The following is a 72,089-nucleotide window of genomic DNA, read 5'->3' as shown; positions in this document are numbered from 1 at the left end:
GTTTAACGCCCTTAGCTAGGCATAAAAGCGATAGAATCACGTATCGTCGTCTTTGGTGTTCAAACCATAAGTGGCCCTCATCATGGATTCATAAGGCAATCTTATTTTATTTCTAGGAAAGTGTTCCATGCCCTTAATTAAAGGAAATTTAAGTCTAATATTCCCTTCCTTCATATCGATGATAGCACTGATAGTCCTTAGGAAAGGTCTACCAAGAATAATAGGGCATGTAGGACTGCAATCAATGTCAAGCACAATGAAATCCACGGGTACATAGTTCCTATTTGCAATAATAAGAACATCATTGATCCTTCCCATGGGTTTCTTGACAGTAGAATCAGCAAGATGCAAATTAAGAGAACACTCTTCTATCTCATTAAAACCGAGAACATCACATAAAGACTTTGGAATCGCAGAAACACTAGCACCCAAATCACACAAAGCATTGCACTCATAGTTTTTGATTTTTATTTTGATGGTAGGTTCCCACTCATCATGAAGCTTTCTAGGGATATAGACTTCCAATTCAAGTTTCTCTTCAAGAGATTTTATCATAGCTTCGACGATATGATCGGTAAAGGCCTTGTTTTGGCTATAAGCGTGTGGAGAGTTCAACATGAAATGCATAGAAGAAATGCATTCAATCAAGGAGAAACTATCATAATTGAATTCCTTGAAATCCACGGTAGTAATTTCATTACTACTCAAAGTTTTAACATCTTCTACTCCACTTTTAATGCTTTTAGCTCAAGATAGATGGACTCCGAATCATTGGGGCACTTTTCAACCAAAGTGGATCCATATCCAGCCCCATAACCATTAGGTTTGACACAAGAAAACAAAGATTCAATGGGAGTCACACCAAGCACTTTAAGATCTTCGTGATTCTCATCACGAGAACACGCCTTTTTAAGCCATTCATGTCTAGCACGAATTTGGGCGGTTCTTTCTTGGCTCTCAACTATGGAAACACGCATAGCTTTCAAAGTTTCATCCATGTTGATTTTGGGAGGAGCACATATAACTTTCAAAGCATCAACATCACTAGAAATTATATCAACGCTCTTAGCCAAATCGTCAATTTTGAGTAGTTTTTCCTATATGGACGCATTGAAAATATTTTGAGAGTTGATGAACTCTTTGATATTACTCTCTAGATCAGAGGGTAATCTATTGTAATTTCCATGAGTATTGTCGTAGGAGTTGCCAAAGTTATTAGAGGAGTTACTAGGAAAAGGCCTAGGAACATAGTTTCCTCTAAAAGCATTGTTATTGCCAAAGTTATTCCTACCAAAAAAATTAACGTCCAAGCTAGCGTTGCTACTCTCAGTCAAAGAAGACAAGGGCATATCATTAGGATCCAAAGGAGCACCTCTACTAGCAACCAAATTCATTAACTCGTCCATCTTAGCACTTAACGAGTTAATTTCTTCTATAGCGTGTACCTTCTTACTAGTAGGTGACCTTTCAGTGTGCCACTGAGAGTAGTTCGTCATGATGTTGTCTAAGATCTTTGTGGCTTCCCCTAACGTGATTTCCATGAATGTTCCACCTCAGGCGGAGTCAAGATATTTCTAGAAGCGAAATTCAAGCCAGCGTAAAATATTTGAATAATCATCCAAAGACTCAAGCCATGAGCGGGACAATTTCTAATCATTAATTTCATTCTCTCCCAAGATTGTGCAACATGTTCATGATCAAGTTGCTTCAAATTCATGATATCATTACGGACAGAGATGATCTTAGCCGAAGGAAAATACTTGGATATATAAGCATCTTTGCACTTATCCCAAGAATCTATACTATTTTTGGGCAAAGAAGAAAACCAAGTTTTTGCGCGATCTCGCAACGAGAAAGGAAAAAAGCTTCAACTTAATCACGTCATTATCCACACCTTTTTTCTTTTGCATATCGCAAAGCTCAATGAAGGTATTGAGATGGGATGCGGCATGTTCACTAGGAAGGCTAGAGAATTGCTCTTTCATAACAAGATTCAGCAAAGCGGCATTGATTTCGTATGACTCCGCACTAGTGGCGGAAGCAATCGGAGTAATAATAAAATCATTATTATTAGTATTCGAGAAGTCACAAAGTTTGGTGTTTTCGTTCATGGTGACTTCAGCAAGAAAGCAAGCACACAAGCAAACAAAGAGCACGCGAGAAAAAGGCGAACAAAAAGGCAAACGAAAAAGGCAAATTAGTGAAGTGGGGGAGAGGAAAACGAGAGGCAATTGGCAAACAAAGTAAATGCAAGAGATGAGTTTGCGACACCTACTTAGATGAGTTCTTGACTTGATCTTCCTCCCCAGCAACGGCGCCAGAAATTCTTCTGCTGCGGCAACAAAAGTCCTTCATTGGCGCTAGGAATTCTTCTTGTTACTTCTCTGGTTTGCGTCGGTTTTTCCCTTGAGGAGGAAAGGGTGATGCAGAACAGGAGCAGTAAGTATTTATCTCAGTTTGAGAACCAAGGTATCGATCCAGAAGGAGAGCCTCGTCAAGTCCAGAGTACGTGCACAAACACAAACAAGCTTGCACCCAACGCTTCAAAGGGGTTGTCAATCCCTTCAAGATTGTTTGCAAAGTGAGATCTGAAGGCGGAAAGTGCAACGAAGTATAAAGTGTAAGGCTGAAAATATGGTGTGGAGTCGACCCTGGGGGCCATAGTGTTCACTAGAGGCGTCTCTCATAATAGCAAATATCACGGTGGGTGAACAAATTACTGTCGAGCAATCACGGTGGGCGCCAACTGTCGTGGTTTTGTCACGGAAGATGTTCTCGTGAGAGAACTTAGGTGTGAGGCCATCGCAACCATGTGGCGGCTTGAAGGGGTTGGTCGGAATCGAGAGACGCGAGTTTACCCAGGTTCGACCCCTCCGATGGAGGTAAAAGTTTGCGTCCTGCTTGTGTTGCATTGATGAAGATGATGATCTCGATTACAAGGGTGTAGACTCGCCACCTCTAATCTCGTGGGTGTATAATATGTCTATCTCATGATTTGTCTTGTCTAGACCTAAGTTGTGTCTTGTCCCTCTTGGGGCGCCTTACCCCTCCTTATATCGGTGGAAGGGGTAGGTTTACATGTAGAGTCCTACTAGGAGTAGGAATAGGACTAGTCTCTCTTGAATCCTAATCCGGGTCTTGTTTCCTTCTTGTGGGAGTCTTTCCTCTTCTTGGGCCTTCTATTGTGAGTCGGCCCTCCTAGCCTCTCTATGAGTCGCCTTACGCCAGGGTGCACGCTGGGCCTTGGGCCTTCGTCATTTATCTAAGTCGCGTGTGGGGACAAGTATAAGTCGCCCGCCAGGTCACTGCTGAGTCGCCGGTGAGTCGCCATGTCCTTTGGCGGGTCATACTCCAAGCCGGGTTACACTGCGGGGTATATCCCCGACATTAGCCTCCAAGGTTAGCTTGAATTTATTCATGGTAAGCTCCTGAAATAAGAATAATAAATAAGTTTAAGGGACCGGCTTGCTCCTCTGGCCGGCTTGATTTACTGAAGTGGCTCCTTGAAAAATCTGGGTTTCTTCTTCATAATAGCGAGCCGTCTTCACAAGCATCTTGTTGGTACATGTTCTTTGCAATAAAATACATATGCCATTGAGTCGGCCTCCAATGCTTTGGCTTGATGAAAAATTGGGGAATAAGAAATCCACACAATGTTGAACCAACTTCTCCTGCTTCGGCGGGTAATGATTGACAATGGCGGGTCATGGTTGCTAATGGCGGGTCATGATTATTAGTAGTGCCCCGTCAAACAACTGAACTCCAATTGACAAGTCCGTGTGATGTTGAGCCGGTCTTTCAATGCTTCAACTAGATAAAAATATGTTGAACCGGTCTCCCAATACTTCACCTCCATGACAAAATGAAATGTGCTCTTCAATTTTTTGATATATCCATATTACCTGTAGCCCCCAAGGGCCGGGTCATCAGTGTGTGATGGGCCAGGTCTCCAATTTAAACCTCATGATCTATGAAACAACTTAGTGATCTAGCCCCCAAGGGCCGGGTTGTCTTCCCTCCAGCAACCTGGGACTTTAGAAATTATGATCTGAATAGTGTAGCCCCCAAGTAACGGGTCGATTGCTTGCGGCGACTCGGGACTTCCACGTTCTTCTCCTTGAGCAGCAATGTGTAGCCCCCAAGGGTCGGGTCATTATAAAAATGATGAGTCGGTTCTTCCTTGAATCCATACTTGAATAAAGAGCGGTATGTAGCCCTCCAAGGCCGGCTTATCTCTTTGAGGTAGCCGGGTCTGTTGATGATGCGATGATTTGAAAAGCGGATTGCATTAGCCCCCAAGTGTCATGGTGTATGCTTGCAGCGACATGGGACTTTCATACTTTGATGTAATTTTGATTTGAATAATGTAGCCCCCAAGTGTCGGGTTGTGTGCCTCCAACGACTCGGGGCTATTCCTTCCATTGTAGAATAAAATCATATCCACTCTGTGAACTGATGATGCCTTTGTGATAAAAGAAATCCTTGACCGTGGTTGCAATGTAACCCGGCAAATATATCCTTGAGAAATCCATATGTCGGAGAAATCCATAAGTGTTGTAGTTTACTACAGAACACAAGTTGAAGAAATCCAAGGGCCGGTCAATTAGATGACTCGGCATTATATGTCATAGGGTGGCTCTTTGACAATAGTCAATTCTTCCGAGCTGGCTTAAAAACCCCAAACATTTAATACTGGTTATGATAAACCATGACGAAAATCCGGCCGAATTGGCTATTTCAAAGATTTATTTGTACCTGCAATAATTTATGCTTTGACCCGGTTTGAAGACCGGCATGATATGTATGTATGATGTATGATGTAATGCAATATGATGCATGTATATGATATGATAAGTATGGCATCAAGCTATTTTAAATAAGCCGGCTCAGTGAGTCACGGTGGCTAGCACCTGAGTGAGTAATGGGTGATAATAAATAGCTATCGGCCCAAGATATTTTGAGGCGAGTCAGAAAAAAGCCTGAAAAACCTTGTGGCGGTGCGAGGAAGGTAAAAAACGAGAGGATAGGGCGAGTTAAACAAACTCAAGCGCCACCCAAGGGAGACTTTTGTATCAAAAGCTCAAGTATTTAGACCGGCTGATCAGGCACGAGTCAAGCTTCAGTGAAGCGGGTTCAATGAACCAATGGTTTCTCTATTTTCCATGTGAGGTGCTTGCTGGTACCAAACATGTTTTAACCAAGGCGAGTTCAGGGTCCATAGAGCGGAGTAACTCGCCAAGATTTCATGGGTCCATATGGCGATTCGGCCAACACACAGTCTAGTATAACCATTTGTAATGCGGTAATTTTTCGCAGGCCAAATGGGTAGTAAGGCTGATCTCAGTGAGAGGAAGCCCCCAAGTGACCTATGATTAGGGGAAAGACCAGTCATAGGATTGTAGAAGCGTATACGCTATTACCACAAAATGACTTGGGAACAAATTGCCCCCAAGTAAGCCGGCCTAATCCACAGAATCATATAAGGCACCCATGTTTGAACCGTGCAACGTGGCAACTTTGGTCCTCTTTGGCTTACCAGTATCCAGTTTGAAATAAGTGCAGCATGGCGACTTATTCTCTTTGATACTGATAGCGTCCATGCTTGGACGACTTTATGAATCATCCGCCAATAAGGCTGGGCACCCATGTTTGGGTGGTCGCATCATGGTGACTTGTCTTCTTGGCGATTCTTAAATCTTCTCGTCAATGAGGCATCAGCCCCCAAGACCGGCTTAATTTTTCTGTACTGACCCGGGGTTCTTGATTTATTCATCCCAGTTGAGCCTGCCGAGCCATGTCCATGTAGCCCCCGAGTCTTAAGTGGACTCAAGGAGGCGGCTTGAGAGTCTCCATACTTGATTGTGACATAAACCGGCAGAGAAAAGATACTGGTATTCGCTCCATCTCCGAGATATAAAGCCACTGCACCGGCAAGTTGATGTCGTCCGGACCGTGAGGGTGGCGACTTGCGTCCTTCTGTTAGGCGGCTCGTACATGCGAGCATTGCACTGACAGTTTGATGTAATCCGGTCCGTGAGGGCAGCGACTTGCGTCCATCTGTTGAGCGACTCGTACAGGCGAGCATTGCACCTACGGGTTGAGTTGAACACGAGAATTGTCTGGCAATTGGGTATAGACACGAAAATCGGCCGTGGTGTTGTAAGCCGTCTTGGTTGCGCGGGCATGAAAGTTGGCCGCGTCATTTGTGACCCGTCTTGGTCGCGCAAACGTGAGAGTTAGTCGTGTCGTTGTAAGCAGGCGTAGGCGGTGAGTCGCCCATGTCGTTGATTGACACGAACTTAGTACTCGTAATATAACGCCACTTTGTAACGAATAATTGTCATGCATAAAAAATTACATGCCAAAGTAATTGTTCACAAAGAAATTAATATGTGGTAATAAAAATAAATTAGATAGATAGCACCTGATCTTTTTCGGACGTAGTTATCCGCAATATGGACATGCTGGTCCGACATCCGTCATTGATGATGTAGATGTTGGAAATATGCCCTAGAGGCAATAATAAATTAGTTATTATTATATTTCTTAGTTCATGATAATCGTTTATTATCCATGCTATAATTGTATTGATTGGAAACACAATACTTGTGTGGATACATAGACAAAACACTGTCCCTAGTAAGCCTCTAGTCGACTAGCTCGTTGATCAAAGATGGTCAAGGTTTCCTGGCCATAGGCAAGTGTTGTCACTTGATAACGGGATCACATCATTAGGAGAATCATGTGATGGACTAGACCCAAACTAATAGACGTAGCATGTTGATCGTGTCATTTTGTTGCTACTGTTTTCTGCGTGTCAAGTATTTATTCCTATGACCATGAGATCATATAACTCACTGACACCGGAGGAATGCTTTGTGTGTATCAAACGTCACAACGTAACTAGGTGACTATAAAGATGCTCTACAGGTATCTCCGAAGGTGTTAGTTGAGTTAGTATGGATCAAGACTGGGATTTGTCACTCCGTGTGAACGGAGAGGTATCTCGGGGCCCACTCGGTAATACAACATCACACACAAGCCTTGCAAGCAATGTAACTTAGTGTAAGTTGCGGGATCTTGTATTACGGAACGAGTAAAGAGACTTGCCGGTAAACGAGATTGAAATAGGTATACGGATACTGACGATCGAATCTCGGGCAAGTAACATACCGAAGGACAAAGGGAATGACATACGGGATTATATGAATCCTTGGCACTAAGGTTCAAACGATAAGATCTTCGTAGAATATGTAGGATCCAATATGGGCATCCAGGTCCCGCTATTGGATATTGACCGAGAAGTCTCTCGGGTCATGTCTACATAGTTCTCGAACCCGCAGGGTCTGCACACTTAAGGTTCGACGTTGTTGTATGCGTATTTGAGTTATATGGTTGGTTACCGAATGTTGTTCGGAGTCCCGGATGAGATCATGGATGTCACGAGGGTTTCCGGAATGGTCCAGAAACGAAGATTGATATATAGGATGACCTTATTTGATTACCGGAAGGTTTTCGGAGTTACCGGGAATGTACCGGGAATGACGAATGGGTTCCGGGAGTTCACCGGGGGGGCAACCCACCCCGGGGAAGCCCATAGGCCTTGAGGGTGGCACACCAGCCCTTAGTGGGCTGGTGGGACAGCCCAAAAGGGCTCTATGCGCCAAGAAGAGAAAATCAAGAGAAAAGAAAAAAAAGGAGGAGGTGGGAAGGAAGGGGGACTCCCTCCCACCAAACCAAGTCCAACTCGGTTTGGGGGGGGAGTCCTCCCCCCTTGGACTCGGCCGACCCCCTTGGGGCTCCTTGAGACCCAAGGCAAGGTCCCCTCCCTCCCACCTATATATACGGAGGTTTTAGGGCTGATTTGAGACGATTTTCCCACGGCAGCCCGACCACATACCTCCACGGTTTTTCCTCTAGATCGCGTTTCTGCGGAGCTCGGGCGGAGCCCTGCTGAGACAAGGTCATCACCAACCTCCGGAGCGCCGTCACGCTGCCGGAGAACTCTTCTACCTCTCCGTCTCTCTTGCTGGATCAAGAAGGCCGAGATCATCGTCGAGCTGTACGTGTGCTGAACGCGGAGGTGCCATCCGTTCGGTACTAGATCGTGCGACTGATCGCAGGATTGTTTGCGGGGCGGATCGAGGGACGTGAGGACGTTCCACTACATCAACCGCGTTCACTAACGCTTCTGCTGTATGGTCTACAAGGGTATGTAGATCACTCATCCCCTCTCGTAGATGGACATCACCATGATAGGTCTTCGTGCGCGTAGGAAAATTTTTGTTTCCCATGCGACGTTCCCCATCAGAGTGGCATCATGAGCTAGGTTCATGCGTAGATGTCTTCTCGAGTAGAACACAAAAGTTTTTGTGGGCGGTGATGTGAGTTTTGCTGTCCTTCTTAGTCTTTTCTTGATTCTGGGGCATTGTTGGATTGAAGCAGCTTGGACCGACATTACTCGTACGCTTACGAGAGACTGGTTTCATCGCTACGAGTAACCCCGTTGCTCAAAGATGACTGGCAACTGTCGGTTTCTCCAACTTTAGTTGAATCGGATTTGACCGAGGAGGTCCTTGGATGAGGTTAAATAGCAACTCATATATCTCCGTTGTGGTGTTTGCGTAAGTAAGATGCGATCCTACTAGATACCCATGGTCACCACGTAAAACATGCAACCACAAAATTAGAGGACGTCTAACTTGTTTTTGCAGGGTATGCTTGTGATGTGATATGGCCAACGATGTGATGTGATATATTGGATGTATGAGATGATCATGTTGTAATAGTTAATATTGACTTGCACGTCGATGGTACGGCAACCGGCAGGAGCCATAGGGTTGTCTTTATAACTAACGTTTGTGCTTGCAGATGCATTTACTATTTTGCTAGGACGTAGCTTTAGTAGTAATAGCATGAGTAGCACGACAACCCCGATGGCGATACGTTGATGGAGATCATGATGATGGAGATCATGGTGTGACGCCGGTGACAAGAAGATCGTGTCGGTGCTTTGGTGATGGAGATCAAGAAGCACGTGATGATGGCCATATCATGTCACTTATGAATTGCATGTGATGTTAATCCTTTTTGCACCTTATCTTGCTTAGAACGACGGTAGCATTATGAGGTGATTTCTCACTAAAATTTCAAGACGAAATTGTGTTCTCCCCGAGTGTGCACCATTGCTACAGTTCGTCGTTTCGAGACACCACGTGATGATCGGGTGTGATAGACTCAACGTTCACATACAACGGGTGCAAAACAGTTGCGCACGCGGAACACTCGGGTTAAGCTTGACGAGCCTAGCATGTGCAGACATGGCCTCGGAACACATGAGACCGAAAGGTCGAGCATGAATCGTATAGTTGATATGATTAGCATAGATATGCTTACCACTGAAACTATTCTTGACTCACGTGATGATCGGACTTGAGATAGTGGATTTGGATCATGTACCACTCAAATGACTAGAGAGATGTACTTTTTGAGTGGGAGTTCTTAAGTAATATGATTAATTGAACTAATTGTCATGAACATAGTCTAATGGTCTTTGTGAATTACGATGTAGCTTGCGCTATAGCTCTACTGTTTTTGTATGTTCCTAGAGAAAATTTAGTTGAAAATTGATAGTAGCAAACTTTGCAGACTAAGTATGTAAAACCGAGGATTGTCCTCGTTGCTACGCAAAAGGCTTATGTCCTTAATGCACCACTCGGTGTGCTGCACCTCGAGCGTTGTCTGTGGATGCTATGAACATCCGACATACATGTTTCTGATGACTACACGATAGTTCAGTGCAAAATACTTAATGGCTTAGAAGCAAGGCGCCGAAAACGTTGTAAAACGTCACGGAACATAAGTGATGTTCTAAAGAGATGAAATTGTGATTTCATGCTTGTGCCCTTGTTAAGAGGTACGAGACCTCCAACAAGATTCTTTGTCCACAAAGTAAAGGAGAAAAGCTCAATCGTTGAGCGTGTGCTCAGATTGTCTGAGTACGACAATCACTTGAATCAAGTGGGAGTTAATCTTCCAGATGAGATAGTGATGGTTCTCCAAAAGTCACTGCCACCAAGCTTTGAGAGCTTCGTGATGAACTATAACATATCAAGGATAGATACAATGATCCTTGAGCGATTCGCGATGTTTGACACTGCGAAAGTAGAAATCAAGAAGGAGCATCAATAGTTGATGGTTTGTAAAACCACTAAGTTTCAAGAAAGGCAAGGGCTAGAAGGGATACTTCGTGAAACGGCAAAACAGTTGCTGCACTAATGAAGAGACCCAAGATTAAACCCAAACCCGAGACTAAGTGCTTCTGTAATGAGGGGAACAGTCACTGAGGCGGAGCAACTCTAGATACTTGGTAAATAAGAAGGCTGGCAAAAGTCGAAAGAAGTGTATTTGATATACATGATGTTGATGTGTACTTTACTAGTACTCCTAGTAGCATGAGGGTATTGGATACCGGTTCGGTTGCTAAGTGATTAGTAACACGAAATAAAAGCTACGGCATAAATGGAGACTAGCTAAAGGCGAGGTGACGATACGTGTTGGAAGTGTTTCCAAGGTTGATATGATCAAACGTCGCACGCTCCCTCTACCATCGGGATTGGTGTTAAACCTAAATAATTGTTATTTGGTGCTTACGTTAAGCATGAACATGATTGCATCGTGTTTATTCCAATACGATTATTCATTTAAAGAGAATAACGGTTACTCTATTTTCTTGAATAATCACCTTCAATGGTTTATTGAATCTCGATCGTAGTGTTACACATGTTCATGATATTGGTGCCAAAAGATACGAGTTGATGATGATAGTACCACTTACTTGTGGCACTGCCGCTTGAGTCATGTTAGTATAAATTGCATGAAGAGGCTCCATGCTGATGGATCTTTGTACTCACCTGATTTCGAATCACTAGTGACATGCAAATCATACCACATGAGCAAGGCCTTGTTTTCATTGAGATGAAATAAGATAGTAACTTGTTGGAAGTGATAAGTTTTGATGTATGCAGTCCGATGGGTGCTGAGGCACGCAGTGGATATCATTATGTTCTTACTTCACTGACGATTTGAGTAGATACGGGAGTATTTACTTAATGAATCACAAGTCTGAAATGTTGAAAAGTTCAATTCCGTTTCAGAGTGAAGTTCGTCGTAACAAGAGGATAAACTGTCTACGATATGATCATGGAAATGAATATCTGAGTTACGAGTTTTGGTACACAGTTAAGACAATGTGGAAATTGTTTCGCAGTTCATGCCACCTGGAACATCATAGTGTGATGATGTGTCTGAACGTCATAGCCACGCACTATTTGGTATGGTGCATACTATGATGTCTCTTATCGAATTACCACTATCGTTTATGGGTTATGCATTAGAGACAACCGCACTCACTTTAAATAGGGCACCGCGTATTTCCGTTGAGATGACACAGTATAGACTGAGGTTTAGAGAAATCTAAACTGTCGTTTCTTGAAAGTTTGGGGCTTCGACACTTATGTGAAAAAGTTTCAGTCTGATAAGCTCGAACCCAAAGCGGATAAATGCATCTTCATAGGATATCCAAAACAGTTGGGTACATCTCCTATCTCAGATCCGAAAGCAAAGTGTTTGTTTCTAGAAACGGATCCTTTCTCGAGGAAAGGTTTCTCTGGAAAGAATTGAGTGGGAGAGTGGTAGAACTTGATGAGGTTGTTGAACCATCACTTCAACCAGTGTGTAGCAGGGCGCAGGAAGTTGTTCCTGTGGCGCCTACACCAATTGAAGTGGAAGCTGATGATGGTGATCATCGAGCATCAGATCAAGTTACTACAAGCCTCGTAGGTTGACAAGGTCGCGTACTACTACAGAGTGGTACGGTAACCATGTCTTGGAGGTCATGTTGTTGAGCAACAGTGAACCTACGAGTTATGGAGAAAGCGATGGTGGGCCCAGATTCCGACAAATGGCTGGAAGCCATGAAATCCGAGAGAGGATCCATGTATGAAAACAAAGTGTAGACTTTGGAAGAACTACTTGATGGTCAGAGGACTATTGAGTTAAGATGGGTCTTTAAAAGAAAGACAAACGATGATGGTGATAAGTCACTATTAAGAAAAGCTCGACTTGTCGCAAAGATGTTTCCAACAAGATCAAACTGTTGACTATGATGAGTCTTTCTCACTCGTAGCGATGCTAAAGGTCTGTTAGAATTATGTTAGTTGTTGATGCATTATTTATGAAATATTGCACGTAGGATGTCAAAACATTGTTTTCTCGACGGTTTCCTTGAGCAAACATTGTATGTGATACAACCAGAAGGTTTTGTCGATCCTAAAGATACTAGCAAGTATGCAAGCTCCAGTGATCCTTCAATGAACTGGTGCAAGCATCTCGGAGTTGGAATGTACACATTGATGAGATGATCAAAGATTTTGGGTTTGTACAAGGTTTATGAGAAACTTGTATTTCCAAAGAAGTGAGTGGGAGCACTATAGAATTTCTGATAGGTATATGTGGTTGACATGTTGTGGATCAGAAGTAATGTAGAATTTCTGTAAAGCATACAAGGTTGTTTGAAAGAAGTTTTCAAAGGAGTACCTGGATTACGCTACTTGAACGTTGAGCATCAAAGATCTATGGAGATAGATCGAAAGCGCTTAATAGAAGTTTCAACAAGATACATGCCTTGACAAGTTTTTGAAAGAGTTCGAAATAGATCAGCGAAGAAAGAGTTCTTGGTTGCGTTGTAAGGTGTGAATTTGAGTAAAGACTCAAAACCCGACCACGGCAGAATAAAGAGAATAGACGAAAGTCGTCTTCTATGCCTTAGCCATAGACTCTAAAGTATGCTATGCTGAGTACCGCACCTGATGTGTGCCTTGACTCAAAGTCTGTTGAGAGGTACAGAAAGTGATTCATGATTGAATCACTGATCAGCGGTCAAAGTTATCCTTAGTAATTAAATAGACTAAGGAATTTTTCTCGATTATGGAGGTGGTTAAAGAGTTCGTCGTAAAGGGTTACGTCGATGCAAGCTTTGACACTAATCCGAATAACTATGAGTAGTGAAACGGATTCGTATAGTAGAGTAGATATTTGGAGCATTTCCGAATAGCACGTAGTAGCAGCATCTATAAGATGACATAAAGATTTGTAAAGAACGCACGGATCTGAAAGTTTCAGAACCGTTGACTAAAACCTCTCTCACGAGCAAGACGTGATCAGACCCCATAACTATATGGGTGTTGGATTCGTTGGAATCACATGGTGATGTGAACTAGATTATTGACTCTAGTGCAAGTGGGAGACTGTTGGAAATATGCCCTAGAGGCAATAATAAATTAGTTATTATTATATTTCTTAGTTCATGACAATCGTTTATTATCCATGCTATAATTGTATTGATTGGAAACACAATACTTGTGTGGATACATAGACAAAACACTGTCCCTAGTAAGCCTCTAGTCGACTAGCTCGTCGATCAAAGATGGTCAAGGTTTCCTGGCCATAGGCAAGTGTTGTCACTTGATAACGGGATCACATCATTAGGAGAATCATGTGATGGACTAGACCCAAACTAATAGACATAGCATGTTGATCGTGTCATTTTGTTGCTACTGTTTTCTGCGTGTCAAGTATTTATTCCTATGACCATGAGATCATATAACTCACTGACACCGGAGGAATGCTTTGTGTGTATCAAACGTCGCAACGTAACTGGGTGACTATAAAGATGCTCTACAGGTATCTCCGAAGGTGTTAGTTGAGTTAGTATGGATCAAGACTGGGATTTGTCACTCCGTGTGAACGGAGAGGTATCTCGGGGCCCACTCGGTAATACAACATCACACACAAGCCTTGCAAGCAATGTAACTTAGTGTAAGTTGCGGGATCTTGTATTACGGAACGAGTAAAGAGACTTGCCGGTAAACGAGATTGAAATAGGTATACGGATACTGACGATCGAATCTCGGGCAAGTAACATACCGAAGGACAAAGGGAATGACATACGGGATTATATGAATTCTTGGCACTGAGGTTCAAACGATAAGATCTTCGTAGAATATGTAGGATCCAATATGGGCATCCAGGTCCCGCTATTGGATATTGACCGAGAAGTCTCTCGGGTCATGTCTACATAGTTCTCGAACCCGCAGGGTCTGCACACTTAAGGTTCGACGTTGTTGTATGCGTATTTGAGTTATATGGTTGGTTACGAATGTTGTTCGGAGTCCCGGATGAGATCACGGACGTCACGAGGGTTTTTGGAATGGTCCGGAAACAAAGATTGATATATAGGATGACCTCATTTGATTACCGGAAGGTTTTCGGAGTTACCGGGAATGTACCGGGAATGACGAATGGGTTCCGGGAGTTCACCGGGGGGGGCAACCCACCCCGGGGAAGCCCATATGCCTTGAGGGTGGCACACCAGCCCTTAGTGGGCTGGTGGGACAGCCCAAAAGGGCTCTATGCGCCAAGAAGAGAAAATCAAGAGAAAAGAAAAAAAAAGGAGAAGGTGGGAAGGAAGGGGGACTCCCTCCCACCAAACCAAGTCCAACTCGGTTTGGGGGGGGAGTCCTCCCCCCTTGGACTCGGCCGACCCCCTTGGGGATCCTTGAGCCCCAAGGCAAGGTCCCCTCCCTCCCACCTATATATACGGAGGTTTTAGGGCTGATTTGAGACGATTTTCCCACGGCAGCCCGACCACATACCTCCACGGTTTTTCCTCTAGATCGCGTTTCTGCGGAGCTCGGGCGGAGCCCTGCTGAGACAAGGTCATCACCAACCTCCGGAGCGCCGTCACGCTGCCGGAGAACTCTTCTACCTCTCCGTCTCTCTTGCTGGATCAAGAAGGCCGAGATCATCGTCGAGTTGTACGTGTGCTGAACGCGGAGGTGCCGTCCGTTCGGTACTAGATCGTGGGACTGATCGCGGGATTGTTCGCGGGGCGGATCGAGGGACGTGAGGACGTTCCACTACATCAACCGCGTTCACTAACGCTTCTGCTGTACGGTCTACAAGGGTACGTAGATCACTCATCCCCTCTCGTAGATGGACATCACCATGATAGGTCTTCGTGCGCGTAGGAAAATTTTTGTTTCCCATGCGACGTTCCCCAACAGTAGAATGTCAGCGACCAGTCAAATCGCCTCTTTTTTGTCACGAACGATTGCCTAAAAACCTTTTGTGGTCTGCCAAGTCAACCTCCTTTTTATTGGGTGTTTCTCTTCTTGTAGAGCACGTTGCCTCCTAGGTTGAGCTCATCCACATGTGTTGACAACCCCTTTTTTTTACTCCTCGTAAGATAACGAAACCTTGTGCTAATTCATTGGATAAAACACCACTAGTGCTGAGCCTCCCGTGAAATCTACGACTAGTAGTACAACCACCTTCCTCTCATGGGGTTGACTTGGCGTGGCTGGCTGCTGAGATGTTTGCCAACGGTGTGCGGACGCGGGAATACAAGCAGCCTATGCAACGATGCTAGAGGCTCGCTACGAACATCAAGATGCCAGCGGTCGAGCCGGAGATGTACCAGATGCGGATGTGGCGATGACGGGGATGCCAGAAACAGTGACATCGGACACGGAGACACACGAGGCCGGCCCAGGGGTGTCCGAGCAGGAATGCAAAACATGCAGGGCCGGCGCAGGCGCGAGCGAGCGAAGCGGGAGCACGGGGTGGCAGCAGTTGGTGTGGCGTGCATGGCGGGTTGAGGCCGAGCCTTCCAGGGTACGGCTTAGCGAGGCAAGGTGTCGAGTTGGTGGCATCCAAAGCAAGGTGGAGGCAGGGTGGACTGGTGTAGCTAGCCAGTGCATGCGCGCGCGATCGGGCTTGGAGCAGTTAAGGCGCGGATGGCGAGAGCCGGCTCGTGGTAAGCCTGGCCCGAGGCGAGTTGGAGGATGGTGGAAGCCGGTGCGGCGGCTCAGGCTGTGGGTAGCCATGGCGGAGGAGGCGACTTAGAGGCGGCTTGGGAGGGGCGAGGTGAGCCTCGACCAAGGGGCGGCTCACGCGGTGGATGCGAGCAAGCGCGGGAGGGAGCGAGGCGCGGTGAAAAAGGAGTGGGCGGCTGGCGTGACTTTGGCAGCGACTTGGCCTGCTCGAGGTGAGGCGACGACGACTCGGACGATGTCTGAAAACGGTTCGGACAGTCCTCGAAACCGGGGCGAAGCGATGTGACTTCAGACGTGCGGGGCCAACACGACGAGGCGACTCGAGGCGAGCACGGCGGGGGCCGCGACTGCAGAGGCAATCCGGCTCGAACGGTGCACAGAAGCGGGAGATGAGCTCGAGACGAGGCCAGCAGATGCGGCGGCGTGACAGTGCACACGCATGATGGTGACCCGGCTCGTGGCCAACACGAGCATGGCGTGGCGGTGACCCGATTCGTGGCAAGGCCAGCAGGAGCGGCGGCATGAACTGGGCGGCCGTCAGGAGCAGCGACAAGGTGAAGCCACGGCGGCGACGCCAGCGCAGAGAGGCATGGGCGACTCAAGGCATAGCTGCCAAGGGAAGGCTAGCTCGGAGACGGACCCTGGTAGCCGCAGCTACATGGGAGCCTGCCCGATCGATCTTGCAGCAAGATTTTCTTCGTCTGTGTTGGATTTGGCTTCGACTTTTGATGTAACAAACCAGAACTGTATCCCGATCTCACGTGGACTAAGTAGTAGTAGCTATGGCTGATTTCACTTCTCATCTTGCTGGACCGACGTGGCAGTAATCAGAAAACACAGGAACCGGTGCCCAAATCTGATTTTCTCCACGCGTGTGGGATGTTTTCGATTTCGGCTACGCGCGGCACCAACGGCAAAAACGATCTTGTGCTGGATTCGACGGGTCGCTTCGCGTAGGTAGCACATTGACGCAGCCCTAATTTTCTCGTCTTCATCGGACAAATCCCGAACATCTCGATCCTTAAAGATATCCCTCCAAGAACACAATTCCACCGTACAATCAGCCCCACGGTAGGCGCCAACTGTCGTGGTTTTGTCACGGCAGATGTTCTCGTGAGAGAACTTAGGTGTGAGGCCATCGCAACCATGTGGCGGCTTGAAGGGGTTGGTCGGAATCGAGAGACGCGAGTTTACCCAGGTTCGGCCCCTCCGATGGAGGTAAAGGCCTACGTCCTATTTGTGTTGCAATGATGAAGATGATGATCTCGATTACAAGGGTGTAGACTCGCCACCTCTAATCTCGTGGGTGTCTAATATGTCTATCTCATGATTTGTCTTGTCTAGACCTAAGTTGTGTCTTGTCCCTCTTGGGGCGCCCTACCCCTCCTTATATAGGTGGAAGGGGTAGGTTTACATGTAGAGTCCTACTAGGAGTAGGAATAGGACTAGTCTCTCTTGAATCCTAATCCGGGTCTTGTTTCCTTCTTGTGGGAGTCTTTCCTCTTCTTGGGCCTTCTCTTGTGAGTCGGCCCTCCTGGCCTCTCTATGAGTCGCCTTATGCCAGGGTGCACGCTGGGCCTTGGGCCTTCGTCATTTATCCAAGTCGCCTGTGAGGACAAGTATAAGTCGCCCGCCAGGTCACTGCTGAGTCGCCTGTGAGTCGCCAAGTCCTTTGGCGGGTCATACTCCAAGCCGGGTTACACTACGGGGTATATCCCCGACATACGTGCTTAGGGAAAAGAACTTGCATGACATCTATTGTCCATCCCTCCCGTGGCAGCGGGGTCCTAATGGAAACTACAGGATATTAAGGTTCTCCTTTTAATAAAGAATCGGACCAACGCATTAACACTTGGTGAATACATGAACTCCTCATACTATGGTCATCTCCGGGAGTGGTTCCGGCTATTGTCACTCTGGGGTTGCCGGGTCATAACACATAGTAGGTGACTACAACTTGCAAGATAGGACCAAGAACACACATATATTGGCGACAACATAATAGGTTCAGAACTGAAATCATGGCACTCGGGCCCTAGTGACAAGCATTAAGCATGGCAAAGTAGTAGCAACATCAATCTCAAAACATAGTGGATACTAGGGATCAATCCCCGTCAAAACTAACTCGATTACATGATAGATCTCATCCAACCCATCACCGTCCAGCAAGCCTACGATGAGATTACGCACGAACGGTGAAGAGCATCATGGAATTGGCGATGAAGGAAGGTTGATGATGACGATGAGGATGATTTCCCCTCTCCGGAGCCCAGAACAGACTCCAGATATGCCCTCCAGAGGAAGAACGGGAGGTGGCGGCGTCTCCGTATCGTAAAACGCGATGAACTCTTCTCCTTGATTTTTTTTTCTTGACGAAAGAGGCTAAATAGACCTGAGATTGGAGGCGGTGGAGCCACGTGGGCCCCACAAGCCTGCCAGGCGCGGCTAGGGGGCGCGCGCCGTGGCAATTCTGCTGAAAACAGCATTAGTCCGGGTTAGTTCCATTCAAATCATGCAAATTAGAGTCCAAAACAAGGGCAAAAGAGTTTGGAAAAATAGATACGGTGGAGACGTATCACCTATACGCATGAGAACCTCTGGTTTATATAGAAACGAGGGTTCCTAGGGTTACATATTACCGTCCTCGACCGAGGACAGATGGGCCGACCTAGTCTACCTTACTTGGACGTCACGCAAGTATTCAGTGCTTTCCTCCTTGAATACGAGATGACCACATAGTCCGGCCTCCAATTAACACGGCCCATTAGGTCGGCCTCTTATGAAGCGAGCGGACTACCTGAGGACCCCTTAATCCTGGACTCCCTCACATGGCAATGATCATGTATATAGGCATCATGTCCATAAACAAGTAGACCGACTACTGCCTGCATCTACTACTAGTACTCAACTCATCGATCGCCATCCAGCATGCATCTAGAGTATTAAGTATAAAACGGAGTAATGCTTGGAGCAAGGTGACATGATGTAGACAAAGTAAGACAAGCAATATGTTCACACGTCGTCGTTTTCTCCTTAATGGCAACAATAGAAATATGTGTCATGTCCCTTTCTGTCACTCGGATTGAGCACCGCAAGATTGAACCCATTACGACGCACCTCTCCCACTGAAGATAAATCAATCTAGTTGGCCAAGCCGAACCGATAGATCAGAGAGAACTACAAAGCTATGACAATCATTCATAAAGGAATCTAGAGGAAACTCGGTTAACATTCATGAATAATCTGATCAAAAACCCACAATTCATCGGATCCCAACAAACACACCGCAAAAGAGGGTTACATTGGATAGATCATCATAGGAATCGCGGTCAACTTTTTACTGAATATCAAAGAGAGAGAAGAAGCCATCTAGGTATGTGGTGGACTACTTACACATCATCATGGAGGCAGCAAGGTTGATGTAGACGGCCTCCCTGATCAGTTCCCCTCTCGTAGGGCACCAGAAAAGGTCTCTAGATGGGACCATGTAGAACAGAGACTTGCGGCGATGGAAAAGTGTTTCTGGTGGCTCTCTATTGGTTACCCAATTTTAGAGAATTTATGGAGGTGGAATTAGGTCAGATAGAGCCACAAGGGACCCACAAGGCATCAGGGAACGCTTACCCCCAGGGTGCGCCCTGTTGCCTTGTCGTCTCCTCGTGTGTCTTCTGGTATCATTCCAAAGCTTTCAACGTCTCTTTTGTCTAAAAAATCGTCCAAAAATTTCGTAGCATTTGGACTTCGTTTGGTACTGATTCCATCGAAAACCAAAAACAAGCAAAAAACAGCAGCTGGCACTAGGCACTGGGTTAATATATTACTTCCCAAAAATGATATAAAATAGCATATTATTGCATATAAAGTATCCAAGATAGATAATATAATAGCATGGAACAATGAAATAATATTTATACGTTGTAGACGTATCAACCTCTAGTAGTGGATACCTCATGGATATCATCTTGATAAAATCTACAACGGTATAATTGTACTCTCGCACATGGCTTGTGTCAAGTACCTCACCTTTCTCTTTGTTGCTTCTTACCATTTTAACTTCTTCAACCGGGTTAGGCTCCGGTTTACCTGCAAACTTGGCCAAAATCAAGGTTTGGCTCTGTGCTATCTTTGCCACTTGAGCCACCATATTATTGGACCTCGCTTCCAGTATCTTTATATCATTTGTTAGTCCAACAAGCTTAATGGTCAATTGACCAAGTAAGTTATCATTATTCTTCAATATATTCTTGAAGTTTTCATTTTGCTCAGTCTGGCTAGCAATAAAAAAATTAAGAGTTTCTTGTAGGGTGTTTCTATTACTACCATTAGCTCCATTAAATTTATTGGATGCTTCTCCAATATTATGATAAGGAAGTTTAGGAGCATAACCATTATTTTTTCAATTAGTATTATAGCTATTATGAGCAATAAAATTCACATCACTCGTATCTTCATTAGTGATGGTGTTAACATTTACCTCTTATTTACCTTTCATCAAAGAGATAAGTTCTTCTAGATTTTTTGTCAACTCTGAGCTATTTTCTTCTATGACATTCACCTTCTTGGTGGTTATTCTCTCAACATGCCATTGGGCACGGTTCTCTTGCATATCATCTAGTATCTTCTTGACATCTTCTAGGAGCTTTCCCATGATTGTTCCTCCTACGGTTGTATGAAGTATAGTTTTTTTACATGTGATTCAAGCCATTATAAAACATATCAAGGATTAGCCACTCCTCCATTCCATGATTGAGGCAGTTTCTTATAGCTACTTTCATTCTATCCCATGCAAAGCTCTAGTGGCTCACATTCCACTTGCTTGAATTCTATAATCTGAGAACGTAATTGCATAATTTTTGCAGGTGGACAAAACTTCAATAAAAATTTACTGCAACAAGCAGCCCAAGGAGTAATACTGCCTTTAGGCAAGGCTACAAGCCATTCCTTAGCTTTTCCTCTCAAAGAGAGAGGGAATAAGCAAAGTTTCAAAGCATTTGGGTCATAATCCTTTATGTGTGTCATGTTGCGCAATTCAGCAAATTATGTAAATGCATACCTGCATCTTGAGAAGTAGAGCCTCCAAATTGGTCATGTGGAACCATGGAAACTAGGTTCGGTTTGACCTCATATTATGCAGCTGCAACATCAGGTTGTGCTATTGGTTCACACATGAAATTGTTGCTAGGAGTAGCAAAACTTCCAAGATTGTGAGCCATAATAACTTTTTGGTTTTTAAACTGAAAAGACTTGCAACAAAATAAGACTTAAACTAAAAACTAAAAACTAAACTGAAAATAACTTTAGCAAAAAAACTCTAAAAGAGACTAGGAACTTAAACTCCTCGGTAACGGCGCCAGACAAAAGGCTTGATATCTCATTTTATTGATCCGGTATTGGAACAAGAAAGGGTATCCCGCGCCTACTTTCCGAGAGGTAGGCTCGCTCCATCCTTCCGCCCGGCTGTGCTTTTACCTTTTTTTGTAGTGGTCTCCTGGTGTTTTTTTGAAACGCCTGCCTTTTCCAATGATGGTGGAACCAGATCCAACACTTTTGGGATATCAGATCCATTCAGTGATAGGCCACTCTACTAAGCATTGACTCAAGTATTTAGTGTGATCGATGCGGATACTCCTCCTCCAATTAATGAGAACGATTCCTGAATAGCTATTATTTATTATTATACTTTGTTTTACTAAATAGCCACAACGTGAGTGTTAAGAAAGATGAGGCGCAAGAAGTTTCCCCTTACTTTTGCGATACCACGAATACCCTGGGTATTGAACCCATGAGAGGAAAACTCCCTTGAAGCAACGGTCTCTAGCAAGCTTTTTACCAAAGTCTCAATCCATCTTTTGACTGGATCAACAAGCAAATTCTGATTTAAAACTTATAGAAAAAAGAAGGTACATTGATGATATCTCAATAATTACAAGAACATATTGGTGTTGAGATAAAAAATGATAGCAGTTTGTGCTCGGGAAGTCACCCATCAAGAGATGCTTGCTTCATATCAGAGTGGGGGATGTGTCCAAATTACATGTTGACCGGCACGAGTCCTGCATGAAGAATCAGTTGTCCTACCGAAGTCCCTATCCGTCTCGCGGGGTTGCCCTAATAATTAAGATAATAATATCATACAAAAGATTGAGTGTTTAATGACTACGCCTCATGAATCCTCAAGGTTATGATCCATGTTACCGTACTAAACCTTACTGTCATCGGTGTTCCGTATAACACTTCATGGTCCCCGGTGCTTGATGTCCATGATCCTGGGTACCTGTAGGGATGAAGATCGCGGACAAGACAAGAGACACTTCCTGAAACAATTTTATTTCACACGTAAGAGACGTTATGTCAAAGAATTCCGTTGATCCCTTTCCCAAATACCCGGGGTTGCCAGGCTCATGCCTCACCCCATACCTTACGGGACTACACACACGTGGATATCATATCGCGATAAGAAATCTTTGAAGAACACATCTTGAGATTGATTGATTGCAGTATGTCTTACAATCGATGCCTTGTGCGATGCATGCTTACAAGTACGAATTAGATGAGAGAGCACTATGGTGGTGGAGATGGTTGTGGAAATGAAAGTGGTGGCGGGTAGGGTTTGTGGATGGAGATGATGATGAAGAGGTTCTAGTTGTTGTCGGCGCGCTCCTACTCCTCGTTCTGTTGACATTTCGGTAGGGTCCCCTTTATAAAAGTTGTTTCGATGGACGACCTACCTCGGTTTCCATGCCAAACGACCTCATGTGAGCGTGTGCGCTCGCATGGAACACCGTCTTTCACTTTGGTGGCCTTTTGGCGCCTCCTGGTGACTTATTTCTACCCACTTTCCTTACTTTCCTTTCTCCCACATGGTTTCTTCCCTTTCTAGCCCATTACCTGTGAAAAAATATTAAAGAGAGGGTTTTGTGGAATCATTTGCATTCATTAGTCATTAGTGGTCATATCGGAGCGAATATCTCTCTTTTGATGAAATGTCGCAGTTTAAACATGGTTGAAATGAGTGTAAAAATATCACTCATCAGTGGTGGGGCACGTGTGGCGACGATGACAAGCAGCATGTGGCTTATTTGGTGGTCTTTTGCGGCGCCAACCTTGCACTACTCTAATTCAAAGCTCTTCATCACAGTCGGAGTTGTGCCGCACTCGCTGATGGTGACTTAGTCTGACAAGGGTCTTCTTGTGTTCTGGCACGACCTTTAGAGTGAGAGTTGGGTCAACGCTTGTCTTCCGCGAAGTCAGAGTTGCTTTTTCGGACATTAGGAAGGGTGATAATGCTCGTTGAGGAGAAATAATGATGATGGCATCGAAACGTATCTTGACGAGGCTCTTGTTTTTTTTTATCGAAACGTGACAAATGATTGTCATTTCATTAATTAAGATGAGGGGGATTCATAAGTTTCAGGCAGCAATTACATGGTGACAAGAAGCAATTACTCGCGAGGTAAAATTACAGTTAATCCCTTGGCATCCGTCGTTACCCACAATCTAGCCTTTTCGAGGGTCATATTCACCCGTCAAGGCCCTCGTTGTTGAGACTATGTGAAGTATCACCAGGGCCGGTCCTGAAATTTTGGGGGCCCGGGGCGAGACTAGATTCTGAGGCCTCTTAGTATAATCATCAAAATAACAATTTGTGTATAGAGAATGTTACTCGTATATTTCTTCTGGCATTATTTGAAAATGTTCTTCTGACATTCATATATGCAAAGTCATTGTTGGTGATATCAATATTAATCCCATCTAACAATTTCATATGAAACATGAACTTTTGTGAGAGGCATCTTTAAATTAAATCTCGCAATTCTTGCAGATGATAATATTGTGTAGCACAATCTTATATAGTATTAGACATACATTTGCTAGATGTGGTACATATCCATTCATGGATTGAAAAACACACCTTGATGGATTGCTTGTATGAACGCCTGAACCGGTATGTAGCAAACCGGTAGCAGCAGGAAAAGATTTGATTGAATAAAGAACATTTGATAGAAGCAAAACCTGAAACGTATGAGCGGCAGATTGCATGCCGACGTCCAACAGGAAATTGTTGAACATATGCACCTGCAGCATTCTGTCTGTGGCCTTTGATTAGGTTTTTGATAACTGAATTTGGGAGATTGGAAGACAGAGCTCATCGGTGTACTTCTGTTGTTTGTCCAGCATCAACAAATCGCGATCGAGGGCGAGGGGAATAGTATATGGATTGTCGCCATCTATAGAAAACTTACTATCCTAGCGATCAGACGTCGTGCACTCATCGTGGGCTATGTGTGCTTTCTGCCTAATCCCTGGGCCATTCCATGCGCCACCTGCTGGGGCCCCTTAGACTTTGGGGGCCCACGGCGGCTGCCCCTCCCACCCCCCTCGGGGTCGGGCCTGAGTATCACGCGTGGATAGCTGGGTGGTTTACCATAATTTTAGTTTGATTTTTCGTTGATTAATTGAACAAGTCGTTTCTACTTAATTAATGGACGAGGCAAACAAAATCGGGATGCCTTTGTTAATCGAAAAAAAAACATTGCCAAGACTTTGGTCGGACTGGTTGGGGGCACAAACCAAATGTACCCATAGTCCGGTCCTCGCGTGCCTTCCTTCCCCGTCGTTGCCGTGCGGTGCTTCCATGGCGTCCCTTCTCCGGCCCGCCTCGTCGTGCCCCTCCTTTCGCCTCCCCTCCTCCGCAGCCCCTGCACCTCCGCCGAGCCTCCTTTCCAGGCGGCACAAGGCACCTCCCGCCCCACCCACGCCCCGCGCCCCCCCTTCCCGGCCCCGCGTCGCCGCCGCCGCGGCCTACGGAGGCGCCCAGCTGCTGGGCCCCGTCGACACGCAGACATTCATCATCGCCGCCTCCGTCGTCGCCGCGGTCTCCCTGTCCCTCGTCCTCGGCCTCAAGGTCTCCTCCTCCTCCTCTCCTTGTTTCTTAGCGATAAGCGACGAGTGGCTGTTGCGAAGTGTTGATTTCGTTTCTTTCTCGCTCGCAGGGTGACCCTGTTCCGTGCGACAGGTGTGCTGGAAACGGTACTTCCCCTTGCTCTCGTCTCCTCTCTTGGGCATTGCTTCGCGATTGTGCCGGAGCTGAACGCTAAAAACATTCCAACCTGCAGACTGCTAAGCATTGTTTTCCGTTGTGCCTAGAGCAGGAGGCACAAAGTGCGTCTTCTGCAATGACGGCAAGATGAAGGCGGATAACGGGGTGGTCGAATGCCGGGTATGCAGGGGAGCAGGTTGCCTTCTTCCCTTGTTTCATTTCCTGCCTCCCTTTCCTTCCTTCACATTGCGCATTGTAGACAGTGCAAAAGCTGTTAATAGATCACCAAACACCGATTCATTCTGAACTGGACAAAATGCTCATTATCTTCATCTTGTCTTTCCGGCTACCTCTTCTGAAAATCCGCTATATGTTTGTCTGTCACGCAGGGCTGATACTCTGCAAGAAGTGCTCAGGTTCTGGTTACTCTAAGCGCTTGTAGACCCAGCTGCCTAACATTATGTGCATTTGTCAAGCAGACAAGCTGCGAGTTTACACGTCTGGGCGCTGTACAGACAAATGGAGGGCTCTTCTCCATTGCCGAACCGTTTAGATAGATATGAGTATACGATGGCGATCATGCGTTAGAATATGCAGAATTGTATGTTTCATCCTGTCCATGTAAGTATACCCGTCCTTATTCATCTGATAAGATCCACTACGTGCAACGGCTCCACGTCCCCTGATTAGTCCATGTTTTTATAAACCAAAACTGATTCTACCAGTCAGATTTATCAATGTTGCAACTTTTCCAGCCCTAAGATCTTCATGTCGCGCTGCAATATCAGGTTATACATATGATTGGCAACAGAGAATATAGATACACAGCACAATTCCATGCCAAACTAAAATGTAAGCTGAAGCGTCTGAAAAAAGAACAATAGAGGATGCCCCTACAACCAAAAGTTGTACACTTATGATAGTTGTGCAGATAAAATCAGTAAATTTTGATTCTGCATCATCCTGTTATAACCATTATAAAGTGTTCAAAAGAGAAACCACTTCACTACCCTAGATACCCAGCGAACGACAGTAGATTGCTACACATCTGTTATCTGGCTACCGAATTCGGAATACTCATTCTCATTGGGCTTCTTCGCAGTACCTTCTCCAATATGCCTCTCTGCAGGTTGCCTAGGAAATGGTCTCGAGTCCCCGTCATGAGGGGGTGGAAATCCAAAAGATTTGAAGAATTCATTGGTCATCCGCTCAGCTTCATCCAGAAAGCTGCCGAAGCCTTTCTCAATAGCTTCTATGTCACTGCGAAGTCCTGGAAATGCAAAGGGCTCTTGTGTTGGGAAGCCAAGAGAACGCGAGGCACCACCGGTCATTTCATCTGTGACATCTTCTTCGGTGTTCTCAGTTTTTGATTCCACCAGCTCAGAGGGCCTAACAGGGCAACGTTGTTAATTAGTTTAGATAAGCCAAGTTGGAATAAAGCACAAGAGTAATATGCCCATATAACATCAAAAGGAGAAAATACCAAAGTATAAACCAATCCAGCCTATTTGGACATGATGTTCAGAACGAGCAGGTACCAAGCAACTCACTCTGAGGAAGGGGAATGTATGAAATTGTGATTCAATCACCAATCAATGTGATAGCCATGTGCAAGGAAGTTGACAAAATATGCTAAGCTGATAGGAATTTCCGATGCTTTTAACATTTGTATTTCCAATGATAGGATGTTGTATCTTCTATGGGTACATAGAAACCGCTTATTTCATCTTGAAGTTCCCACCTCACAACACTGTGCAGAACAGAAAAGATTGTCTTTGTTTCGATGTTTCTCAACTGACAAGCGACAAGAACTCTGGGAGACAAGTGTATCAACTATACATAGTTATCACACGATTAAACAATTAAGCCATCAGAGCTGCCAATTCACAGGTACAACACAAGATGGTAACAGCAGGAATGACTGAAGCCATATGCGTCCATACCTACATCTAAACCTAAAATTGGATGGCAATTCCATAGCCAATTAGTAGCCAACTGTGAACACGGCAGAAATTTTCGTTCTACAATAGATTGCTGGGCATTTTCACTGATCCACTGCCACATGACCAAAACAAGCGGTATATCAAGCCATCAAATCAACTACACCTGCCTCACACAAATCCATCCCAAGATGAGCGCCGGTACCTCAAACCGGGAGCCTCAATCAGCAGGAAATCGACTCCATGCATTCCAGGAAAGCACTACTCCAGTTACTACCAGATAATAACATGCAAATATGCGGTCCTTGCAGGAGAATTCATAACGGACCGTGGGGGCGGGGGGTGGGAGGGAGCCGGGACTTTTACCTGCCGACGCAGTCGCGGAGGAGCTGCTCGGTCTTCTCGCACTTGCGGACGAAGCGGCCGGGCTCCACCTCCTCCGTGTGGCAGCGGGACTGCACCACCCGGCGCGTGCCGAGGTGCTTCCCCTCGCTGCCGCCTCGGCCGGCCAGGTCGGGGGCGTCGCCGAGCCCGCCGCGGCCACCGTCGCCCTCGCCGTCGTCGTGCCAACGCCAACCCATGGATGCGATGCGAGACGGTCTTGGGGAATCTGAATCGGGGGAAGGGATTTGGCCGCTCCTTATTTTTCGGTGGCGTGTTTGGGCTTTGCCTTGGAGAGCAATCCCGTTGTGGGCTGGCCGCTTCCAGAAGCATGTGGAAAGGGCGCGAGCAACCATGACACGGAAGCCTACGTGTCAACCCTTGGGGAAATTTTGTCATGATTGAAACAAATCAAAGTGATTGATCTCTCATTGTCGATGGTTACATAACTCCTGGAGAGACGCGACGACAGAGAGGAGATGTGTCGGTTTCAGGGAGTCGGGGAGAGACGCCCGTGCGGGAGGAAACCGCTCGAACGGTTACATCAAGATGATGCGTCGGTTCCATGGAGTCGGGAGAGAGACGCCCGTGCGGGAGGAAACCGCTCGAACGGTTACATCAAGAGGAGATTTTCCCCTAATTTATGTAATTAATTTTAACACTCCCCCTAACCTACGCTTGACCATGTGGAGTCGTCTTCATGATTGTCCGGAAAGCTTTATCATCAAAAACTCTTCTTCAAAAGTTCTTTATAAAGACTTTGATGAAAACCTGAAATGTAAACTCACAAAGAGATAGCATAATGTGATGTTATTGAACAAGGATATCTCAAGAAGAGACTCCCCCTGTTGCCTGCAAGTCTCTAAGTCGTCGCATACCAATTCCGTGAACATATTTATGGAATGTTGAGTTTGGTAAAGACTTAGTAAACAAGTCAGCAAGGTTGTCACATGATTTGACTTGCAGAATGCTTATTTCCCCGCTTTTCTGAAGATTGTGGGGGAAAAACCATTTAGAAGAAATATGCTTAGTGATATTGCTCTTGATATATCATGTCGGCATATGTGCAACACATGCCGCATTATCCTCATAGATAATGGTGGGTGATTCAATAGAACCAATTCCACATGACTGTTGTATGTGGTTTATCATTCTGTGAAGCCATACACATTCACATGACGCTTCAAATAATGAAATTATTTCAGAATGATTGGTAGATGTAGCCACTAGAGTCTGTTTGGAAGACTTCCATGATATAGCTGTACCACCATGTAGGAACACAAAACCGGTATGAGATCTGGCATTATGGGATCAGACAAATAACCGGCATCTGCATACCCAATCATATCAGAGTCCAGATTTTGCTGGAACTGAAAAAATAGGCCAAGATCCTTTGTGCCTTGGAGATATCGAAAGATATTCTTTACTCCAGACCAATGTCGTTTGGTGGGAGCTGCGCTGTGTCTAGCAAGTAGATTCACTGCAAATGCAATATCAGGTCTTGTGCAATTTGCAAGATACATAAGCGCTCCAACTACACTGAGATATGGAACTTCAGGTCCCAACACCTCTTCTCCATAATCCCTCGGTCTGAACGGGTCTTTCTCTACGTCTAGAGATCGAACCACCATAGGAGTTTTAGATGGATAGGATTTGTCCATATTGAATTTCTCCAATATTTTCTGGATATAGGCAGCTTGGTGTACCATGATTCCTGAGGGAAGGTGCTCAAGTTGAATACCTAAGAAAAATTTGGTTTTACCCAAATCCTTCATCTCAAATTCCATCTTTAGGTGATTGCGTGCTTCATCAATGTCTGGTGCACTGCCAATGATGTTGAGATCATCAACATACACAGAAATGATGCAAAATCCTGTAGAGGACTTCTTGATGAAGACACATGGGCAATCATCACTATTGGTGTAACCTTTTTGAAGAAGGAACTCACTTAGTCGGTTGTACCATATCCGCCCCGACTGTTCTAAGCCATACAATGACTTATTCAGCTTTACACAATACATGGTGCGTTTTGCACTGTTATTCGGGACGGAGATTTCGTCAGGAACCTTCATATATATGTCCGAATCTAGTGACCCGTAAAGATATGCGGTCACGACGTCCATCAACTGCATGGATAGACGATTTTGTACTGCCATAGATATAAGATATCGGAAAGTTGTTCCACTCATTACTGGAGAGTATGTCTCATTGAAATCAATGTCGGGTTTCTGCGTAAAACCTTGTGCTACGAGCCTTGCTTTATATCTCACCACCTCATTGTTCTCATTCCGTTTCCGGAGGAAAACCCATTTGAATCCCACAGGGAAAACATTGGGAGGTGTAGGTATTGCTTCAGTGAATACCTTCCTTTTGTTAAGCGAGGCAATTTCTGCTTGGATTGCATCCTTCCATTTAGGCCAGTCGGAGCGCCTTTGGCACTCGACGATAGACCTTGGATCATGATCAGTGATAAGGGTTTATGCAATCTTTTCAGCAAAATATATGTCGACAGTCGTAGTTTTGCGGTCAAATGATTCTCCAGAATCAACATAGTTGATAGAAATTTCCTGCACCCCTAGAGACTCTTCGTGATTTCCCAATACGGTTGAGTCTGGGTGTTCCGATGTTCCAGCCAGTTTGTGCACACTGGAGCTGGGTTGTGGAGGTTGCCCTTCCACTGGGTGTGAACTACCCATCAGGTGTTTGTCAATGTTGAGTTGACTTGCATTTACTGACTCCGAGGATTTTCTCCTCGATTTCCTTTGCTGCTTACTAAAAGCTAGCTCCAGGTCAGATGCCATACTACTCCCCCTCTTTTTAGGAACAGGGAGTTGAGTGGTTTTTATTGGTACCTCCACTCTTTCTGGCGCGTTTCTGGCCGGATTTAAGGATTTTGTAACACCTTTTAGATCAGTAAATGAATCTGGCAGATTATTTGCAAGATGTTGCAAATTAATGATCTTCCGAACTTGAAGTTCGGTCTCATGGGTACGTGGATCAGATGATGAAATGGTATGAGCATTCCAATCAATTTTCGGGCATTCTTTCTGGTACTTGAAATCTCCCCCTAATGCCGGAAAATGTTCCTCATTAAATATGCAATCAGCGTGACGGGCTGTGAACAGATCCCCAGTTAGGGGTTCCAGGTACTTGATAATCGACGGTGATTTGTACCCCACATAGATCCCCAACTTTCTGTGTGGGCCCATAGATGTCCGTTGTGGTGGTGAGATCGGGATGTATGCAGCACATCCGAACTTACGCAGATGGGAAATGCTAGGAGGATTTTCATGTACCAATTCCAAAGGGGAAGAACTGTGATATGCAGTTGGCCTCAATTGTATCAAGTCAGCAGCGTGTAAAACTGCATGACCCCAACAAGAGGTTGGCAAGTTGCCATTCATCAACAAAGGTCTTGCAATGAGTTTAATCCTCTTAATCAATGCTTCAGGCAAACCATTTTGTGTATGGACATATGGAACAGAGTGTTGAACTTCAATCCCCAAAGCCATGCAATAATCATTGAAGGCACGTGAGGAGAATTCTGCAGCGTTGTCCATTCGAATTGTCTTAATTCGACTTTCAGGATAATGAGCTTGCAACTTAATGACTTGCCTCATTATCTTGGCAAATGCATGGTTTCGTGTGGATAGAAGGCACACATGTGACCATCGTGTAGATGCGTCAATCAGAACCATGAAATACCGAAAAGGTCGAGATAATGGCTGAATGGGACCACAAATGTCTCCTTGAATACGTTCAAGGAATTGAAGTGGTTCAGCTTGTATTTTGAGGTGCGAGGGCCTCAAAATTAGCTTTCCCGTGGCACAAGATGTGCACACAAAATCAGAAGATTGAGGAAATTTTGACTCAAGCAAATTATGACCAATGGAATTGCTAGTAATTTTTCTCATCATCCCGATTCCGGGATGGCCCAGGCGATCATGCCAGGTTTGGAATGCGTCAACATTCTGAAAAATTACTTTGTATGCAACATGTTCCACGGGTTTGATGTACGTATAGTACAAACCAGACGATAGAGAAGGAATTTTCTCATGTACCTTTTTGCCATATCCGTGATCTTTAGTAAAGAGTAAATACTCCTCTTTGTTGTCTTCATGGGTTTCAATATGAAAACCATTCTTACGGATATCTCGATAACTGATCAGGGTACGTGATGAGTCAGGATACAATAAAGCATCCTCTATCGTCACTTGTGTACCACTTGGGAGTGTGAATATGGCACGTCCATTACCAACAATCACTGTATCGCGTCCAGCGATAGTTAGAATATCTCCATTCATCTTTTTCAGAGTTTGGAAATATTTTATCTCCCTCAGTATGGAGTTTGTGGTACCACTGTCCACAAGGCATAATTCCTCTTCCATCGGATTGTCCCCGTAGAAAAACTATATAAAAACGAAAGAATTTTCAATAAGAAAACCTTATGTTAATACATAGAATACAATCTTTATTATATCAAATGTGCTGATACAATACAATATAAAGACAACAACAAACTTATGTTCTTATTACAATCATCACAAATGGACATAGTTAAATAGATCACTAAGGAGGTCGAGGGACTGGTCAAAGTCACCAAACACATCGTTTGAGGTGTACTCAAGTAACATGGCCTCCGTTTCAGCAGGGTCCTCAAGTGGATAAGGAATCTTGGCGTTGCTTGGTCCAGGAGGAATATCATGTGAATCGCCAGCTCCATTTGCGCTATGCGGATGTAGGTTGAAGTTAGCTTCAAGCCTTTTCCCTTGAGGTGCTTTGCGTCCGTGAGATTGCTGGTACAACATGACCAGATGCTTGGGCATTGAGCACTTTTCAGTATAATGCGAATAACATCCACACTTGTTGCAAAGTTTAGTTTTATCGAACTTTGGCTTTGCAGTGCCTTGGCCCTTGCCCATGTTTCTGAATTTTCTGTTCCCATTGCTCTTGTGCTTGTGCTCAGAATTGGAATGTTTACCTCGAAAGGTACCATTAAACTTCTGTCTATTCGCGACATTCAGATGGACTTCAAGTAAAGGTTGTGCCCCAACTGGGCGCTGAGAGCCATTCTTAGCGAGTAGCTCATCATGCTTTTCAGCCTGAAGTAACATGTGAATAAGCTCGGAAGAGACAGTGTAGTTGCGAGCACGGTATTGCTGTTGGAGGATCTTATCATAAGGGAGCATAGTAGATAAAGTTTTCTCTATCATCTCCCCCTGAGTAGGTTCCTTCTCACAAAAACGCAGTTTGGAACATATCTTATGAACAGCATGATTGTACTCACCAATGGACTTGAAATCCTGAAGGCGGAGATAAGTCCAATCATGGAGTGCTTCAGGCAGGACCACTGCCTTCTGCTGTTCATACCTCGTTTTGAGGGCCAGAAACAGAGTACTAGGAGATTCCTCCTGTAAATACTCAGACTTGAGATCTGGATGAATATGGTGCCTTATGATGTATAAGGCAGCATAATTCTGCTGTTCTGTCAGCGGCATGGCTCCAGCCGGGAGAGGAGTCTCCGGGGGCTGGATTGCACGCGCAATCCCACGGGACGCAAGACTGATCTTGATGTCCATGGCCCATGTAGGATAGTTGTGGCCATTGAGGGCAAGCTCCTCAAACTCTTTGGCAGTCATCTTGGCCTACATGGGGAACCAGAGATAATTAATTTACGGGCGGTAAATTAAAAAACCAGCATGGTTGTGTAATAAGAATGCAAAAATTTGATAGTCAAGTGTAAAACTTGAAAAATTCTCAACCTCAATTGTGTGAACATAACACATTGAAGATCACTTAGATCTCACAGTAATAGGCTGCATGGCCATTACCTTGTGTATGCTACAATTTAGATATAAGGAATACACGTTGAAGGTAATCGCATGTCAAGATTGACAAAGCGTAGACCTTACAGTAAGAGGGGATAGTATGCAAATGAGCAGTAGATCCCAACTCATCACCTTGTGATTCCAAATAAGACGAGGGAGAAATGTTCAAAAATTTGCAAGTTTGATATGCGAGAGAAGCTGATCTCAATCGCAATAAGAAACATGTTCAAAAAAATATGTGATAAACACATGAAACATGTCATTCTTCCCCGATGAAATCCGGTACTTTATTTATATCATCAATCCATTGCATAACATAAACACACTTATAATTACACAAATCTTAATCTAGAGTAAATCTAGAACTAGACTAAGTGTAAATAGTAGTACTAAAACAGTACTAAGCATAGTCTACAACTACACTATGTACAATAACTAGTACTAACTAGTACTAAACAAGAAAAAAAAACTAGTACTAAATGCTACAGGAATACAACCACACGAGTAGCATCCCTAGCATATTCCATCGAATCAAAAAATGATTTGGTTTGTCAGCAGCCCAACGGGTCAAACCCCACCACCACATGCATCCACCCCATGCATAGAAGATAAAAAGAAAAAAAGAAAAAGGGGAGTGGGCAGATCTAGCGCTGGAAGCCTGGAACCGCACCACCACCTCCCATTCTCTCTTTCTCCACCTCGCCTCTCCTTCTCCACCACGCCACACGGCCATGGAAGAGCCAGCCGGCGGCGGGCGGAGTGAGGGCCGTCGACTCGCTCCACAACTCCGGCTATCACCGCCGCCCCCAGGAGGGCCCTTCCTCGTCCGAAGAGGAGGCGACGACGATGGGGTCCTGGCGAGCGGCACCAAGGCCGAGACTCGCCGGAGCCCACGAGCCGGCGTGGCGGCCGGGACGACGGTCGATGGCAGCGACAGCGCGCCCGAAGAGGCGCCCGAAGCGCCGTTCCGCGCGGCTGCCCGGATCCGTGGCCACCTCCTGCTGTGGTGAGGCCTCCATCCCGGCTCCGAGGCGCACGACGCCAGAGGCGCCGGTTGGCGCGGAGATGAACGCGAGGGCCTCCTCCGCATCCACCTCGGAACGCATGGGCACCGGGGCGTAGCCAGGCGGGTTGCGACTCGGACCAGCGGTTGCAGCGCCAGGCGTTGGCGTCCATGGCGGGAGCCATGCCTCGGGCGGGGGAGGAGGCGAGGATGGATCCGCGCGTAGCATCGGCGCGGCCGGGCCGGCAAGCAGCCACAGATCAAGGTCGACGGGGGGATGCGCGGCGGCACCAAGGCCGACGGGAGCGCCCTGGGCGGCGTCCTCTGTGGCGCGCTGGCCACCCGCAGGCCTGGGGGGCAGTAACCGCCCCGTGCAAAGCCACCGGCGGCATTCTGACCGCGTCCAGTGGCACCCCGGCCACGTGCAGTGGCGTTCCGGCCGCTTCCAGCGGCGTTCAGGCCGCGTCCAGCGAGGGTACGGGGGCGACGGGCAACGAGGCGGTTCCGACGGTTGTCCTCCTTGATGAGGCGAAGGAAGAAAGTAGTCAGGGGCGACATCTCACCAGCGGCGAGTCTCTCTTTCCTTCTCTGTTTCTCTATTCGCTCCTTTTCTGGTAGACAAGTGATGATAACGTGAAACAAATCAAAGTGATTGATCTCTCATTGTCGATGGTTAGAGGGAGTATATATAACTCCTGGAGAGACGCGACGACAGAGAGGAGATGCGTCGGATCCAGGGAGTCGGGAGAGAGACGCCCGTGCGGTAGGAAACCGCTCGAACGGTTACATCAAGAGAAGATTTTCCCCTAATTTATGTAATTAGTTTTAACAATGATCACCCCTCGCAAAATTGCTATAGCTCTTTTTCTTAAAATAATTTAGATTGCTTGCCGCGTGCCACCTTGCTAGCTCTACTCATCGGGCGAGTGATGAATGTAATTAGGATGTGTTTTTCAGGAAAAAATAAAAAAACTAAGGAAAACCCTTACCTTCAGCTGCCGGATCTCACGCAAGCTTGCGATCAGTCGCCTGCTCAATGTGACGCATGTATGTATATCCGTCTCCCTTTCTGTATCATCATGTGTGTTATAAAATTCTCTTCCGTAATAACATCCATGTTTTAAAAAATGAAGACCGAATAGACGATAAATATTTTCTGCAACATTGTTTGTGTTGCAATTTGTTTGCCACAACAACATCCATGTTGTAGAAATAATGAAGTAAAAAATATGTCGTAAAAGATTTCTTCAACATAAGCATTGTTGTAAAGTATTTCCGCAACATTATCCTTCTTGCAAAGTATTTCTGCAATATTATCCTTGTTGTAAAATTAAGAACGGTATTGTATAATAGATAGTAGTACATCCGACATCTGTCACGTGGGCGGATCTTTTAGAGATCCGCCGGCTGACGCATAGCGCGGTCATAAATTAATTGGGTTTATGCTGAAATTCGGCCTCTTAAGTTAATTTTCTTACTACTGAAAGGCAAAGAATTTTTCTCTAATTACGCCCTCCGCCCTCCGTTCATAATATAGGAGCCCTTTTTACATTACATTAACGTTAAAATCATTTTCATATTATGGGACAGAGGGATTAGAAAATAGCATATGGTTATTTTTTAGTTTGATTGTTCTTTCGATGCAATGAGTCGAATGTATATATTTTTGAGGAAAAAATCAACCATTTCTTGTTACCTAACTAATTTCGTATTTTTAAATCCAATTGTTGTATTTTTTATTTTGTTTTGAGGGATAATGTTGAATAAATAAACTCAGTAACAATTATATTTGTAATGTGCAATTATATTATTTGGTTCTTTGAGTCATACATTTTGAGTTTAAAACTGTGTATTTGATCTATTTAAGTTTTAAATATACAAGTTGCATTTTCAAGTCGTGCAACCTTTGTATTTATAATGTACAACTTATGTTTGTGTTGCTCAATATGTTTTAGGTCTCCTTTGATTCAAAGAAATTTTATAGGACTTTTGGAGGATTGAAATCTTTCGAAATATGTCATAGATTGGTCTTTTGATTCATATGATTGAATCTTATAGGAATTTTTCTTATGGAATCTTTTGTACTACATTTCATAGGAAATCTAACATCTACTCCAACCTTTTTTTACAATTTCTTTGTTTTTTCTGTGGCATCAAACACTTATTGCTAATCATATAAGATCCAAATGAACATGCCACTACAACCCTCTACTTTTCCTATTTCTGCGTTTTGAAAATCCTGCAAATCAAAGAGGCCCTCAACAGTTCATTTGACTCTCGAAACTTTTTTGACATCCCATTTGATTTTAGAAAGTTTTTTTTATGTTTTGTGTGGACTCTTTTGTTGTACTGTTGATCCTTTTTTAATATTATGTAATGAAAACATTACTTATTTATTCTGCAAATGATTTATTGTGTTCCTGAATCTATTTTTCATTTGTACTTGTCTTTAACATTTTTCTTTCAGAAAAACTAACAATCTATTTACCAATTGTGAACGTAGTGCGAAAGAACACAAGAAGTAACATTCCCGCAAAAAAACACAAGAAGTAACATAGAATACATTTAGACCCATAGACCACCTATCAACGACTACAAGCACTAGATCTTGATGAAGGAGTACCGCCATTGTCGACCGCTCTTCATATGAACCGACAAACCTTGGTGTAGTAGAAAGTAAGAAGATCATCATGTTAAGACCCCGCATGACCAACTCAGTAGAGCATCATCATCTTTAGGTATTTTAATCTTCTGACTCGTCTATTTTTTTTTGTCTTAGCAGTTTATTAAATGTCCCTTTTAAAGTTTTGAGTAAAAAAATACCATTTTGCTCCTTACGTTTCGTCTATGTTTTTTTTGTCTTAGCAGTTTACTAAATGACCCTTTTAAAGTTTCGAGTAAAAAATACCATTTTGCTCCTTACGCTCCCACGACACCCAATGCGAGAGTTTTTCTCGCCGCCCGCTGCATAGTCGTGTTGGGGAACATAGTAATTTCGAAAAAAATCCTACGCCATACAAGGATCTATCTATGAAGAAACCAGCAACGAGCAAAGGAGTAGAGCATCTTCATACCTTTTGAAGATCGCTAAGCGGAAGCATTGCTAGAACGTGATTGATAGAGTCGTACTCGCAGCGATATGATCTGTGCGCCGAACGTCGGCGCCTCCGCGTTCAACACACGTGCAGTCCGGTGACGTCTTCAACGCCTTGATCCAGCAAGGAGGGAGGAGAGGCTGAGGGAGAACTCCGGCAGCACGACGGCGTGGTGACGGTGGAGCTACGTGGCACTCCGACAGGGCTTCACCAAGCACGACGGAGGACGACGGGGAGGAGGAGTAGGGCTGTGCCGAGAGAGACAGAGAAGTTGTCTCAAATCAGCCCCAAAACCCTCACTATATATAGGAGGAGAGGGAGGAGGGTGCCAACCCTTAGGGTTTCCCACCCCAAGGGGTGCGGCAACCCATCTAGGGTAAGGGGCGGCGGCCAAGGTTGGAGAGATGGTGGCGCCCTAGGATGGGCTTGCCCACCACGCCTAGGGTTAGCCCACCACCGTCTCTCTTGTGCCTTGGGCTGAAGGTGGTGGCGCACTGATGACCCACAAGTGTAGGGGATCGCAACAATATTCGTGGGTAAGTTAACCCAATTTATTGATTCGACACAAGGGGAGCCAAAGAATATTTATAAGCTTTAACAGTTGAGTTGTCAATTCAACCGCACCTGAAAGATACTTGCTTGGCAACGAAATATTAGTAGCAACAGTGATGTGGGAGTGATGGTGGCAACACAAATAATAGTGGCAAAGCAACGAAAGTAAAACGGCGAAAGTAAAGCAACTCGTAACTAGCAGTATTAAAACACTGTAGGCTAGGGAGATGGATGGTTTGTCATGGATGAGAGATATCATGTATTTAACTTGGGGCAAGGCACATAAAAAAGTAATGATCATCTAGGCATATATCAAACATTAGGCATGTATCCCAAGGTAGTCGTGCGTGCTTGCAATAAGAACTTGCACAACATCTTTTGTCCTACCATCCCGCTATCAACGGGGCCAAAAGGAACTTATGGAGATTAAGGTGCTCCTGTCAAAGAGCACTGGAACAAAGCATTAATAATCAATGGATACATGGAATCCTCAAACTATAGTCTACCCCCTTTGGTGTCCCAAGCTATCACCATTGAGATCGCCGGTTCCGGACTATAATAGGTGCATACTACTCATAGATAGGATTAAGAACACAAATATATTCATCAAAACATAAAGTATTCAGATCTGAAATCATGGCACTCGGGCCCAAAGTGACAAGCATTAAGAGTATCAAGTAGTAGGGAAGATGATAAACATCATAGTAGATGATAGACAACATGCCCCCAACAATCCGACGAACTATTACACGATCTAACTCATCCAATCTCTCCCATCCCCTTCACCTACAACAGGGAATTACTCACACATGATGGGGGAATCCATGGAAGGGTGATGAAGTGATGATGGTGATGACGATGGCGACGATTTCCCCTCTCCGGAGGCCAAAACAGCCTCCAGATTAGCTCTCCTGAAGAAGAACCGAGGGTGGCGGTGGCTCCACGTCGAGAACTTGCAAAACGACTTCTGTTCTGGGATTTTTCCATCACGGGTAAAAGTAGGAGCCAAAGTAGGGCACCAGAGGGGGTGGACCCCACCTAGGCAGCCTCCCGGCGCGACCAGGGGCAGGCCGCGCCCACAAGTCGCCTAGAGCCCTGGTGGCCCCCTCTGGCCCATCTTCTGGCCCAAGGTCCCTCCCGATGCGTGGATTTTCTCTATTTTTTATTGGAATTTTCCGGGACGTTTAAATATCCATTTTCCTGCACACAAGAAAATCATACAGGCAGCTCTGTTGAAAACAGCATCAGTCCGGGTTAGTTTCATTCAAATCATTAAAGAATGAAGCCAAAACAATAGCAAAAGTGTTTGGAAAAGTCGATATGTTTGAGACTTATCACGCACGAGCCCACTTATGGGCTGATTCCTATCCACTTTTGGCCCAAATACCCTTTCGTGGCTGGTGGCCCTTCACGGTGGACCCCGGAACCCTTCCGGTGGTCCCGATACATTACCGGTGTCGCCCGAAACACTTCCGGTGACCAATTCCTCACTTCCTATATATAAATCTTTACCTCTGGACCATTCCAAAACTCCTCGTGACGTCCAGGATCTCATCCGAGACTCCGAACTACCTTCGGTAACCACGTACACTATTCCCCCTATAACCCTAGCATCATCGAACCTTAAGTGTGTAGACCCTACGGGTTCGGGAAACATGCACACATGACCGAGACACCTCTCCGGTCAATAACCAACGTTGGGGTCTGGATATCCATGTTGGTTCCCACATGTTCCTCGATAATCTCATCGGATGAACCACGATGTCGGGGATTTGATCAATCCCATATGCAATTCCCTTTGTCTACCGGTATGATACTTGCCCGAGATTCGATCGTCGGTATCCCTATACCTTGTTCAATCTCGTTACCGGCAAGTCTCTTTACTCGTTCTATAACACATCATCCCATGGCTAACTCCTTATTCATAGTGAGCTCCATATGATGATGGATTACCGAGTGGGCTCAGAGATACCTCTTCATCACACGGAGTGACAAATCTCAGTCTCGATTCGTACAACCCAACAGATACTTTCAGAGATACCTATAGTGCATCTTTATAATCACCCAATTATGTTGTGACGTTTGATACACCCAAAGCATTACTACGGTATCCGGGAGTTGCACAATCTCATGGTCTATGGAAATGATACTTGACATTAGAAAAGATTTAGCAGATGAACAATACGATCTAGTGCTATGCTTAGGATTGGGTCTTGTCCATCACATCATTCCCCAGTGATGTGATCCCGTTATCAATGGCATCCAATGTCCATGATCAGGAAACCATGATCATCTATTGATCAACGAGCTAGCCAACTAGAGGCTCACTAGGGACACGTTGTGATCTATATACTCACACATGTATTACTGTTTCCGGTTAATACAATTATAGCATGAGTAATAGACAATTATCATGAATTAGGAAATATAATAATAACCATTTTATTATTGCCTCTAGGGCATATTTCCAACAGTCTCCCACCTGCACTAGAGTCAATAATCTAGTTACATTGTGATGAATCGAACACCCATAAAGTTCTGGTGTTGATCATGTTTCGCTTGTGGAAGAGGTTTAGTCAACGGATCTGGAACATTCAGATCCGTATGTACTTTGCAAATATCTATATCTCCATCCTGGAGGTATCCACGAATGGAGTTGAAGCGGCGCTTGATGTGCTTGGTCTTCTTGTGAAACCCGGGCTCCTTTGCAATGGCAATAGCTCAAGTGTTGTCACAGAATAGAGTCATCGGGCCCGACGCACTGGGAATCACTCCTAGGTCGGTGATGAACTCCTTCATACAGACTCCTTCATGTGCTACTTCCGAAGCAGCTATGTACTCCGCTTCACATGTAGATGCCACCACGACGCTTTGCTTGCAACTGCACCAGCTAACTGCCCCATTATTCAAAATGTACACCCGGTTTGTGACTTGGAGTCATCCGGATCTGTGTTGAAGCTAGCATCGACGTAACCCTTTACGATGAGCTCTTTGACACCTCCATAAACGAGAAACATATCTTTAGTCCTTTTTAGGTACTTAAGGATGTTCTTGACCGATGTCCAGTGATCCACTCCTGGATCATTGTGGTACCTCCCTACCAAACTTATGGCAAGGCTCACATCAGGTTTGGTACACAGCATGGCATACATAATAGAGCTTATGACTGAAGCATAGGGGACGGTACTCATCTTTTCTCTATCTTCTGTCGTGGTCAGGCGTTGAGTCATACTCAACCTCACACCTTGTAATACAGGCAAGAACCCCTTCTTAGCCTTATCCATATTGAATTTCTTCAATATCTTGTCAAGGTATGTGCTTTGTGAAAGACCTATGAGGCGTTTCGATCTATCTCTATAGATCTTGATGCCTAATATGTAAGCACCTTCTCCAAGGTCCTTCATTGAAAAACTCGTATTCAAATAGGCTTTGATGCTTTCCAATAGTTCTATATCATTTCCCATCAACAATATGTCATCAACATATAATATGAGAAATTCTACAGAGCTCCCACTCACTTTCTTATAAATACAGGTTTCTCCATAAGTCTGTACAAATCACCTCATCAAAACGAATGTTCCAACTCCGAGATGCTTGCACCAGCCCATAGATGGGGCGCTGGAGCTTGCATACCTTGTTAGCATTGCTAGGATTGACAAAATCTTCCGGCTGTATCATATATAATTCTTCTTTAAGAAAGCCGTTCAGGAATGCTGTTTTGACGTCCATTTTCCAGATTTCATAATCATAAAATGTGGCAATTGCTAACATGATTCGGACCGACTTCAACATCGCTACGGGTGAGAAGGTCTCATCGTAGTCAATCCTTTGAACTTGTCGATAACCCTTAGCGACAAGTCCAGCCTTATAGATGGTAACCTTACCATCCGCGTCCATCTTCTTCTTAAAAATCCATTTATTTTCTATGGTTCGCCGTTCATCACGCAAGTCCACAAAAGTCCATACTTTGTTCTCATACATGGATTCTATCTCGGCTTTCATGGCCTCAAGCCATTTCTTGGAATCCGGTCCGCCATCGCTTCTCCATAGTTCGAAGGTTCACTGTTGTCCAACAACATGATTTCCATCACAGGGTTCCCGTACCACTCTGGTGCGGAACGTACCCTTGTGGACCTTTGAGGTTCAATAGAACTTGATCCGAAGTTTCATGATCATCATCGTTAACTTCTTCTCTAGCCGGTGTAGGCGCCTCAAAAACATTTTCTTGCGCTGCGCTACTCTTCGGTTCGAGAGGAGGTACAATTACCTCATCAAGTTCTATTTTCCTCCCAGTTACTTCTTTCGAGAGAAACTCTTTCTCCAGAAAGGATCTGTTCCTGGCAACAAACACTTTGCCTTCGGACCTAAGATAGAAGGTATACCCAATAGTTTCCTTAGGGTATCCTATGAAGATGCATTTTTCACTTTGGGTTCGAGCTTCTCTGGTTGAAGTTTCTTCACATAAGCATCGCAGCCCCAAACTTTCAGAAATGACAGCTTAGGTTTCTTGCCAAACCATAATTCATATGGTGTTGTCTCAACGGATTTAGATGGTGCCCTATTTAAAGTGAATGCAACAGTTTCCAATGCATATCCCCAAGATAATGGTAAATCGGTAAGAGACATCATAGACCGCATCATATCCAATAAAGTGCGATTACGACGTTCACACACACCGTTACGCTACGGTGTTTTGGGCGGCATGAGTTGTGAAACAATTCCACATTTCCTTTGGTGTGTGCCAAACTCATGACTCAAATATTCTGCTCCACGATCAGACCGTAGAAACTTTATTTTTATGTCACATTGATTCTCCACCTCACTCTGAAATTCCTTGAACTTTTTGAAGGTTTCAGACTTGTGCTTCATTAAGTAGACATACCCATATATACTCAAATCATCAGGGAGGGTGAGAACATAACGATATCCATCGCAAGCTTCTACGCTCATTGGACCGCATACATCAGTATGTATTATTTCCAACAAGTTGGTTGCTCGCTCCATTGTTTCGGAGAACGGAGTCTTGGTCATCTTGCCCACGAGGCACAGTTCGCATGTGTCAAATGATTCAAAATCAAGTGACTCTAAAAGTCCATCTGTATGGAGTTTCTTCATCCGCTTTACACCAATATGACCAAGGCGGTAACGCCACAAGTATGTGGGACTATCTTTATCGACCTTACATTTTTTGGTACTCACACTATGAATATGTGTAACATCACGATCAAGATTCATCTGGAATAAACCATTGACCAGCGGGGCATGACCATAAAACATACCACTCATATATATAGAACAACCATTATTCTCAGATTTAAATGAGTAGCCATCTTGCATCAAGCGAGATCTCGATACAATGTTCATGCTCAAAGTTGGTACTAAATAACAATTATTAAGGTTTAAAAACTAATCCCTAAGGTAGATGTAGAGGTAGCGTGCCGACGGCGATCACATCGACCTTGGAACCATTCGCGACGTGCATCGTCACATCGTCCTTAGCTAGCCTACGCTTGTCCGGCAGTTCCTGCTTAGAGTTGCAAATATGAGCAACATCACTGGTATCAAATACCGAGGAGCTACTACGAGCGCTGGTAAGGTACACATCAATAACAAGTATATCACATATACCTTTGACGTTGCCGGCCTTCTTGTCTGCTAAGTACTTGGGGCAATTCCGCTTCGGGTGACCGGTTCCCTTGCAATAATAGCACTCAGTCTCAGGCTTGGGTCCTTTCTTTGGCTTCTTCCCAACAACTGGTTTACCGGGAGCGACAACTGCTTTGTCGTCTTTCTTGAAGCTTTTCTTACCCTTGCCCTTCTTAAAACTGGTGGTCTTATTGACCATCAACACTTGATGCTCTTTCTTGATTTCTACATCCGCAGATTTCAGCATTGAATACAACTCGGGAATAGTCTTTTCCATCCCTTGCATGTTGTAATTCATCACAAAGCCTTCATAGCTAGGTGAAAGCGACTAGAGGATTCTGTCAATGACCGCATCATCCAGAAGTTCAACTCTCAGCTGAGTTAAGCGCTTGTGCAACCCACACATTCTGAGTATTTGTTCACTGACAGAACTATTCTCCTCCATCTTACAGCTAAAGAACTTGTCACAGACTTCATAACTCTTGACCCGGGCATGAGTTTGAAAAGCAAGTTTCAGCTCCTCGAACATCTCATATGCTCCGTGTTGCTCAAAACGCCTTTGAAGCCCCGGTTCTAAACTGTAAAGTGTGCCGCACTGAACGAGAGAGTAGTCATCACTCCGCGACTGTCAAGCATTCCTAACGTCCTGGGTTGCAACGGGAACGAGAGGATCACCTAGCGGTGCATTAAGGGCATATGCCTTCTTGGAAGCAGTGAGGATGAGCTTTAAGTTACGAGCCCAATCCGCATAGTTGCTCCCATCATCTTTCAGCTTGGTTTTCTCTAGGAATGCGTTGAAATTGAATGAGACATTCGCGTTGGCCATTGGATCTACAATATTTGTAAAGACAATTTTAGACTAAGTTCATGATAATTAAGTTCATCTAATCAAATTACTAATGAACTCCCACTCAGATCGACATCCCTCTAGTTATCCAAGTGTTACATGATCCACGTCGACTAGCCCGTGTCCGATCATCATGTGAGACGGATTAGTCGTCAAAGGTGAGCATCTCCATGTTGATCGTATCAACCATATGACTATGTTCAACCTTTCGGTCTCCCGTATTCGGGGCCATGTATGTACATGCTAGGCTCATCGAGTCAACCGAAGTGTTCTGCATGTGTAAACTAGCTTACACCTGTTGTATGCGAACGTTAGAATCTATCACACCTAATCATCGCGTGGTGCTTCGAGACAACGATCCTTCGCAACGGTCCACACTTAGGGGAATACATATCTCAAAATTTTAATGAGGGGTTATCTTATCTTTGCCACCGTCGTTCTAAGCAATAAGATGAAAAACATGATAAACATCACATGCAATCATATAGTGACATGATATGGCCAATATCATCTTGCTCCTTTAATCTCCATCTTCGGGGCACCATGATCATCATTGTCACCGGCATGACACTGATACGTCTCCAACGTATCTATGATTTTTGATGGTTTCATGCTATTATCTTGTCAGACTTTGGATGTTTTGCATGCCTTTTATATATTTTTTGGTACTAACTTATTAACTTAGTGCCAAGTGCCAGTTCCTGTTTTTTCCATGTTTTTGACCCCTTTCAGAGGAGATTTTGAAACGGAGTCCAAACGGAATAAAATCCCCGAAAAGAGTTTTTCCGTAACGGAAGAAGATCATGAGACTTGAGAGCCAAGGCAGGGGGGCCCAGGGCCCCCACAAGCCCTCACCCCGCGTCCAGGGGGAGGTCGTGGCCCACAGGCTTGTGGGCCCCCTGGACGCCCTTTGCCCTAGGGGTTACGCCTATATATTCCCTAAAAATCCCAAAAAAATCAGGAGATCATCGAAAGTACTTTTCCGCCGTCGCGAGCTTCTGTCTTCGCAAGATCCCATCTGGGGCACGTTTTGGTGCCCTGCCGGAGGGGGGTCGGATACGGAGGGCTTCTTCATCAACACCATGACCTCTCCAATGATGCATGTGTAGTTCACCATACACCTACGGGTCCATAGCTAGTAACTAGATGGCTTCTTCTCTCTCTTGGATCTTCAATACAAAGTTCTCCATGATCTTCGTGGAGATCTATCCGATGTAATCTTCTTTTGCGGTGTGTTTGTCGAGATCCGATGAATTGTGGATTTATGATCAGATTATCTATGAATCTTATTTGAGTTTTTCTGATCTCTCTTATGCACGGTTGTGGGTTTTGTTTGGTCAACTAGATCTATGATTCTTGCAATGGGAGAAGTGCTTGGTTTTGGGTTCATACCGTGCGGTGACCTCACCCTGTGACAGAAGGGGTAGCAAGGCACGCATCGTGTTGTTGCCATCAAGGGTAAAAAGATGGGGTTTTCATCATTGGTTTGAGATTATCCCTCTACATCATGTCATCTTGCTTAAGGCGTTACTCTGTTTGTCATGAACTCAATACACTAGATGCATGCTGGATAGCGGTCGATGTGTGCAGTAATAGTAGTAGATGCAGAAAGTATCGGTCTACTTGTCTCGGACGTGATGCCTATATGTATGATCATTGCCTTAGATATCGTCATGACTTTGCGCGGTTATATCAATTGCTCGACAGTAATTTGTTCGCCCACCATGATAGTTGCTATTTTGAGAGAAGCCTCTAGTGAACACTATGGCCCCTAGGTCTACTCCACACCATATTTTCAGCCTTACACTTTTTACTTCGTTGCACTTTCTGCCTTCAGATCTCACTTTGCAAACAATCTTGAAGGGATTGACAACCCCTTTAAAGCGTTGGGTGCAAGCTTGTTTGTGTTTGCGCACGTACTCTGGACTTGACGAGACCCTCCTTCTGGATCGATACCTTGGTTCTCAAACTGAGGGCAATACTTACTGCTCCTGTGTTGCATCACCCTTTCCTCTTCAAGGGAAAAACTGAAGCAAGCCCAGTCTCCGTCAACGTGTCAATTTCTGGCGCTGTTGTCTGTTGCCGTAGCAGAAGAATTTCTCGCGCCGTTGCCGGGGAGGAAGATCAAGTCAAGAACTCATCCAAGTAGGTGTCGCAAACTCATCTCTTACATTTACTTTGTTTGCCAGTTGCCTCTCGTTTTCCTCTCCCCCACTTCACCAATTTGCCTTTTTCGTTTGCCTTTTCGTTTCCCTTTTCGTTCGCCCTTTTTTCCTCACTTGCTATTTGTTTGCTTGTGTGCTTGCTTGCTTGCCGGAGTCACCATGAATGAAAACACCAAACTTTGTGACTTCTCGAATACTAATAATAATGATTTTATTAGTACTCCTATTGCTCCCGCCACTAGTGCGGAGTCATAAGAAATCAATGCCGCTTTGCTGAATCTTGTTATGAAAGAGCAATTCTCCGGCCTTCCTAGTGAAGATGTCGCATCCCATCTCAATACCTTCATTGAGATTTTCGATATGCAGAAGAAGAGTGATGTGGATAAAGACGTGATTAAATTGAAGTTTTTTCCTTTCTCGTTGCGAGATCGCGCAAAAACTTGGTTTTCTTCTTTGCCCAAAAATAGTATCGATTCTTGGGATAAGTGCAAAGATGCTTATATATCCAAGTATTTTCCGCTGTCTAAGATTATCTCTCTCCGCAATGATATCATGAATTTCAAGCAACTTGATAATGAACATGTTGCACAATCTTGGGAGAGGATGAAATTAATGATTAGAAATTGTCCCGCTCATGGCTTGAGTCTTTGGATGATTATTCAAATCTTTTACGCTGGCTTGAATTTAGCTTCTAGAAATATCTTGGACTCCGCCTCAGGTGGAACGTTCATGGAAATCATGTTAGGGGAAGCCACAAAACTCCTAGACAACATCATGACAAACTACTCTCAGTGGCACACTGAAAAGTCACCTACTAGTAAGAAAGTGCATGCTATAGAGGAAATTAACTCGTTGAGTGCTAAGATGGACGAGTTAATGAATTTGGTTGCTAGTAGAAGTGCTCCTTTGGATCCTAATGATATGCCCTTGTCTTCTTTGATTGAGAGTAGCAACGCTAGCTTGGGCGTTAATTTTGTTGGTAGGAATAACTTTGGCAACAACAATACTTTTAGAGGAAGCTTTGTTCCTAGGCCTTTTCCTAGTAACTCCTCTAATAATTTTGGCAACTCCTACAACAATACTCATGGAAATTACAACAGATTACCCTCTGATCTAGAGAGTAATATCAAAGAGTTCATCAACTCTCAAAAGATTTTCAATGCGTCCATAGAGGAAAAGCTACTCAAAATTGACGATTTGGCTAAGAGCATTGATAGACTGTCTAGTGATGTTGATGATTTGAAAGTTAGATGTTCTCCTCCCAAAATCAACATGGATGAAACTTTGAAAGCTATGTGTGTTTCCATAATTGAGAGCCAAGAAAGAACCGTCCAAATTCGAGCTAGACATGAATGGCTTAAAAAGGCGTGTTCTCGTGATGAGAATCACGAAGATCTTAAAGTGCTTGGTGTGACTCCCATTGAATCTTTGTTTTCTTGTGTCAAACCTAATGATTATGGGGCTGGATATGAATCCACTTTGGTTGAAAAGTGCCCCAATGATTCGGAGTCCATCTATCTTGATGCTAAAAGCATTGAAAGTGGAGTAGAAGACGTTAAAACTTTGAATAGTAATGAAATTATGATATTTGCTCCTTGATTGAATTCATTTCTTTGATGCAATCCATGTTAAACTCTCCACGCGCTTATAGCCAAAACAAGGCCTTTACCGATCATATCGTCGAAGCTATGATAAAATCTCTTGAAGAGAAACTTGAATTGGAAGTCTCTATCCCTAGAAAGCTTCATGATGAGTGGGAACCTACCATCAAAATCAAAAACTATGAGTTCAATGCTTTGTGTGATTTGGGTGCTAGTGTTTGTGCGATTCCAAAGTCTTTATGTGATCTTCTGAGTTTTAATGAGATTGAAGAGTGTTCTCTTAATTTGCATCTTGCTGATTCTACTGTCAAGAAACCCATGGGAAGGATCAATGATGTTCTTATTATTGCAAATAGGAACTATGTACCCATGGATTTCATTGTGCTTGACATTGATTGCAATCCTAAATGTCCTATTATTCTTGGTAGACCTTTCCTAAGGACTATCGGTGCTATCATCGATATGAAGGAAGGGAATATTAGATTTCAATTTCCTTTAAGGAAGGGCATGGAACACTTTCCTAGAAAGAAAATAAGATTGCCTTATGAATCCATGATGAGGGCCACTTATGGGTTGAGCACCAAAGACGACGATATGTGATTCTGTCACTTTTATGCCTAGCTAGGGACGTTAAACAATAGCGCTTGTTGGGAGGCAACCCAATGAATTTATCTTTTTATTTCTGTTTTGTTGCGTCCACACCATCACAATTCTGTTGTGATTGTGTTTTTGTGTTTCTTTTTGTGTTTGAGCCAAGCAAAACCTTTATGACTAGTCTTGGTAATGGTTGTTAGATCCTGCTGGAAAAAGACAGAAACTTTTCTCTCACGAGATGATTTTTAATTTTTATTCACAAAGAGCTTTTGAGTTGATTCTTTGTGCTGCTGGTTGATATGCCTTTTGCCCAGGCTGTCGTAATGTTTCAGATTTTTTGAGGTACCAGAAGTATACGAAGTATACAGATTGCTACAAACTGGTCTGTTTTTGTTGAGTTGGTTGCTTGTTTTGATGAAACTATGGTTAGTATCGGGGGGTACTAGCCATGGAAAAGTGAGAATACAGTAGCCCAACACCAATATAAATAGAATTCAAGTTTGCTACAGTACCAAAAGAAGTGATAGTTTGTTTTCTTGTGCTAATGTTATCACAAGTTTCTGTTTAAGTTTTGTGTTGTGAAGTTTTCAAGTTTTGGGTGATGTTCTCATGGACAAAGAGATAAGGAGTGGAAAGAGCTCAAGCTTGGGGATGCCCAAGGCATCCCAATCCAAATTCAAGGACACCAAAAAGCATAAGCTGGGGATGCCCCGGGAAGGCATCCCCTCTTTCGTCTTCAATCCATGGGTAACATTACTTGGAGCTATATTTTTCTTCACCACATGATATGTGTTTTGCTTGAAGCGTCTTGTATCTTAGGAGTCTTTTATTTTTGTTGTGTCACAATCATCCTTGCTGCACACCTTTTTGAGAGAGAGAGACATGCACTCATCGTGATTTTTGCTAGAATGCTCATTGTGCTTCACTTATATCTTTCGAGCTAGGTACTTTAGCTCTATGTGCTTCACTTATATCTTTTTGAGCACGATGGTGCGTGATTTGGTAGTTGGCTTATGCTATGAAAGTAGTCCCAAATGTGATACGTACCCAAAGAGGATGCAAAAACCTCCATCTTCATGTGCATTGAGTAGAAACAGATGTTTTGATTCCTCTCAATTAGTTTTGAGACGTGGATTTGGTAATATTAAGAGCTATGTTAGTAGGGTGTTGTGAATCTAGAAATACTTGTGTTGAAGTTAGTGATTCCCGTAGCATGCACGTATGGTGAACCGCTATGTTAGGAAGTCACAGCATAATTGATCTATTGATTGTCATCCTTTGTGTTGACGTCGGGATCGCGCGATGGTTAACACCTACCAACCCTTCCCCTAGGAGTATGCGTTTAGCACTTTGTTTCGATTACTAATAAAAACTTTCGCAATAAGCATGTGAGTTCTTCATGACTAATGTGAGTCCATGGTATAGATGCACTTTCACCTTTCACCATTGCTAGCCTCTCTAGTGCTACGCAATTCTCGCCAGTACACAAACCCACCATATGCTTTCCTCAAAACAGCCACCATACCTACCTACTATGGCATTTTCATAGCCATTCCGAGATATATTGCCATGCAACTCCCACCGTTCCATCTCATGACTTGTGCCGTCGCTCTCATATTGCCATTGCATGATCGTAAGATAGCTAGCGAGATGTTTCAACGTCATACGCATGCTAGATCGTTGCACATCCCGGTACACTACCGGAGGCATTTCCTATAGAGTCATCATCATTTTGAGTTGTGAGTGAATAAAAGTGTGATGATCATCATTATTAGAGCATTGTCCCATGTGAGGAAAAAAAATAGGCCAAAGAGCCCAAAAATAAATAAATAAAGAGAGAGAGAAAAGAGGCCTAAGAGCCCAATTGAAAAAAAAGAAGAGAGAGAAAGAGAGAAGGGACAATGCTACTATCTTTTTCCACACTTGTGCTCCATAATAGCACCATGTTCTTCATGATTGAGAGCTTCTTGCTTTGTCACTACCATATGCTAGTGGGAATCTTCATTATATAACTTGGCTTGTATATTCCAATGATGGGCTTCCTCAAAATTGCCCTAGGTCTTGGTGAGCAAGCAAGTTGTATGGACACCCACTAGTTTTCCTTTTGAGCTTTCACATACTTATAGCTCTAGTGCATCTCTTGTATGGAAATCCCTACTCATTCACATTGATATCTATTAATGGGCATCTCCATAGCCTTTTGATACACCGAGTCAATGTGACCATCTCCTCCTTTCTGTCTCACAACCACCACCACACTCTATTCCACTTATAGTGCTATATCCATGGCTCACGCTCATGTATTGCGTGATAGTTATAAAAAGTTTGAGAAAGTAAGAGTGTGAAAACAATTACTTGGCCAATACCGGGGTTGTGCATGATTTACATTAGTTGTGTGAGGATGATGGAGCATAGCCAGACTATATGATTTTGTAGGGATAACTTTCCTAGGCCTTGTTATTTTAAAAGTTCATGATTACTTTGGTAGTTTTCTTGAAGTATTATTGTTTTCATGTGAATAGCAAACTATTGTTTTGAATCTTACGGATCTGAACATTCATGTCACGTGAAAGAAGTTGCAAAGGACAACTATGCTAGGTAATATTCCACATCAAAAATTCATTCTTTATCACTTCCCTACTCGAGGACGAGCAGGAGTTAAGCTTGGGGATGCTTGATACGCCTCCAACGTATCTATAATTTTTGATGGTTTCATGCTATTATCTTGTCACACTTTAGATGTTTTGCATGCCTTTTATATATTTTTTGGGACTAACTTATTAGCTCAGTGCCAAGTGCCAGTTCCTGTTTTTTCCATGTTTTTGACCCCTTTCAGAGGAGATTTTGAAACGGAGTCCAAACGGAATAAAATCCCCGAAAAGATTTTTTTTCCGTAACGGAAGAAGATCACGAGACTTGAGAGCCAAGGCAGGGGGGCCCAGGGGCCCCACAAGCCCTCACCCCACGGCCAGGGGGGAGGCCGCAACCCACAGGCTTGTGGGCCCCGTGTACGCCCTTTGCCCTAGGGGTTGTGCCTATATATTCCCTAAAAATCGCAAAAAACATTAGGAGATCATCGAAAATACTTTTCCGCCGCCACAATCTTCTGTCTCCGCAAGATCCCATCTGGAGCACATTCTGGTGCCCTGCCGGAGTGGCGATTCGGATACGAAGGGCTTCTTCATCAACACCATGACCTCTCCAATGATGCGTGAGTAGTTCACCATAGACCTACGGCTCCATAGCTAGTAACTAGATGGCTTCTTCTCTCTCTTGGATCTTCAATACAAAGTTCTCCATGATCTTCATGGAGATCTATCCGATCTAATCTTCTTTTGCGGTGTGTTTGTCGAGATCCGATGAATTGTGGATTTATGATCAGGTTATCTATGAATCTTATTTGAGTTTCTTCTGATCTCTCTTATGCATGATTTCATATCCTTGTAATTCTCTTCGAGTTGTGGGTTTTGTTTGGCCAACTAGATCTATGATTCTTGCAATGGGAGAAGTGCTTGGTTTTGGGTTCATACCGTGCGGTGACCTCACCAAGTGACAGAAGGGGTAGCGAGGCACGCATCGTGTTGTTGCCATCAAGGGTAAAAAGATTTGGTTTTCATCATTGGTTTGAGATTATCCCTCTACATCATGTCATCTTGCTTAAGGCGTTACTCTGTTCGTCATGAACTCAATACACTAGATGCATGCTGGATAGCGGTTGATGTGTGGAGTAATAGTAGTAGATGCAGAAAGTATCGGTCTACTTGTCTCGGACGTGATGCCTATATGTATGATCATTGCCTTAGATATCGTCATGACTTTGCGCGGTTCTATCAATTGCTCGACAGTAATTTGTTCGCCCACCGTGATATTTGCTATTTTGAGAGAAGCCTCTAGTGAACACTATGGCCCCTGGGTCTACTCCACACCATATTTTTAGCCTTACATTTTTTACTTCGTTGCACTTTCTGCCTTCAGATCTCTCTTTGCAAACAATCTTGAAGGGATTGACAACCCCATTAAAGCGTTGGGTGCAAGCTTGTTTGTGTTTGCGCAGGTACTCTGGACTTGACGAGACCCTCCTTCTGGATTGATACCTTGGTTCTCAAACTGAGGGAAATACTTACTGCTCATGTGCTGCATCACCCTTTCCTCTTCAAGGGAAAAACCAACGCAAGCCGAGTCTCCGCCAACGTGTCAATTTCTTGCGTTGTTGTCTGTTGCCGTAGCAGACACCATGATCTCCAGCATTATGTCACCGTGAAGTCATCACGTCAACTATTACTTCTACTACTATAGCTAACGGTTTAGCAATGAAATAAAGTAATCACATGGCGTTGCATCTCGTACAATAAATTAAGACAACTCTTATGGCTCCTGTCGGTTGTCATACTCATCGACATGCAAGTCGTGAATCCTATTACAAGAACATGATCAATCTCATACATCACATATGTAACACCACATCCTTTTGGCCATATCACATCACATAGCATACCCTGCAAAAACAAGTTATACATCCTCTAATTGTTGTTGCAAGTTTTACATGGCTGGATTGGGTTTCTAGCAAGAACGCTTCTTACATGACAACCACAACGTTGATATGCCAATGCCATTTACCCTTCATAAGGCCCTCTTCATCGAATCCGACCCGATTAAAGTGGGAGAGACAGACACCCGCTAGCCACCTTATGCAACAAGTGCATGTCGGTGGGTGGAACCAGTCTCACGTAAGAGTATGTGAAAGTCGGTCCGGACCGCTTCGTCCCACGATGCCGCCGAATCGAGATAAGACTAGTAACGGCAAGCAAATTGACAAATCTGCGCCCACAACTTTTGTGTTCTACTCGTGCATAGAATATACGCATAGAACCTTGGCTCTGATGCCAATGTTGGGGAATGATACGTCTCCGTCGTATCTACTTTTCCAAACTATTTTGCCCTTGTTTTGGACTCTAATTTGCATGATTTGAATGGAACTAACGTGGACTAACGCTATTTTCAGCAGAATTGCCATGGTGTTGTTTTTGCGCAGAAATAAAAGTTCTCGGAATGACCTGGAAATTTACGAGGATTTTTTGTGGAATATATAAAAAATACTGGCGCAAGAATCAACCAGAGGGGTGGAGCGTGGAGCCCACAAGCCCACCAGGCGCGGGCCCCCTGGCCGCGCTTGATACGTCTCAATCGTATCTATAATTTTTGATGGTTTCATGATGTTATCTTGTCATCTTTGGATGTATTATGAACCTTTTATATCTTTTTTGGGACTAACTTATTAATTCAGTGCCAAGTGCCACTTCCTGCTTTTTTCTGTGTTTTTGGCTCTTTTCAGATCTGATTTTGGAACAGAGCCCAAACGGAATAAAAACCCCGAAATGATTTTTTCCCGAACGAAAGAAGATCAGGGGGCCTCTGGGCCAAGCCAGGTGGGCTCCAGGGAGCCCACAAGCTCCCACTCCTCTACCAGGGGGAGGCGGCGGTGGCAGGGCTTGTGGCCTCCCTGGCCGCCCCTGACCTAGATCTTTGGCCTATATATTCCCAAAAATTCAGCAAAAAATCAGGGGAGCCTCGAAAATACTTTTCCGCCGCCGCAAGCTTCCGTTTCCGCGAGATCTCATCTGGAGACCCTTCCCAGCGCCCTGCCGGAGGGGGCTTTGGAGTTGGAGGGCTTCTTCATCATCATCATCGCCCCTCCAATGACTCGTGAGTATTTCACTTCAGACCTACGAGTTCGCAGTTAGTAGCTAGATGGCTTCTTCTCTCTCTTGGATCTTCAATACAAAGTTCTCCATGATCTTAATGGAGATCTATCCGATGTAATCTTCTTTGGCGGTGTGTTTGTCGAGATCCAATGAATTGTGGATTTGTGATCAGATTATCTATGATATATATTTGATTCTTTGCTGATTTCTTATATGCATGATTTGATATCCTTGTAAGTCTCTCTGAGTCTTGGGTTTTGTTTGGCCAACTAGATCTACGATTCTTGCAATGGGAGAAGTGCTTGGTTTTGGGTTCTACCATGTGGTGACCTTTCCCAGTGACAGTAGGGGCAGCAAGGCACACATTAAGTAGTTGCCATCAAGGGTAATAAGATGGGCTCTAGCGTTGATATGAGATTGTCCATCTACATCATGTCATCTTGCTTAAGGCGTTACTCTGTTCTTTTGGACTTAATACACTAGATGCATGCTGGATAGCGGTCGACGTGTGGAGTAATAGTAGTAGATGTAGAAAGTATCGGTCTACTTGTTTTGGATGTGATGCCTATAGATATAATCATTGCCATAGATATCGTCACGACTTTGCGCGGTTCTATCAGTTGCTCAACAATAATTTGTTCACCCATCGTCTACTTGCTTTTATGAGAGAAGCCACTAGTAAAGACTACGGCCCCCGGGTCTATTCACATCCATCGTTTACACCTCCCCTTTTACTTTGCTTTGTTACTTTGTTGATTTCTGTTCTCACTTGGCGAACAATCTATAAGGGATTGACAACCCCTTCATAACGTTGGGAGCAAGCTTTTGTGTTTGTGCAGGATCTTGTGATACTCCTCCACTGGATTGATACCTCGGTTCTGGAACTGAGGGAAATACTTACCACCGCTGTGCTACATCACCCTTTCCGCTTCGAGGGAACACCAATGCAAGGCTCCAAGGCCACGGGGGAAATCCTTTGCATATTTGCCTAGGAAGTCCCTTAAGGCGTAGCCGTAGCAGAAAGATTCCTGGTGCCGTTGCTGAGGAGTATCAAGCAACACTCCTATTTCTGGCGCCGTTGGAAGGTCTTTTGTTGTAGTAGCAGAAGTATTTCTGGCGCCGTTGCCGGGGAGGAGAAATCAAGATCTATCCAAGTATGTCTCACAAACTCTTCTCTTGCATTTACTTTTGTTGCCAGTTGCCTCTCGATTTCCTCTCCCCGACTTCACATTTGCCGTTTTCATTTGCCTTTCTCCTTCGCCGTTTTCTTTTTGCCTTTGCCGTTTTCCTTTGCCGGTTTTTGTTGGGTAACGTAGCATAAATTCAAAAAAAAATCCTACGCATATTTAGATCTTCCTATGGAGAGACCAGCAACGAGAGAGGGGTGAGTGCATCTTCATACCTTTGAAGATCGCTAAGCAGAAGCGTTGCTAGAACGTGGTTCATGGAGTCGTACTCGCGGCGATTCAGATTGCGGTGTGATTCCGATCTAGTGCCGAACCACGGCACCTCCGCGTTCAACACACGTGCAGCCCGGTGACGTCTCCCGCACCTTGATCCAACAAGGAGGAGGGAGAGGTTGGGGAAGATCTCCGGCAGCACGACGGCGTGGTGTCGATGGAGAGATGAGGTCACCCGGCAGGGCTTCGCCAAGCACCGTGGGAGAGGAGGAAGAAGGGGGGCACGGCTGCGCCGAAGGAGAGGGAAAACTGTGTGTAAAACAGCCCCAAAACCCCCACTATATATAGGAGGAGGGGAGGGGGTGCCACCCCTAGGGTTCCCACCCTAGGTGGTGCGGCAGCCCCCCACATGGAAGGTGCGGCGGCGAGGGCAGGGGTAGGGGGTGGTGCACCCCTAGGTGGGCCTTAGGCCCACCAGCGCCTAGGGTTCCCCCCTCCCTCTCCACCTCCTGCGCCTTTGGCCTCCTTGTGGGAGGCGCACCAGCCCACTTTGGGCTGGTTGCCCTCTCTCTTTTGTCCCATGCTACCTCTTGGGGCTGGTGGCCCCTGCCGGTGGACCCCCGGGACCATTTCCGGTGGTCCCGGTACATTACCGGTGACGCCCGAAACATTTCCGGTGTCCAAAACCATCCATCCTATATATCTATCTTTACCTCCGGACCATTCCGGAGCTCCTCGTGACGTCCGGGATCTCATCCGGGACTCCGAACTACTTTCGGTAACCTCGTATAACAATTCCCTATAACCCTAGCATCATCGAACCTTAAGTGTGTAGACCCTATGGGTTCGGGAGACAGGCAGACATGGCCGAGACACCTCTCCGACCAATAACCATCAGCGGGGTATGGATACCCATGGTGGCTCCCACTTGCTCCACGATGATCTCATCGGATGAACCACGATGTGAAGGATTAAATCAATCCCATACACAATTCCCTTTGTCTGTCGGTATAGAACTTGCCCGAGATTCGATCGTCGGTATACCTATACCTTGTTTAATCTCGTTGCCGGTAAGTCTCTTTACTTGTTCCGTAGCACGTCATCGTGTGACTAACTCCTTAGTCACATTGAGATCATGATGATGTTCTACCGAGTGGACCCAGAGATACCTCTCCGTCTGGCGGAGTGACAAATCCCGATCTCGATTCGTACCAACCCAACAGACACTTTCAGAGGTACCCCTAGTGCACCTTTATAGTCACCCAGTTACGTTGTGACGTTTGATACACCCAAAGCACTCCTACGGTATCCGGGAGCTGCACAATATCACGGTCGAAGGAAAAGACACTTGACATTAGAAAAGCTTTAGCATACGAACAATATGATCTAGTGCTATGCTTAGGATTGGGTCTTGTCCATCACATCATTCTCCCAATGATGTGATCCCGTTATCAATGACATCTAATGCCCATGACCAGGAAACCATGATCATCTATTGACTAACGAGCTAGCCAACTAGAGGCTTGCTAGGGACACATTGTGATCTATTTATTCACACATGCATTATTGTTTCCTGTTAATACAATTATAGCATGAACAATAGACGATTATCATGAACAAGGAAATATGATAATAACCATTTTATTATTGCCTCTAGGGCATATTTCCAACAGTCTCCCACTTGCACAAGAGTCAATAATCTAGTTACATTGTGATGTATCGAACACCCATACATTATGGTGTTGATCATGTTTTGCTCGTGGAAGAGGTTTAGTCAACGGGTCTGCAACATTCAGATCCGTGTGTACTTTACAAATCTCTATTACTCCACTCTGGACATGGTCCTGGATGGAGTTGTAGCAGCGTTTGATGTGCTTCGTCTTCCGGTGAAACCTGGGCTCCTTGGCTATGGCAATGGCCCCAGTGTTATCGCAGAAGAGTGTCATTGGACCCGACGCGCTTGGAACCATTCCAAGGTCGGTGATGAGCTCCTTCATCCAAATTTCCTTCATGAGCTGCTTCTGAAGCAGCTATGTACTCCGCTTCACATGTAGATGCTGCCATGCCTTCTTGCTTGCTGCTGCACCAGCTCAATGCCCCACCATTCAAAACATATACGTATCCGATCTATGACTTAGAGTCATCCGGATCTGTGTCGAAGCTAGCGTCGACGTAACCCTTTACGACGAGCTCTTCGTCACCTCCATAAACGAGAAACATCTCCTTAGTCCTCTTCATGTACTTAAGGATATTCTTGACCGCTGTCCAGTGTTCCATACCGGGATCACTTTGGTACCTCCCTACCAAACTTATGGCAAGGTTTATATTAGGTCTGGTACACGACATGGCATACATTAGAGAGCCTACGGCTGAAGCGTAGGGGACAGTACTCATCTTCTATCTATCTGCTGTCGTGGTCGGTGACTGAGTCTTACTCAATCTCATACCTTGTAAAACTGGCAAGAACCCTTTCTTTGAGTTTTCCATATTGAACTTCTTCAATATCTTGTCAAGGTATGTACTTTGCGAAAGACCTATGAGGCGTCTCGATCTATCTCTATAGATCTTGATGCCTAATATGTATGCAGCTTCTCCAAGGTCCTTCATTGAAAAAATCTTGTTCAAAAAGGCCTTTATTCTCTCCAACATATCTATATTATTCCCCATCAATAATATGTCATCCACATACAGTATGAGGAAAGCTACGGAGCTCCCACTCACTTTCTTGTACACATAGGCTTCTCCATAAACCTGTATGAACCCAATGTTGGAAATATGCCCTAGAGGCAATAATAAATTAGTTATTATTATATTTCTTAGTTCATGATAATCGTTTATTATCCATGCTATAATTGTATTGATTGGAAACACAATACTTGTGTGGATACATAGACAAAACACTGTCCCTAGTAAGCCTCTAGTTGACTAGCTCGTTGATCAAAGATGGCCAAGGTTTCCTGGCCATAGGCAAGTGTTGTTACTTGATAACGGGATCACATCATTAGGAGAATCATGTGATGGACTAGACCCAAACTAATAGACGTAGCATGTTGATCGTGTCATTTTGTTGCTACTCTTTTCTACGTGTCAAGTATTTGTTCCTATGACCATGAGATCATATAACTCACTGACACCGGAAGAATGCTTTGTGTGTATCAAACGTCGCAACATAACTGGGTGACTATAAAGATGCTCTACAGGTATCTCCGAAGGTGTTAGTTGAGTTAGTATGGATCGAGACTGGGATTTGTCACTCCGTGTGACGGAGAGGTATCTCGGGGCCCACTCGGTAATACAACATCACACACAAGCCTTGCAAGCAATGTGACTTAGTGTAAGTTGCGGGATCTTGTATTACGGAACGAGTAAAGAGACTTGCCGGTAAACGAGATTGAAATAGGTATGCAGATACTGACGATCGAATCTCGGGCAAGTAACATACCGAAGGACAAAGGTAATGACATACGGGATTATATGAATCCTTGGCACTGAGGTTCAAACGATAAGATATTCGTAGAATATGTAGGATCCAATATGGGCATCCATGTCCTGCTATTGGATATTGACCGAGGATTCTCTCGGGTCATGTCTACATAGTTCTCGAACCCGCAGGGTCTGCACACTTAAGGTTCGACGTTGTTTTATGCGTATTTGAGTTATATGGTTGGTTACCGAATGTTGTTCGGAGTCCCGGATGAGATCACGGACGTCACGAGGGTTTCCGGAATGGTCCGGAAACGAAGATTGATATATAGGATGACCTCATTTGATTACCGGAAGGTTTTCGGAGTTACCGGGAATGTACCGGGAATGACGAATGGGTTCCGGGAGTTCACCGGGGGGGCAACCCACCCCGGGGAAGCCCATAGGCCTTGGGCGTGGCCAACCAGCCCTTAGTGGGCTGGTGGGACAGCCCAAGAAGGCCCTATGCGCCATAGGAAGAAAATCAAAGAGAAAAAAAAGGAGGAGGGGGGAAAGGAAAGAAGGACTCCACCCACCAAACCAAGTAGGACTCGGTTTGGGGGGGGGGAGACCTTCCCCCCTTTGGCTCGGCCGACCCCCTTGGGGCTCCTTGAGCCCCAAGGCAAGGTCCCCCCTCTCCCACCTATATATACGGAGGTTTTAGGGCTGATTTGAGACGACTTTTCCACGGCAGCCCGACCACATACCTCCACGGTTTTTTCTCTAGATCGTGTTTCTGCGGAGCTCGGGCAGAGCCGTGCTGAAACAAGATCATCACCAACCTCCGGAGCGCCGTCACGCTGCCGGAGAACTCTTCCACCTCTCCGTCTCTCTTGCCGGATCAAGAAGGCCGAGATCATCGTCGAGCTGTACGTGTGCTGAACGCGGAGGTGCCGTCCGTTCGGCACTAGATCGTGGGACTGATCGAGGGACGGTTCGCGGGGCGGATCGAGGGACGTGAGGACGTTCCACTACATCAACCGCGTTCACTAACGCTTCTGCTATACGATCTACAAGGGTACGTAGATCACACATCCCCTCTCGTAGATGGACATCACCATGATAGGTCTTCGTGCGCGTAGGAAATTTTTTGTTTCCCATGCGACGTTCCCCAACAGTGGCATCATGAGCTAGGTTCATGCGTAGATGTCTTTTTGAGTAGAGCACAAAAGTTTTTGTGGGCGATGATGTGCGTTTTTCTGCCCTCCTTAGTATTTTCTTGATTCCGCGGTATTGTTGGATTGAAGCGGCTTGGACCGACATTACTCGTACGCTTACGAGAGACTGGTTTCATCGCTACGAGTAACCCCGTTGCTCAAAGATGACTGGCAAGTGTCCGTTTCTCCAACTTTAGTTGAATCGGATTTGACCGAGGAGGTCCTTGGATGAGGTTAAATAGCAATTCATATATCTCCGTTGTGGTGTTTGCGTGAGTAAGATGCGATCCTACTAGATACCCATGGTCACCACGTAAAACATGCAACAACAAAATTAGAGGACGTCTAACTTGTTTTTGCAGGGTATGCTTGTGATGTGATATGGCCAACGATGTGATGTGATATATTGGATGTATGAGATGATCATGTTGTAATAGATAATATCGACTTGCACGTCGATGGTACGGCAACCGGCAGGAGCCATAGGGTTGTCTTTAAACTAACGTTTGTGCTTGCAGATGCGTTTACTATTTTGCTAGGATGTAGCTTTAGTAGTAATAGCATGAGTAGCACGACAACCCCGATGGTGACACGTTGATGGAGATCATGATGATGGAGATCATGGTGTGACGCCGGTGACAAAGAAGATCGTGTCGGTGCTTTGGTGATGGAGATCAAGAAGCACGTGATGATGGCCATATCATGTCACTTATGAATTGCATGTGATGTTAATCCTTTTTTGCATCTTATCTTGCTTAGAACGACGGTAGCATTATGAGGTGATCTCTCACTAAAATTCAAGACGAAATTGTGTTCTCCCCGACTGTGCACCGTTGCGACAGTTCTTCGTTTCGAGACACCACGTGATGATCGGGTGTGATAGACTCAACGTTCACATACAACGGGTGCAAAACAGTTGCACACGCAGAACACTCGGGTTAAGCTTGACGAGCCTAGCATGTGCAGACATGGCCTCGGAACACATGAGACCGAAAGGTCGAGCATGAATCGTATAGTTGATATGATTAGCATAGAGATGCTTACCACTGAAACTATTCTCGACTCACGTGATGATCGGACTTGAGATAGTGGATTTGGATCATGTACCACTCAAATGACTAGAGAGATGTACTTTTTGAGTGGGAGTTCTTAAGTAATATGATTAATTGAACTAATTGTCATGAACATAGTCTAATGGTCTTTGCGAATTACGATTTAGCTTGCGCTATAGCTCTACTGTTTTTTATATGTTCCTAGAGAAAATTTAGTTGAAAGTTGATAGTAGCAAACTTTGAAGAGGATTGTCCTCGTTGCTGCGCAGAAGGCTTATGTCCCTAATGCACCACTCGGTGTGCTGCACCTCGAGCGTCGTCTGTGGATGCTGTGAACATCCAACATACACGTTTCTGATGACTACACGATAGTTCAGTGCAAAATACTTAATGGCTTAGAAGCAAGGCACCGAAGACGTTTTGAAACGTCACGGAACATAAGTGATGTTCTAAAGAGATGAAATTGTGATTTCATGCTCGTGCCCTTGTTGAGAGGTACGAGACCGCCGACAAGATTCTTTGTCCACAAAGTAAAGGAGAAAAGCTCAATCGTTGAGCGTGTGCTCAGATTGTCTGAGTACGACAATCACTTGAATCAAGTGGGAGTTAATCTTCCAGATGAGATAGTGATGGTTCTCCAAAGTCACTGCCACCAAGCTGTGAGAGCTTCGTGATGAACTATAACATATCAAGGATAGATACAATGATCCTTGAGCGATTTGCGATGTTTGACACTGCGAAAGTAGAAATCAAGAAGGAGCATCAATAGTTGATGGTTTGTAAAACCACTAAGTTTCAAGAAAGGCAAGGGCTAGAAGGGATACTTCGTGAAACGGCAAAACAGTTGTTGCACTAATGAAGAGACCCAAGATTAAACCCAAACCCGAGACTAAGTGCTTCTGTAATGAGGGGAACAGTCACTGAGGCGGAGCAACTCTAGATACTTGGTAGATAAGATGGCTGGCAAAAGTCGAAAGAAGTATATTTGATATACATGATGTTGATGTGTACTTTACTAGTACTCCTAGTAGCATGAGGGTATTGGATACCGGTTCGGTTGCTAAGTGATTAGTAACACGAAATGAAAGCTACGGCATAAACGGAGACTAGCTAAAGGCGAGGTGACGATACGTGTTGGAAGTGTTTCCAAGGTTGATATGATCAAACGTTGCACACTCCCTCTACCATCGGGATTGGTGTTAAACCTAAATAATTGTTATTTGGTGCTTGCGTTAAGCATGAACATGATTGGATCGTGTTTATTGCAATACGATTATTCATTTAAAGAGAATAATGGTTACTCTATTTTCTTGAATAATCACCTTCAATGGTTTATTGAATCTCGATCGTAGTGTTACACATGTTCATGACATTGGTGCCAAAAGATACGAGGTAATGATGATAGTACCACTTACTTGTGGCACTGCCGCTTGAGTCATGTTGGTATAAATTGCATGAAGAGGCTCCATGCTGATGGATCTTTATACTCACTTGATTTTGAATCACTAGTGACATGCAAATCATACCACATGAGCAAGGCCTTGTTTTCATTGAGATGAAATAAGATAGTAACTTGTTGGAAGTGATACATTTTGATGTATGCAGTCCAATGGGTGCTGAGGCACGCAGTGGATATCATTATGTTCTTACTTCAATGACGATTTGAGTAGATACTAGAGTATTTGCTTAATGAATCACAAGTCTGAAATATTGAAAAGTTCATTTCTGTTTCGGAGTGAAGTTCGTCGTAACAAGAGGATAAACTGTCTACGATATGATCATAGAAATGAATATCTGAGTTACGAGTTTTGGTACGCAGTTAAGACAATGTGGAAATTGTTTCGCAGTTCATGCCACCTAGAACATCATAGTGTGATGATGTGTCTGAACGTCATAGCCACACACTATTTGGTATGGTGCATGCTATGATGTCTCTTATCGAATTACCACTATCGTTTACGGGTTAAGCATTAGAGACAACCGCATTCACTTTAAATAGGGCACCACGTATTTCCGTTGAGATGACACAGAATAGACTGAGGTTTAGAGAAATCTAAACTGTCATTTCTTGAAAGTTTGGGGTTTCGACACTTATGTGAAATAGTTTCAGTCTGATAAGCTCGAACCCAAAGCGGATAAATGCATCTTCATAGGATATCCAAAACAGTTGGGTACATCTCCTATCTCAGATCCGAAAGCAAAGTGTTTGTTTCTAGAAACGGATCCTTTCTCGAGGAAAGGTTTCTCTCGAAAGAATTGAGTGGGAGGGTGGTAGAACTTGATGAGGTTATTGAACCATCACTTCGAGCAGTGTGTAGCAGGGCGCAAGAAGTTGTTCCTGTGGCGCCTACACCAATTGAAGTGAAAGCTGATGATGGTGATCATCGAGCATCGGATCAAGTTACTACAAGCCTCGTAGGTTGACAAGGTCGCGTACTACTACAGAGTGGTACAGTAACCCTGTCTTGGAGGTCATGTTGTTGAGCAACAGTGAACCTACGAGTTATGGAGAAAGCAATGGTGGGCCCAGATTCCGACAAATGGCTGGAAGCCATGAAATCCGAGAGAGTATCCATGTATGAAAACAAAGTGTAGACTTTGGAAGAACTACTTGATGGTCATAGGACTATTGAGTAAATATGGATCTTTAAAAGGAAGACAGACGATGATAGTGATAAGTCACTATTAAGAAAAGCTCGACTTGTCGCAAAGATGTTTCCGACAAGATCAAATAGTTGACTATGATGAGACTTTCTCACTCGTAGCAATGCTAAAAGTCTGTTAGAATTATGTTAGCAGTTGCTGCATTATTTATGAAATATTGCATATAGGATGTCAAAACATTGTTTCCTCGACGGTTTCCTTGAGCAAACATTGTATGAGATACAACCATGAGGTTTTGTCGATCCTAAAGATACTAGCAAGTATGCAAGCTCCAGCGATCCTTAAATGGACTGGTGCAAGCATCTCGGAGTTGGAATATACACTTTGATGAAATGATCAAAGATTTTGGGTTTGTACAAGGTGTATGAGAAACTTGTATTTCCAGAGAAGTGAGTGGGAGCACTATAGAATTTCTAATAAGTATATGTGGTTGACATATTGTGGATCAGAAGTAATGTAGAATTTCTGTAAAGCATACAAGGTTGTTTGAAAGGAGTTTTCAAAGGAATACCTGGATTGAGCTACTTGAACGTTGAGCATCAAAGATCTATGGAGATAGATCGAAAGCGCTTAATGGAAGTTTCAACAAGATGCATGCCTTGACAAGTTTTTGAAGGAGTTCAAAATAGATCAGCAAAGAAGGAGTTCTTGGTTGCGTTGTAAGGTGTGAATTTGAGTAAGACTCAAAACCCGACCACGGCAGAATAAAGAGAATAGACGAAGGTCGTCTTCTATGCCTTTGCCGTAGACTCAAAAGTATGCCATGCTGAGTACCGCACCTTATGTGTGCCTTGCGACAAGTCAGTTAAAGAGGTACACGGAGTGATCCAGGAATGAATCACTGATCAATGGTCAAAGTTATCCTTAGTAACTAAATAGACTAAGGAATTTTTCTCGATTATGGAGGTGGTTAAAGAGTTCGTCGTAAAGGGTTACGTTGATGCAAGCTTTGACACTAATCCGAATAACTATGAGTAGTGGAACGGATTCGTATAGTAGAGTAGATATTTGGAGCATTTCCGAATAACACGTAGTAGCAGCATCTATAAGATGACATAAAGATTTGTAAAGAATGCACGGATCTGAAAGTTTCAGAACCGTTGACTAAAACCTCTCTCACGAGCAAGACGTGATCAGACCCCAGAACTATATGGGTGTTGGATTCGCTGGAATCACATGGAGATGTGAACTAGATTATTGACTCTAGTGCAAGTGGGAGACTGTTGGAAATATGCCCTAGAGGCAATAATGAATTAGTTATTATTATATTTCTTAGTTCATGATAATCGTTTATTATCCATGCTATAATTGTATTGATTGGAAACACAATACTTGTGTGGATACATAGACAAAACACTGTCCCTAGTAAGCCTCTAGTTGACTAGCTCGTTGATCAAAGATGGCCAAGGTTTCCTGGCCATAGGCAAGTGTTGTTACTTGATAACGGGATCACATCATTAGGAGAATCATGTGATGGACTAGACCCAAACTAATAGACGTAGCATGTTGATCGTGTCATTTTGTTGCTACTCTTTTCTACGTGTCAAGTATTTGTTCCTATGACCATGAGATCATATAACTCACTGACACCGGAAGAATGCTTTGTGTGTATCAAACGTCGCAACGTAACTGGGTGACTATAAAGATGCTCTACAGGTATCTCCGAAGGTGTTAGTTGAGTTAGTATGGATCGAGACTGGGATTTGTCACTCCGTGTGACGGAGAGGTATCTCAGGGCCCACTCGGTAATACAACATCACACACAAGCCTTGCAAGCAATGTGACTTAGTGTAAGTTGCGGGATATTGTATTACGGAATGAGTAAAGAGACTTGCTGGTAAACAAGATTGAAATAGGTATGCGGATACTGACGATCGAATCTCGGGCAAGTAACATACCGAAGGACAAAGGTAATGACATACGGGATTATATGAATCCTTGGCACTGAGGGTCAAACGATAAGATCTTCGTAGAATATGTAGGATCCAATATGGGCATCCAGGTCCCGCTATTGGATATTGACCGAGGAGTCTCTCGGGTCATGTCTACATAGTTCTCGAACCCGCAGGATCCGCACACTTAAGGTTCGACATTGTTTTATGCGTATTTGAGTTATATGGTTGGTTACCGAATGTTGTTCGGAGTCCCGGATGAGATCACGGACGTCATGAGGGTTTCCGGAATGGTCCGGAAACGAAGATTGATATATAGGATGACCTCATTTGATTACCGGAAGGTTTTCGGAGTTACCGGGAATGTACCGGGAATGACGAATGGGTTCCGGGAGTTCACCTGGGGGGCAACCCACCCCGGGGAAGCCCATAGGCCTTGGGGGTGGCACACCAGCCCTTAGTGGGTTGGTTGGACAGCCCAAGAAGGCCCTATGCGCCATAGGAAGAAAATCAAAGAGAAAAGAAAAGAAAAGGAGGAGGTGGGAAAGGAAAGAAGGACTCCGCCCACCAAACCAAGTAGGACTCGGTTTGGGGGGAGACCTTCCCCCCTTTGGCTCGACCGACCTCCTTGGGGCTCCTTGAGCCCCAAGGCAAGGTCCCCCCTCTCCCACCTATATATACGGAGGTTTTAGGGCTGATTTGAGACGACTTTTCCACGGCAGCCCGACCACATACCTCCACGGTTTTTCCTCTAGATCGCGTTTCTGCGGAGCTCGGGCGGAGCCGTGCTGAAACAAGATCATCACCAACCTCCGGAGCGCCGTCACGCTGCCGGAGAACTCTTCCACCTCTCCGTCTCTCTTGCTGTATCAAGAAGGCCGAGATCATCGTCGAGCTGTACGTGTGCTGAACGCGGAAGTGTCGTCCGTTCGGCACTAGATCGTGGGACTGATCGAGGGACGGTTCGCGGGGCGGATCGAGGGACGTGAGGACATTCCACTACATCAACCGCGTTCACTAACGCTTCTGCTGTACGGTCTACAAGGGTACGTAGATCACACATCCCCTCTCGTAGATGGACATCACCATGATAGGTCTTCGTGCGTGTAGGAAAATATTTGTTTCCCATGCGACGTTCCCCAACACCCAAATGCTTTAATCACCTCATTAAAGTGAATATTCCAACTTTGAGATGCTTGCACCAGCCCATAGATGGAGCGCTTGAGCTTGCACACTTTGTTAGCACCCTTAGGGTCGACAAAACCTTCTGGTTGCATCATATACAACTCTTCCTTAAGGTTCCCGTTAAGGAACGTTGTTTTCACGTCCATTTGCCAAATTTCATAATCATAAAAGGCGGCAATTGCTAACATGATTCGGACTGATTTCAGCTTCGCTACGGGAGAGAAAGTCTCTTCGTAGTCAATTCCTTGAATTTATCGAAAACCCTTTGCGACAAGTCGAGCTTTATAAACGGTTACATTACCGTTTGCGTCAGTCTTCTTCTTGAAGATCCATTTATTTTCTATGGCTCGCCGGTCATCGGGCAAGTCCACCAAAGTCCACACTTTGTTCTCATACATGGATCCTATCTCGGATTTCATAGCTTCAAGCCATTTGTTGGAATCCGGGCCCGCCATCGCTTCTTCATAGTTTGAAGGTTCACCATTGTCTAACAACATGATTTCCATCACAGGGTTGCCGTACCACTCTGGTGCGGAGCGTGCCCTTGTGGACCTTCGTGGTTCAGTAGTAACTTGATCCGAAGCTTCATGATCATTATCATTAACTTCCTCTTCAGTTGGTGCACGCGCCACAGGAACAATTTCCCGCGCTGCGCTACTTTCCTGTTCGAGAGGGGGTGCAATTACCTCATCAAGTTCTACCTTCCTCCCACTTACTTCTTTCGATAGAAACTCTTTCTCTAGAAAGGATCCGTTCTTGGCAACAAAGGTTTTACCTTCGGATCTAAGATAAAAAGTATACCCAATAGTTTCCTTAGGGTATCCTATGAATGCACATTTCTCCGCTTTGGGTTCAAGCTTTTCTGGTTGAATTTTATTCACATAAGCATCGCAGCCCCAAACTTTAAGAAACGACAACTTAGGTTTCTTGCCAAACCGTAGTTCATACGGTGTCGTCTCAACGGATTTAGGCGGTGCCCTATTTAAAGTGAATGCTGCAGTTTCTAATGTGTATCCCCAAAATGATAGCGGTAAGTCGGTAAGAGACATCATAGATCGTACCATATCTAATAAAGTGCGATTACGACATTCATACACTCTGTTGTGTTGCGGTGTGCCGCGCGGCGTCAGTTGTGAAACGATTCCACACTTCCTTAGGAGTGTGCCAAACTCGTGACTCAGATATTCTCCTCCACGATCAGATCGTAGACACTTTATTTTTCTGTCACGTTGATTCTCGACCTCACTCTCAAATTCCTTGAACTTTTAAAACGTCTCGGATTTGTGCTTCATCAAGTACATATACCCATACATACTCAAATCATCGGTGAGAGTGAGAACATAACGATAGCCACCGCGAGCTTCAACATTCATTGGACCACACACATCAGTATGTATTATTTCCAATAAGTCAGTTGCTCTCTCCATTATTCGTGAGAATGGAGTCTTAGTCATCTTGCCCATGAGGCACGGTTCGCATGTGTCAAATGATTCAAAGTCAAGAGACTCTAATAGTCCATCAGTATGGAGCTTCTTCATGCGCTTAACACCGATATGACCAAGGCGGCAGTGCCACAAGTATGTGGGACTATCATTATCAACTTTACATCTTTTGGTACTCACACTAGGAATATGTGTAACATCACGATCGAGATTCATCAAGAATAAACCATTCACGAGCGGAGCATGACCATAAAACATATCACTCATATAAATAGAACAACCATTATTCTCTGACTTAAATGAGTAGCCGTCTCGCATTAAGCAAGACCCTGATACAATATTCATGCTCAAAGCTGGTACTAAATAACAACTATTAAGGTTTAAAACTAATCCCGATGGTAGATGTAGAGGTAGCGTGCCGACGTCACATCGACCTTGGAGCCATTCCCGACGCGCATCGTCAGCTCGTTCTTGGCCAGTCTCCGCTTATTCTGCAGTTCCTGCTTTGAGTTGCAAATGTGAGCAACAACACCGGTATCAAATACCCAGGAGCTACTACGAGCGCTGGTAAGGTACACATCAATAACATGTATATCACATATACCTTTAATGTTGCCAGCATTCTTGTCCACTAAGTATTTGGGGCAGTTCTGCTTCCAGTGACCTTTTCCCTTGCAATAGAAGCACTCAGTCTCAGGTTTGGGTCCATTCTTTTTCTTCTTCCCGGCATCTGGCTTACCGGGCGCGGCAACGGCTTTGCCATCTTTCTTGAAGTTCTTCTTACCCTTTCCCTTCTTGAAACTAGTGGTCTTGTTGACCATCAACACTTGATGCTCTTTCTTGATTTCTACTTTTGCAGACTTGAGCATCGAGTACAACTCGGGAATGGTGTTCTCCATCCCTTGCATGTTGTAGTTCAGCACAAACGCTTTGTAGCTTGGTGGGAGAGACTAGAGGATTCTGTCAATTATAGCATCATCCGGAAGTTCGACTCCAAGTGAAGTCAGACGACCTTGTAACCCAGACATTTTGAGTATGTGCTCACTGACAGAACTGTTTTCCTCCATCTTACAGCTAAAGAACTTGTCGGAGACTTCATCTCTCTCGACACGGGCATGAGCTTGAAAAACTAGTTTCAGCTCTTGGAACATCTCATATGCACCGTGTTGCTCAAAACGCCTTTGGAGCCCCGTTTCCAAACTGTATAACATGCCACACCTAACCAGAGAGTAGTCATCACTCCGCATTTGCCAGACGTTCAGAATGTCCTCGGCTTCTGCGGGAGCGGGAGGGTCACCTAGCGGCGCATCCAGGACATAAGCCTTTTTAGCTGCTTCAAGGATGAGCTTCAAGTTGCGAACCCAGTCCGCATAGTTGCTACCATCATCTTTCAGCTTGTTTTTCTCTAGGAATTCGTTGAAATTGAGGTTGACGTTGACCATCTACAATATTTATAAAGACAACTTTTAGACTAAATTCATGACAATTAAGTTCATTTAATAAAATTAAGTATGAACTCCCACTTAAGTCGACATTCCTCTAGTCATCTAAGTGATACATGATCCATGTTGACTAACCCGTGTCCGATCATCACTGAGACGGACTAGTCACCATGGTGAGCAACTTCATGCCGATGTTATTCAACCATATGACTCATGTTCTACCTTTCGGTCTCTTTTATTCGAGGTCATGTCTTTACATGCTAAGCTCGTCGAGTCAACCTAGGTGTTTCGCGTGTGTAAATCTGGCTTACACCCGTTGTATGCGAACGTTAGAATCTATCACACCCGCTCATCACGTGGTGCTTCGAGACAACGATCCTTCACAATGGTGCACACTTAGGGGAATACGTTCTCGAAATTTTAAATGGGATCATCTTATTATGCTACCGTCGTTCTAAGCAATAAGATGAAAAACATGATAAACATCACAATGCAATCATATAGTGACATGATATGGCCATTATCATCTTTGCTCTTTCGATCTCCATCTTCAGGCATCGCATGATCATCATTGTCACTGGTGTGACACTATGATCTCCATCATCGTGTCTCCGTGAAGTAACCATGCCAACTACTACTATCACTACTACTATAGCTAACCGTTAGCAATGAAGTAAAAGTAGTAAGCACATGGCGTTGCATCTCATACAATAAATTAAGACAACTCCTATGGCTCCTGCCGGTTGTCATACTCATCGACATGCAAGTCGTGAAACCTATTACAATAACATGATCATCTCATACATCATACATGCAACATCACAACTTTGGTCATATCACATCACATGTCAAACCCTGCAAAAACAAGTTAGACGTCCTCTAATTGTTGTTGCAAGTTTTACGTGGCTGATTTGGGTTTCTAGCAAGAACGCTTTCTTACCTACGTGACAGCCACAACGATGATGTGCCAAAGCTATTTACCCTTCATAAGGACCCTTATCATCAAATCCAATCCGACTAGAGTAGGAGAGACAGACACCCGCTAGCCACCTTTATGCATGGTGTGCATGTCTGTCGGTGGAACTAGTCTCACGTAAGCGTACGTGTAATGTCGGTCCGGGCCGCTTCATCCCACAATACCGCCGGAAAAGAATAAGACTAGTAACGGCAAGCAATTGACAAATCATTGCCCACAACATTTTGTGTTCTACTTGTGCATAGAATCTACGCATAGAAAATCTAGCTCTTATGCCACTGTTGGGTAACGTAGCATAAATTCAAAAAAAATCCTACGCATATTCAGATCTTCCTATGGAGAGACCAGCAACGAGAGAGGGGTGAGTGCATCTTCATACCTTTGAAGATCGCTAAGCGGAAGCGTTGCTAGAACGCGGTTGATGGAGTCGTACTCGTGGCGATTCAGATCGCAGTGTGATTCCGATCTAGTGCCGAACCACGACACCTCCGTGTTCAACACACGTGCAGCCCGGTGACGTATCCCGCACATTGATCCAGCAAGGAGGATGGAGAGGTTGGGGAAGATCTCCGGCAGCACGACGGCGTGGTGTCGATGGATAGACGAGGTCTCCCGGCAGGGCTTCGCCAAGCACCGTGCGAGAGGAGGAAGAAGGGGGGCACGGCTGCGCCGAGGGAGAGGGAAAACTGTGTGTAAAACAGCCCCAAAACCCCCACTATATATAGGAGGAGGGGAGGGGGTGCCACCCCAAGGGTTCCCACCCTAGGTGGTGCGGCAGCCCCCTAGATTGGAGGTGCGGCGGCCAGGGCAGGGGGAGGGGGTGGCACACCCCTAGGTGGGCCTTAGGCCCACCAGCGCCTAGGGTTTCCCCCCCTCTCCACCTCCTGCGCCTTGGGCCTCTTTGTGGGAGGCGCACCAGCCCACTTTGGGCTGGTTGCCCTCCCTATTTTTTTCCCATGCTACCTCTTGGGGCTGGTGGCCCCTCCCGGTGGACCCCCGGGACCATTTCCGGTGGTCCCCGTACATTACCGGTGACGCCCGAAACATTTCCGGTGTCCAAAACCATCCATCCTATATATCAATCTTTACCTCCGGACCATTCCGGAGCTCCTCGTGACGTCCGCGAT

The 72,089-nt window shown here is 44.7% G+C and overlaps 2 protein-coding genes across 3 annotated transcripts; one reads left to right on the top strand and one right to left on the bottom strand.

Annotated features, from left to right (window-relative positions):
- Positions 1-24,352: 24,352 nt before the first annotated feature.
- Positions 24,353-25,604, top strand: LOC123444524 (protein enabled homolog). 2 transcript variants are annotated; one of them, XM_045121261.1, is made up of 4 exons: positions 24,395-24,801; positions 24,890-24,926; positions 25,049-25,132; positions 25,326-25,604. In XM_045121261.1, the coding sequence occupies exons 1-4, from the start codon at positions 24,403-24,405 to the stop codon at positions 25,376-25,378; spliced, it is 573 nt and encodes a 190-aa protein (XP_044977196.1). In that variant the 5' UTR covers positions 24,395-24,402; the 3' UTR covers positions 25,379-25,604. The 2 variants fall into 2 exon arrangements, with proteins under 2 accessions (XP_044977197.1, XP_044977196.1); XM_045121262.1 differs by lacking the exon at positions 25,326-25,604 and having other exon boundaries at positions 24,353-24,801; positions 25,013-25,104.
- A 165-nt stretch (positions 25,605-25,769) lies between these two features.
- LOC123444523 (fra a 1-associated protein) lies at positions 25,770-27,545 on the bottom strand. Its single transcript, XM_045121259.1, has 2 exons — positions 27,243-27,545; positions 25,770-26,325 (listed from the first exon to the last, which is right to left on the bottom strand). Exons 1-2 carry the CDS (start codon positions 27,455-27,457, stop codon positions 25,977-25,979), a joined length of 564 nt encoding a protein of 187 aa, XP_044977194.1. The 5' UTR covers positions 27,458-27,545; the 3' UTR covers positions 25,770-25,976.
- Positions 27,546-72,089: the final 44,544 nt, after the last annotated feature.

The sequence above is a fragment of the Hordeum vulgare genome, chromosome 3H, assembly GCF_904849725.1.
Source record: "Hordeum vulgare subsp. vulgare chromosome 3H, MorexV3_pseudomolecules_assembly, whole genome shotgun sequence".
In the NCBI taxonomy this organism is placed as follows: Eukaryota; Viridiplantae; Streptophyta; class Magnoliopsida; order Poales; family Poaceae; genus Hordeum; species Hordeum vulgare.
This window is presented reverse-complemented; position numbering and strand designations above follow the sequence as displayed.

Excerpts from the sequence above, each read along its gene's own strand:
- LOC123444523 (XM_045121259.1), bottom strand. The coding sequence starts at position 27,457 with ATGGGTTGGCGTTGGCACGACGACGGCGAGGGCGACGGTGGCCGCGGC. Across the intron at positions 26,326-27,242 it reads CTCCGCGACTGCGTCGGCAG|GCCCTCTGAGCTGGTGGAAT; the intron begins GTAAAAGTCCCG and ends TTGCCCTGTTAG.
- LOC123444524 (XM_045121261.1), top strand. The coding sequence starts at position 24,403 with ATGCCTTTGTTAATCGAAAAAAAAACATTGCCAAGACTTTGGTCGGAC. Across the intron at positions 24,802-24,889 it reads CCCTCGTCCTCGGCCTCAAG|GGTGACCCTGTTCCGTGCGA; the intron begins GTCTCCTCCTCC and ends TCTCGCTCGCAG. Across the intron at positions 25,133-25,325 it reads CCGGGTATGCAGGGGAGCAG|GGCTGATACTCTGCAAGAAG; the intron begins GTTGCCTTCTTC and ends TCTGTCACGCAG.